The sequence below is a fragment of the Sminthopsis crassicaudata genome, chromosome 3, assembly GCF_048593235.1.
Source record: "Sminthopsis crassicaudata isolate SCR6 chromosome 3, ASM4859323v1, whole genome shotgun sequence".
NCBI lineage: Eukaryota > Metazoa > Chordata > Mammalia > Dasyuromorphia > Dasyuridae > Sminthopsis > Sminthopsis crassicaudata.
The window spans coordinates 302,695,755-302,765,081 of record NC_133619.1 but is presented as its reverse complement, the minus strand read 5'-3'; the positions used below and the strand labels follow the sequence as shown (position 1 = coordinate 302,765,081).

General features: G+C 34.0%; 1 protein-coding gene across 2 annotated transcripts; it reads right to left on the bottom strand.

Moving 5' to 3' along the window:
• Nucleotides 1–12,574: 12,574 nt before the first annotated feature.
• Nucleotides 12,575–67,667, bottom strand: TBC1D23 (TBC1 domain family member 23). Of its 2 annotated transcripts, XM_074301011.1 has the most exons (19): nucleotides 67,347–67,567; nucleotides 50,438–50,549; nucleotides 49,919–50,024; nucleotides 47,777–47,981; nucleotides 45,828–45,951; nucleotides 43,302–43,426; nucleotides 43,157–43,203; nucleotides 41,839–41,942; nucleotides 39,817–39,939; nucleotides 38,716–38,808; nucleotides 37,593–37,763; nucleotides 30,971–31,013; nucleotides 27,440–27,549; nucleotides 25,848–25,990; nucleotides 23,751–23,795; nucleotides 20,391–20,479; nucleotides 17,182–17,317; nucleotides 15,522–15,716; nucleotides 12,575–14,263 (listed from the first exon to the last, which is right to left on the bottom strand). In XM_074301011.1, the coding sequence occupies exons 1-19, from the start codon at nucleotides 67,550–67,552 to the stop codon at nucleotides 14,182–14,184; spliced, it is 2,259 nt and encodes a 752-aa protein (XP_074157112.1). In that variant the 5' UTR covers nucleotides 67,553–67,567; the 3' UTR covers nucleotides 12,575–14,181. The 2 variants fall into 2 exon arrangements, with proteins under 2 accessions (XP_074157112.1, XP_074157113.1); XM_074301012.1 differs by lacking the exon at nucleotides 23,751–23,795 and having other exon boundaries at nucleotides 67,347–67,667.
• Between the last annotated feature and the right edge of the window lie 1,660 nt (nucleotides 67,668–69,327).

Below are 69,327 nucleotides of genomic sequence, written 5' to 3'. Positions count from 1 at the left end.
GTTTACTCTTATCTATTTCCTTAACCAGACTTTAATCTGACTTCTAATACCCCTAAAAAACCTCTTTTATCAATCTAGGCTTTCAGGTCTATAAATTCCTTTACAGAGAGCCTATGCTTATGATGAATCCCAAGGGGTTGCAGGAGAGACCACCATTTGATTCCCTGAACCCCAAACCTGCCACTAGACCTCATTTAACTCCCTGACCACCAGAAACCCTAATTTCATTTGGGTTCCCCAAATCTAAACCTCATCAATGCTAAATTTGAAATGTCTATGGATTATCCATTGAGAATCTAATAGGATTTGTGGAGATTCAGATCTTGAAAAATTAAGAGACTAGGGATAAATATGTAGATTTGAGAATCATCAACATAGAGATGATCATTGAAACCATGCAAGCTGATGAAATCACTAAGTAGAATAATATAAAGGAAGAAAAAAAAAAAGACAGTCCAGGACAGAGATCTAAGGGAAACCCTATTGCTAGGTGAAGTGACCAGGATGAAGATATTATCCTGAGTATGAGAAGCAGTCAGGTAGGTGAAGAACTTAGAGAGTTCAAGAATATCAAGGATAGGATAGTGGACTGCTGCAGAGGTTAAGATTAATGGGTCAAGGGAGGAGGGGAAATTAGATTTGGAAATTAAGAAATCATTGGCAACTGTAAATGATGAGATCTAGATTTCAGTGTTCCTGATCAGGGAACCAAAATGATGAGATTAGGGTTCCTGATAGTCAGGGAGTTAAATGATGAGGTGACGGGTACAGGGTTCAAGGAACCAAATGAAGAGGTTTGGCTCCCCTAAATCCCCTTATAATTCAGCACAAGGTAGGGAGTTGTGGGAACCCCCTTCTGGCAGCACAGTGGTCCTTCACAAAGGAAGTTACGAACCTGAAAAGCTAGACTGATAAGAAGTTTATTATTGGCATTGGGGAGTCAGCCTTTGCTATGCATGAATAGAAAGACTGAATTCCTTGGTGGCAAGATAGTTTCTAGTGGAGTAGTTCTGGCAGAGAAGTAAAGTTTCTAGTAGAGAAATCCCAACAGAGAGGTATAAAATCTTGTTAGGGAAATAGATGAGGAAGGTAAAGAGAGGGTAACACTGAATCAGAGTATTTCAGCAGGCAGAGGTTATTGCCATGCCAGGGAGAGAAAGTCCTTGGCATATTAGGTCCTCTGCAAGAACTGAGCCCCAAGCTGGCTCAATTTATCTATAAGCTGGGGTTTGCTCCAGCTTGAGCTCGAATTAGAGAAAATCTTGGAATTGAATGAGTTTTTCTCAACTACTCTCCAATTAAATGGAGTTAGAATCTCCAACTCGGGACTCAATTAGCCCCACCTAGATAACAGAAATGAACCTGTTTGCCCTGTTTCCCTTGGAGCGGGGTCTTTTACAGAGGCCAGGATTCAAGGAGAATGTCAACTACCTTGGTAAGGAATAAGGATACCTTTTCATGTGAGACAGAAAAAAGAAAATGGCAGATGTCATCTGTATGAAATGATGGAGAGGAAAAGAGGAAGCTTATGTTGAATGCCTTCCATTCTGCAAAATATGAAGCAAGGTTCTCAGCTGAGGGAGTATGGGAAGGGGGGAGCCATGGAATGTTTGAGAAGGGATGAAAAGATTTAGAAATGAGATTATAGAAAGCAATTGGGGATGGATAACACAAGTGAGCATTTTTTTTTGAGAATTGGCAGATAGACATGTTTGTAGGCAGTAGAGAAAGCAATTATTAGAGTGGGGGGATTAAAGTGAGCCTTCGGGTGGTGGAGGGAATTATCTGGTAGAGAAAGCAGGACAGAATGTGTATCTATACCCTTTGGCTTTACTCATCAATCCGGTTAAATCTGCAAACCAAAGTATCTCTCTAGCCATTGTTTCCCATTATATATTATTTCCCCCTATTAGGATATCTTGAAGACAAGGATAATTTTTTTAAAATTTTGACTCTACTTTGTACAGTACTTGGTACTTATATATTTTTTTGTCCATTCATTCTAAATCTCTAAAGTATATAGAGTAATGGTTATCCATTACCCTGATTACCTATAATGTTAATATGCATAATTATTCCCAGGTAAAAGAAAAACTCAGTACTTTTTTTCTTTTTTTTTTTTTTTTGCAAAATTCTGTTATTGTTTAATAATAATTAAATTAAAGTACTGCTGAAGAAATTAAAAGGCAATTAATATCCTGTTGAACTTCTGACATAAGCCATTTAGACTTTGTGTTGTCAAAAGTTTTCACTTTTGGTGAAGATATTTCAATGTACTAGGTTCAGTCATGACCAAAAGCAAAAAAAAGTATCTAATCAAAATCCCTCCCTGAATTTGATTCTAACCCAGGGAATGAATAATCAGTCTAGTTAATTAACATTTATTAACAGTCTATGACATCTCTGGGAATTTAAAGAAAGGCAAAAACCATACCTGCTGTCAAAAAAAAGTCTAAATATTAGGTATTTGATATAAGTGAAATCAAGAAATAGGTTGTAATTTTCTTTGAATTTGGATTTTTTAATTAGAATTTTGACTATTTTTCTCATTTTGGTGATGTTGGGTGCTGCCCCCCACCCCTTGTCATTAAGACTGGGCAGAGTCTTTCATAACATTATGACAAATTGAAGCATAGAAAAGAAAAACAGTATCTAGGTGCTGCCATTCTGACTCCATCCTTGTCCAATAATAGCCTGGAGAACAATTTTATTATCTCATTTCCTGCCTATGCTCTTGTTAAAAATCCCTACCTATCCAAGAATGATCCTCCTCCCCTTGTCTGACAGGTCATGGCTATAAATACTAGGTTAACTCCTCTCTCCCTGATCTCTGAAGACAACAGCTGTAAAATGTTAAGACTAATTGCCTACTCACTATCTATATTCTACTTGCAAAGGATAATTAACTAAGGACCCTTTAAAAGTTCCCTGACTCAGTTGCTCAGGACCAGAATGATTTTTGGACATGAGTCCCATCCTGGGCAGCTAGCCTAAACTCTTCACAATTAAAACATTAGAAACGAATTTCTATCTTGCCTCAATTTCTCTGGCATTACAATGAGACCAAGGACTGAATTATATTCTTAACATTTTCAGTAAGAGGAGTTTAATATGCTTCCATATTTTAAATATGATTTCCCCACTTAATACAGATTACAGATCTTTTTGTTAGGTATTCTTTACTGAAGTTTTTGCTTGAGTAGAAATACAGATCTAGCTGGGTGCTAAGCAAAACAATCAACAAATATTTACTCAGTACTTGTGTGGAAAGTCTAATGCTGGCTGTTTGGGGGAGGAATTTTAAAATGAAAGATAAACAGTTGACAACATTCCTTTCTTTGAGGGGAGTTAGTTACTACAGTTAGAGAGATGAGTGATACAAAAAGTATCACTGAAGTAAGTCAGATTCTCTACAGTATAAAATAAAAATTACTGTGGACTATAGTACTTCAGGGAGGATTTAAATATGTGTTTTAAAGGCTGGATAGGAGTCCAGTCAATCAGAAAAAGGCATTCCAGGGTGTAATGTTCTTATTTTGGTTTTCTGGAGGTCTTAGAGCAGCCTTCCTTTCAGTTCAGTAATCATCACAAGAATAGCCCGGTGTTAAAGTCCAAATCCTTTATTATCTCTTTCAAAGTCATGTCTCCTTTCCTGGGGCCTAGTTAACTTCCTTAAAGGCCTTCTGGAGTCTTGGTTTCAGTGGAGAAAATGCAGGATGTCAGGCCAGCCACCAGGAGCCTGACCAAAGATGGAATTGAATCACTCCTTTCCTCCGAGAGCTTGAGCTCCCAGCTTATATGCTCTACACTGAGTATAAACTAATCATTATATCACTAGGAAACCATTATTTGTTGTAAGATTAAATCAGTCATACTGACCTTAGAAAACTATTAAGCACCATGCTAAACTAGAAAAGCATTGTCTTATCAATCCATTGACTTAACATCTTGTAAGAATCCTTGTTTCAGAGTTCTGGTCCATAACATCTCCCGCTTTCTTTTGTTTTAGAACATAAAGTGGTCACACTCTCCCTGACTTCTCAAGGAGGTGAGAACCCCAAAAAGGAGGTGATCACACCTTCCCTGACTCCTCAAAAAAGGGGTGAAAACACCAAAAAGGAGGTGATCATGCCCTCCCTGACATCTGAGGAAGGTAGATGAAAAACCAAAGGAAAATGGAGAATCAAATCAGATTAGTGGATTTCTGAAGGGTCTCACTTAAAACAGGTATACAAAAATCCATCAACATAACAAACAACATGAATCAACATGAGGAATTATACATGTCTATAAGTCCTAGAAATAATCCAAAACCAATCTATTGTCCATTACTTCATGTGTCAGGAATCCAATGAATCCTGTAGATTTTGAAGTCCTGTATCAGTCTCATCATGTCTCAGAGAATCCAATGATTCCTGCTAGTTCTGAAGTTGTGCAACAGTCTCATCAACAATTTTTCATCTCAGGAAATCCAATGATTCCTGCTGGCTTTGAAGTTCTGCAAAAGTCTCATTATTAGCTATGCTTTTTAAGTATCAGATGTTTCTTAGATCTTCTCCTTTGCTTCGAGGTTTTTCTCTTTTTCTGTCTCTCTCTGATGGACAAGGCTCATTGGCACCCATCTGATTCCTTCTCCATCTGTAGAAATACAAGCAAACCCTCTCCCCCAAGCAGTTAGCCTATCTGGTCCCTTCCATTCACCACTTTTTGGATCTCTCCACATCACCTGGCAATTATCTAAAGATAGTGGAGCTGCTCACACTGGACATTACCCTTCCAGTGGGTTATAAAACCTGTCTGCCAGAGCCAGTAGATCTTTATTGAAAATTTAAAAATTAATGACATGCAGAGCTAAATCTAGAAGTTCTCTAGGGTTACCTGTAGCTCCTCCTTTCTTTTGTTTTTAGAGGAGTGTCTTAATGTCTCTATTTCTCCTCTCTACTATTGCCTGACCTTAAGGATTAAAAGGTATGCCAGTGGTGTATAAAATCTGATACTGTGCACAAAAGTATGCAAAATGTTATAGAAATATATGCAGGTCCATTATCTGTTTTTGTTCCTTGTAGCACATCCATAATTTCCCCTTGTTTTAGAGTTCTGGCCCATAACACCAGGGTTCAGGAAATAAAAAAGCAGAGAATACTTTCTTTCCATCCTTAGTCAATAAATATTAAATGCCTCCTATGTTGCTAAATACTGTGCTAAACTAAGGGTATAAGAAAAGGCAAAAGAAAGTTCCTGAGCTCAAGGAGCTCACTATCAAATAGGGGAGATAAGAAAACATATGTACAAGTAAGTATCATATAGTACAATCCCAGAGAAACTGAGGCAAGACAGAAATTGGTTTTTAATACTTTAATTGATAAGAGTTTAGGCTAGCCCGTCAAATGGAACTCATGTTCAAAAACCACAACTCTGACGCAGGAAACTTTTATAGCTAAGGTTTTCAATCAGAATCCGATAAGGAGGATAAGAACACTGAATAGGTATATACAACGTAATTCCAGGAAAAGATCATAACTTAGTCCTAACCGGATAAGGGTCAAAATAAGAAAGAAGGTGGAGGGCAGGAGACAGCAAGGTGAGGAACAATACTCAAAAGGAGGGGGAATTATGCCAGCAAGGAATGAAATAAAGCACCTGGAGTTTTATGACTCAATGGTATTTCAAGGCTTCTTTTCTGACTCAATTCTCCCAGTCCTAATGGCAAAGAAAAAGGAGAGGAGAGGGCTATAATAATTTTATTCAGGGCATAACAATAGAATAAATAGGAAATAGTTGGGAGGGGAAAAAGAATTCTTGTAGAAAAAGAGATTTTAGTTAAGACTTAAAGGCAGGCAAGGCCAATGGGTGGCCCTTGAGAATAGGAAGAAAGATAAGTTAAATTCAGTCATGTTGATCAAGTTTAAGATACCTAGTAGCCATCCTAGTTCAAGATGTCTGAAAGATAGCTGGCAATGCAAAACTGGAGGTCAGAAGGAAAGGTAGAACAGAATAGGCAGATTTAAGAATCAGCTTAGAAAGAAACTGGAAATTGAGTGAATACCCATCAATTGCTGAATGGCTGAATAAATTAGGGTACATGAATGTTACAGAATATTATTCTTCTGTAAGAAATGACCAGCAGGATGATTTCAGAGAGGCCTGGAGAAACTTAAATGAACTGATGCTGAGTGAAATGAGCAGGACCAGAGATCATTATACAAAGCAAGAATAAGACTATGAGATGACCAATTCTGATGGACAATGAGATGATTCAAACCAATTACACTTGTTCAATGATGAAGAGAGCCATGTATACACAGAGAGAGAACTATGGGAACAGTGTGGACCACAACATTTTCTTTCTCAGTTTTTTTTTCTTCCTTCTTGATCGGATTTTTCTTGTGCAACAAGATAATTGTATAAATATGTATACATATATTAGATTTAACATATTTAACATGTATTGGACTACCTGCCAATTAGGGGAGGGGGTGGGGGAAGAAGAGGAAAATTTGGAACAAAAGATTTTGCAAGGTTCAATGTTGAACAAATTACCCATGCATATGTTTTATAAAATTAAAAAAAAAAAAAAAAGAATCAGTTTAGAGATGGTCATTAAATCCATAGGAATGATGATCACCTAGTAAAGACAAGACAGAACCCCTTGGGACTCCAGCAGTTAGAGGGCATGACCTGGAGAGATGGTCTAATAAGCAGGAGAATAGTAGCCTGAAAACCTACAGGGCAGAATAACAAGAGGACAAATTAATGATGTCAGTCGCTACAGAGGTGTCAAGAATGAGAATTTTAAAATGGCCATTGGATTTAGAAAAAATGGAAAGATGAGATCCTATAAAGGATTAAGAACTGAATGACAGAAGAGAAAGGGAGAAGACACCTTCTGTAGATGGCCTTTTCAAGGAGTTTGACCAGATATAGAAATAGAGGATTATTTCTATATATAGAACAGATAAAAGTGAAAGTATTTTTGAAGATGGGATAGACATGTTATTAAGCAGTAGGGAAGAAGCCAGTAGAAAGAGATTTAAAAGTCTGTTGAAGGAAGCAGGATGGGATGGAACTGCTTCTGCAGAGAGGAACTGCCTTGGTAAGGAATAAGGATACCTTTTCATGTGAGACAGAAAAAAGAAAATGGCAGATGTCATCTGTGTGAAATGATGGAGAGGAAAAGAGGAAGCTTATGTTGAATGTCTTCCATTCTGCAAAATATGAAGCAAGGTTCTCAGCTGAGGGAGTATGGGAAGGGGGGAGCCATGGAATGTTTGAGAAGGGATGAAAAGATTTAGAAAAACCAGGCCAAGAGAATGAGATAATGAGTTGATGAGGATGGTGTATTAGGATTACCTGATGTCCGAGTGCAGTTGAAGTGGTGTACCATAAATTTGCAGTGAGCCCAATCAGAATGGTTGTGTGACTGTTTTCATGTTCCTTAGCATGTGTAGGAGCAAAGGCAACATGGTGGGAATCATCTAAGACTGAGACTTGGAAAGGTGAAATAGTGACTGACATAAGAGGGCTAGGGAGTGAAGAGGCCAATTTATAGTTGAACTGATTCACCAAGTGGTTAAGGAGAGATGGTTAAAGGCAGAAAACTGAGGGGTTAAGGATTTAGAGGTCACAGTATAAACAAAAAGTTAAAGGTTTTAGAAAGGGAATGCAGGGAGAGAAGTGGAAAGCAATATAGTCAGGTAAGAGGATTTCTGAATTCTTTAACAGGTGGTACATTTGTGGGTAAGGAAAAGATCAAAGAAGTAACCATCTTCATGTGTGGCTGAAATGGGAAGGAATAAGTCATAGGAAATTAGTAGGTTGAGGATTTGCATGGTTGGAGTATTTGAGAGTGAGTAAATACGTTGAAGTCTTATAGTATGAAAGCAGAAAGTGAGAAACATTATGAATTAGGCACCAAAGTTGTTAAGAAAGGGGGGGTGACATAGAAGTTTGCAAACAAAAGCTACCAGGATTTTGATTCAGTGGTACATTGGTATAATTGAATTGGGGCAGCTGGATAGCATAATGCATGGAACACTGGCCTTGGAGTCAGGAGAATCTGAGTTCAAATGTGGCCTGAGACACTTAATGCTCAATAGTTGTGTGATCCTGGGCAACTTCACCAATTGCATAAGCCTCAAAGGAAGGGAAATTACCAAGTGATAGAAGTTTAGGAAAAACCTGGAAGTGGCAATGAGATGGACAGGCCATGGTTAGGTGGCAGGCCTTACTTTCCTACTCCTCTTTCCAAAGGCCTTAGGTAAGCAATAGAAAATTACAGGATGGCATCTCTTGAATAGCAAGAGATGACTCTCCTCTTCCTCTTCCCTAAAGGTACACGTCCAGCAGAAGGAAGACCAGACGTCTAAAAGATGGTGGCTCCTCTTGGGAACACTCACAGAAGATGGGAAGGAGTAATCAAAAGGTCTAGATCCTCTTTTTACTTGAAGCAGGAAATCAGTAGAATCCCAGCAGGAGGTAAAAGTCGAACAAGAATGTTAGGGCAGGCAGAAGTTGGCCAGGCCTCTTGACTGGTTCTCTAAGGGCCCATACAGCAGGAGGTAGAAAGCTCCAAACACAGAGGAGGGTCTTGTTCGTTTTCTTTGAAAACTTTGTTGCAGAAAATCCTCATCATTATTCCCCTGGACTACTTTAATTAACTTTACATTTGGTCTTTTTACTTGCACTCACTTCACTTCATCCTTCATACAACTGCAAACATAATTGTCCTGAAGCTCAGATTTGTTACTGCCCTATTCAAATGCCACCAAAGGCTTCCTATTGTTTCTAGGATAAAATACAAACTTATTAGGTGTGGCATTTAAAACTCTCCACAACTTATACCTTCTCCTTAATTCATGTTATTTCCCTTCAGGAATTTTATGTTCTAGCCAAGCTATTCTCCATGCAAAACATGGCTTCTTCAATCACTGAAACAATCTTTGTTTCCAAGGCACTTGTTCCTCATCCTGGATTTTTGTAATCATTGTAACTTAGATGCCAATCTCCTCTATGAGGGTTTCTCTGATCTTCTAAAGGAATGGTGTCAAACTCAAATAGAAATGGATACATAATGACTTAAAATTAATCAACATTTTCTATACTGTACTGTCTTTTTACTTTTGTTGAACCTTTTCCAAGGTTGGGGCCTACCCTGCAGTTTCACTGGTGTCTGACAGCAACCTCAAATCTAACCTCTATGTTTAAGAGTCCTTTTTTCTGAGGTTCTTTTACCCCCATCATTTCCTATTCTACTAATCTAGGTCAGTCAGAATCCATAAACATTTATTAAATACCTACTAATCTCTAGGCTATGCTAAGCATGGAGTACACAAAAACACAAGCTAGTCCTTGCCTTCAAAGACCACACAGTCAAATAAGGGAGCCAATACATAAAAACAAGCTGAAGGGAGAAAGGAGAGATTACCCAGCAATAGATATGGTTGGAATCATGAAGCTGGGAAATGAATTAAAGATGTGTTTCTGAGTCGATTTCATCTTGCAGAATGCTAAGTTTCTGGAGATCATAAAGCCCAAAACAGGATCAGATGGGAAATGGTTAACTAGTGGAGAATCTGGAAGGGACTTTCCAATGTCCACTCTCTACTCCTTCTAGTCTGAGGGAGAGAGGGACCACAAAGGCAGAGGGTATTGAACAGGCGTGTTTCCAAATTAACTTCATCTTACAGAAGGAAAAGTTTCTTGAGATAATAAAGCCCAGGAAAAGTAAGCAGTTGAAAAATGAATATAGCTAGGGTTTTCCAATTTCTAAAAGTGCGTTAGATTAAGAGCCAGAAAGTCTACATTCTAGTTTAAGTTAATTAGTAACTGTACTGAAAACTACTATCTTGATTGAATTTCCTTAGCTCTCAAATGAAGGCCATACCTACTTCACATATGGTATATGTAGCCTCTCCTCTTCCTCCAAGAATGCAATCTCCCACAATGCATTGCACACAGAAGGCACTTAAATCTTTAAATTAAGTCCAGGAAATTGGATTTACCTATCTGACTGATACGGAATTTACACCAAAAAACTGAGAAATAAGATTAAAAAGCCATACTGAGGCTAGATTTTGGAAGACTTTGAGTATTAAATGGACCAAGTGAAAATGTTTTAGTAAGGGAATAATAGGATTAAAACATTTTAATTAATATTCCTCTGTGATGTAGGTAGACTGAAGTGAGCCAGATTAAAACAAATAAAGACATTATTGCAGTAGTCCAAGACTGAGGAGAAAAGGTTTGAGGCAGAGGGAATTAGGAAGAAGAAATCAGTAACACATGATGACCGATTTTAGTAGCAAAAAACTATTCAAGAGAGGATGTCAATATTTGAAGCTTGAGTGTCTGAGAGAATGGTAGCTTTAACAAGGTGCTGAAGAGGAAAACAATCAGACATTAAATACCTACCTTAGGGGTAGGCTTTGCAGATACTAATTTGGGGGGAGTTCAATCTAAAATATGGCAAGTCTGGATGATGGTAGAACTCTCAAATAGAAATACCCCATTATTTATAATTTCTTCCTTGATGTAGCTTTTAAACTAATTTTAGAAAATACCTAACAATTCTTATTAACATTAGACATTAATAATTTGTTTAACCATTTTTTTCTAGAAATAACTTGAATGAATAATTTAATTTCTACAGTTCAAGTGAAATAATATTCAAAAGAACTCTGTTTATTTACCTTGCTATAAAACGAGAGCATTTTTTCTTTTTCAGGTTAGAAGTCAGGAATTAGTTAAAAGAAAGTGACATAAGTACTTTCTTTATCTTCCTCCCCCCTTCTTCCTTACCCCAAGATGGCATATAGGAATTTTTTAGTTTAATAGGACATCTATCTGTTAATAAACCAAAATTCCTTTCAAATGGTTTACTTTTGTTCTGTTATACCAAAATGTAATCCTACTACACCCAGATTTCTGGAACTCCATGGAATACATGCCACTAGTCTAAGAGGCATCTGGCAAGAGAATGGATTCAACAACAATGCAAACCAATCATTATCAGTTATGGAGAAAACTACTCAAAACACATGCTTTTATTTATGATAGGGCTGGTAAAAGCATTCCTTTATACACATTATTAGTTTGTATATATGTATATATGTAGTATTAATATGTGAATATGCTACATATAAGTATACATACATACATATACATGCACATTAATAATGTATATAAAGGAATAGTGCTACAAATGTGTGTGTATTGTATATGTGTGTGAGAACTTGTATGTATGAAAATATTTATAGTAGCTATTTTGTAGTGGTAAAGGATTGAAAACTAAGGGAGGGTACCCAAACTGAAGAATGACTAAATAAATTGTGGGAGATGAACATAATGGAAGGCTGTTTTAAGAAATTGCAAAAGGCACTGTTTCAGAGAAACTGGGGAAAACTTATGTGGTGCAGATGCAGATACAGAAAGAGATTAGCAGAACTAGATCCATTCATTAACAAAAAAATTAAAACAAATAACTATGAAATGACCAACTATGACTTCAGAAGACCAAGAAAACATACCACTCACCTTGGATATAGAGATAGTGGACTCAAGATGCAAGATAAGATATGGCCAATGAGGGAATTTGTTTTGCTTGACTGCGCATATATTTGGTCTTATTTTTGTTTTTTGTCTTTTAACTAACAGGAGAAATAAATTTTAATATGAACCTAATACTCTTCTTAAAAAATGAAATTCAATTTTTAATATAATAATAATAATTTGACTCCAGTAAAAGATACTATGACTGAGATGTTTGTAAAATCTATACATATTTGTTACAAGAGTTTTGTTTTATTTTTCTCCAGTGGGAGGTGAAGTAGAAAGAAGAAAATGTTATTGAAACAAAAATTTTAGAAAGACTTTTAATTTTTCAGCATATTATCCAAATATCCCAACTTTATTAATGATCTATTTTTGCTTAATTATTAAAATGCAGACTGGATTTTCTCTTTATCTGTTATTTTGCTTTGGAATTATTATGGATAATCGAAAATACTTCCCCCCAAAACCACTTTACGCACCAATGCAGCTCTTTTAACCTAGTGTGGCCAAGAAAGTTCACTGGACTAGAAAGTCGGGAAGTCCTGGATTCAAATTACACCTTAAATACTTATTAGCTCTGTGACTATGGGCAAGTCATATAAACCTCCTCCTCCATTTTACTCTTCTGTAAAAGGTAGTAACAAACTAGAATTAATGGCCTTTAAAAGTCATCCCTTTAATTCAAAATCTATTACCTTTATGATATGCAGAATGAACTTAAGTCATGTTATCTGCTAATATATAAACCTTGGAGTCCCTGAGGATACATAGTTTGCGATGTTCTTCATTTGGGAGTAGAGATTCTTTTGGACAAGTTGAATTTTGCTTGGAAGTCTAGAATTTATGTCAACAGCTATAATTGGCAAAAGTTATGTTTTTCTATGTGAACAAAAACTGATAATTTTCCAGTATTTAGAAACTAAAAACTCCTACTAGAGGAAGCCCAGGAATTTTAATTAATCTATAATATAGCAACTGCAAAAACTTAAAAAGAAAAAGATATAATGTCTTCTGGAAGAACAAGTTATGAGCAAATTGTACTGGTTTATTTACAGTTGTAATTTAAAAACAGTAACACAAACATTTTTACATTAATATTATGGAAAAAAATCCCATGGCTGAATTAGGCAAAAGTCAAAGACTTTGGGAAAGTTCTGTAAGGGACCAGGAAAAAGGAAATGTAATACAACAGTCAATAGGGCAGGATTATAAATACCAAGCTTGCCCCAGGTGCAATTTCATGCAAATGTCTTCAACAGTTCAATTCAGTTGGTTTTAGATAGTAAAGCAAATTATTTTCTGAATTAAGGTGCCTCATAACCACTTGATTCCCATTAAAATAACTTAAAAATAGTTGATTGTTAGATTCTTTTCTCACCTCACAAAGCATTAGTTTTATATTTTATGATCTGAAAGTCTATGGATCTGCTACATTACTTATGGGGGAAAAAAAAAGGATTTCAGAAAGACATTCCATGGCTCTAAACACATTCTAGGGCTCCCCACCAAATGTGTTCAAAATGGATCAAAAAAGATCAATTAAGAAAGCAGTAAAATAAACCAGATCACTTATGTTTCACTGCATCAAGGAGGAAGAAAAATTTTTCAAAATGGTTGAACATTGAAAAACAAAGTACTAAAGAAGCAAGGACGTGATGATAAGGCATTGCAGCCTATAGTGCAGCACTCTGATTAGTAGCTTTTATTTAGTCTCATCACAGAACACAATCTCAAATGAGTGTAAAACAGTGCACACTCATACCAGCAGGTTTTGAAACACATAAAACCAAATAATTCACTTGTGATGGAGACTATTTTCATTGCTCCGTTTTTATCCTTTCAATTTGAATTTCAAATTTAATATACTTATACACTTATCATAATGCTTTTACGCATTCCATTTTACTCATTAAGACTAGAAGTTAGTCTTAGCTATCCTGTGATAACTATTAGTACTGGGTTTAGTATTTTTAAAGCATTCATTTGTTAAGTGTTCAAATTACTTCCCCCAATTGTGCATAGGTAAGTGGTGTGATTTAGAAAATATGTTTTTATACTTCACAGTAGGATTGCATTATTCAATCAGCTCGAATCTCCATATCTACCTCATTGGTTGAATTTCAGTCCTTTTAAGAAGAACAAGAGTAGTAAGCAAAATATTTACTACTCCATAATATTTTTAGTCTGTGATAATATTTGTGGGTAAAACCAAATGTATAAACATTAGGTTTTCTAAATGATTTCTATGAATAATGTTCAAGGTCATTGAAGACACTGCAATTATACACACACGCACACACACACTCTTACATGTGTCTATACTGTTACCTGAAAAGTGCAGAATATTCCCTTAAAATGGGTTGCTCAAAACTGAATTGCATCTTGTGTCCTTACTCAACAAAGATGCAAGATCAGCTACTCTAAAGCCACTTAGTAAATGACCTTGATAATAAATGACTTGTACAAAACCAAAAATGCAAAAGAAAATTTAAAAATTTAAAAACTGTCCTGAAATTGATTATAATAATTTACCCTATCTTAAGCCTGCTATTCAGGCACTCTCAGGAGTAAATAAAATGTCTTAGTATTCAGTTAGGAAAGTGTGTCCACACCTCTCCTGGTCTTTTGCTATTAGCTTTCCAAGGCATCCAAAACCTTCATGATCTGCTGTTTAATGGCTTTGGTAGCATCCCCTGCATTTGGAATCAAATACCTAGAAGAACAAAATCTAAATGTTAATATAATGCTTTAATAATAATAATGATACTTATTCTTCATACAATACCTAATAAGACTGAGGTTTTACATTATTTTTTCAAGGAAAAATAAGAAACCAAGAAAATTTCAATTAGAATGTGTTCAAGACAGCACCACTGTCTCATTTTAGTTAACTATAAGACTGAGATAATCCTAGTGAGCTAATCTAGAAAGTACAGTGTGTTTTCCCAATCTCAAAACAGGTTCTAGGTTACAATAAGACATTCTGATGTTCCCAGTGAGTTCCACTGTGAAAAGTTTATATTATACGCAGAACATTGCTTCTACTGGGTAGGACTTTAAAGCATTTGATGTCAGCCACTTGTGAGAATATATCCTCAGGAGATCAAAATCAAAGAGAAGACTCATGTATAGAAATATTCACAGAAACCATTTTTGTGGTTGCAAAGAACTAGAAGCAAGATGGGTACCCAATGACTGGGCAATAGCTGAACAAATCATGGTAAAGAAATACAATGGGATAGTACTGTGCCATTAAAAACTCAGAGAAATTAATGAAATCTTTATGAATTAATGCAAAGTAGAACCTAGAAAACAAGTTTCATAATGACCATATAATGTAAAAGACAACAATGTCAGAACTCATATCAATGCAGTGACCAATGAGGTCTGAGGGTAAAATAAGCTTCTCATAGCTCCAAGAGGTGATCTATAGAGTTCTTCTGGAGGTGAAAGGGGATTGCATCAGGATTGTGACAGGATATAAAAGAACACAATCATCACTATACTACATTTTTTCCTTAAACAAGAAATACAAATGAAGTAATTATCAGATGTTACACACAGCATGATAAAAATTATTATATGCAATCAAACCTACAATTGCCTGATGTCCCAGGTGGTTGAGAAAAACCTGAATGAATGTTCAATGAACTCTGCTTTAAATTGTTAATTTAAAATATACAACTCTCCAGACAATGATTTTAATTATTGTTCTCAAATATCTAATGAGCAAATTAAGTTCTTTGGTTCATAAGAAGTATAATGAATCCTAAATTCCACAAAGAGAACATGCCAAAGTAGACATGGTCCAACTCTATATCATGGATTAGTTGCTAAACCACATTTGTGGCAATAGTAATTACTGGTGGAAGAGGAATAAGTAGAGAGATGTGAAAACACATACTGATTATTTAAATAACTTATTGTACTACTTTAGTATAATGAAATGTGTAATAATTATGCCTTCTTACCTTTCAACTGCCAAAATTTCTATTCCTGAAGTACTGCCGTTTCCATATTTAAAGGTAATTAGCTCAGGGTGTTTCTTCTTGGATGTGATTTTAACTACAGAATTTAGTGCCTGTCGTGACTGTATATAAGCCAATCCTTTTCGTGAAGCAATTTCTCTTAAACAGTACATGTGTGTTGCAGTAACCAAAAGATGACTTGAAAGGAAAAAATTATTATTAGAAAAAAATAGAACAAAATAAACCAAAGCAGATGCTACCAAAACATCCCTTTGTTAATACATTGGTGTAGTTAGATTTTTCTTATGCAGCAAAATAACTGTATAAATGTGTATCCATATACTGAACTTAACATATATTTTAACATATTTAACATGTATTGGATTACCTGCCCTCTAGGGAAGGGGACAGGTGGGAAAATTTAGAACACAAGGATTTGCAAAGGTCAATGTTGAAAAATTACTCATGCATATGTTTTATAAGTAAAAAGCTTTAATTTAAAATATACATGTATTAGTTAGATCTGGATGAGATTAGTTCTTCATTAGCTAGAATCATGAATAAAATGATTTATGAACAAAAACTATTTTATAATGAAAGACTTTTCATTCCTGCCCCTTGATTTTTTAAATTAGTGATCAGATACTACAAATAAATGATGCAACAAAATTGACCCAATTCTAACAAATATATCAGAATAATGCCTAAATGAAACTCTATATTCTTTTTTTAAAATTTATTTTATAATTATAAATTTTTTTGACAGCATATATGCATGAGTAATTTTTTTAATACCATTATCCCTTGTATTCATTTTTCCAAATTATCCCCTCCCTCCCCTAGATGACAGGCAATCCCATACATTTTACATGTGTTACAGTATAACCTAGATACAATATATGTGTGTAATCCAATTTTCTTGTTGCATGTTAAGTATTAGATTCCGAAGGTATAAGTAACCTGAGTAGATAGACAGTAGTGTTAACAATTTACATTCACTTCCCAGTGTTCCTTCTCTGGGCGTAGTTGTTTCTGTCATTATTGATCAACTGAAAGTGGAAACTCTATATTCTTAAAAGATGTAAATAAAAAGTATTTATCCACAAATATAAATTATATGGTCTGTTTTTTAAAAACCTTTCAAACACTGAAGCTCTAAAAGTGACAATATTTGCTAAATGAAAACTAGTGAACAAATTAAACACTGTTTCAGGTAAAGATATAACCTTCTGCTACATTATACTTTATATCAAACTTAAATTCTGACTTAAGGAAATAGGATCTCACCATGGGAGTATCAAAGGAAAACTATCATTAAACATACTTTGGCACACTGGTACCAGTGAGGAACACAGAATATTAAGTTTCCTTTCATGATTGGAAGGAATGCAACTTATTTAGGTCCCTAAATCATTAATGACTAAGGAGCAATAGTACCTCCCTCTGGTTCAATTTTTGATACATTTACAAACTACCATATTCAAGAGTTTTTAATTTAAAAAAATATCATTCATTACAAAAATTGATAAAGGTTATTATGGCAGATTGAACTTATATGATAAAACTATCATGGATTTATATATACATATCCCTCTCTAGATAAATATTCTCATACTACAAATTTTATTTTATTTCAGAGCAAGAAAATGTCTTAAATCAGTACCTAGGAAACATGTGTCCATTTTCTTTTACTTCATTGCAAGGAAAATGATGCTTGATGTCTGGCTTGTTTATCCAAGTTTGAATATTCACAACTTCTTTTCTATCATCATCTGACATTGAAGAACTATCGATTTCATCTATAAAGAATTAAAATTATTATCTAAATGAAAATAAGATTACCTCTCACATAGATGGGCAGCATGATATAGTAGGAAAAGCACCAAGTTTATAGAGTCAAAAGAAAACTGGGTTCAATTCCACACTGCCATTTACAAGCTATGTAATCTTGGGAAAAGTCACTTAGTTTTTCTGAACATCAGTTTACTGATACTGATACTAATCAGTTTCTGTAAAGGAGGGATAATATCACATTTAGTTCAATGCTCAAATGCTATTCTGAGGATCAAATGAACTAATAGAAATAAACGGCTATAAAACATTTTTATTATCATCTTAAATTTTCATGTCACATATGACTTACTAGTCAAGAGAAAATCTCAAAAGTATTTTGATCAGACCAGACTGAAAAATAATCTCATAATATTTTTTTAAGGTAACTAATGCAATAGATTAAAAATGACATTTTGCAAAGAAAATTGAGTAAAAAATTTATAAAACAAACTTTCCAGTAAACTAAAAAAAACTTGAGGAATTTAAAGTTGTCACCCATATAAATTTTCAAAAATAATATGAAATAAATTAACTTGATAAATATAACAAAATTGTAAAGATATGGATGAGCCTATTCAATCACAAGTGTATTTCTAAGCTAAACAAAGAAGATTTTCCCCCTCTACCAAAAGCTATAGCTTTCTTAGGGGAAGTTTAAAAAAAACTTTTTTTTTTTTTGAGAAATAATTTTAAAATTACAAATAGATCACATCAAAATCTATTAAGAAAAAAAAATTACCCCACTTTCTATTTCATGAAGATTAACACTATCACCTAATAAGAATTCCCTCAATTTCCCCACCTTAAAGCTTCTATGATTTATCTTCTCTTTTTTCCTTCCATCCTAGAAGGAAAGGTGTCCCTACACCTAAAGTAATTCCTCCTACCTCTTGTTCATGTTCATGACCTTACTTATTCCTTCCTGTAAACTCTTAAGGACCTTTTCTTCTCTGCTTGTTCTTTCCAATCTATTCATAACCATGTCCAAGTATCATCAATTCTAAAAATGTTTCTCCCTCCTATTTCTCTCTTAGTTACCACTCCATATTTTACTTCCCCTTTATAAATGAAACGTCTTAAAAAAAAAAAAAATTGTAAGTACCACTTGGAGTGGGGAATGCGTGGGAGATGAGGGGAGAAAGCACATTAATTCACTTTTGGTAAAGTTATGTAGTGCCACTATTATGGAAAATAATTTGGAATTATAAAAGAAAAGTGACTAAAGGTATGATATACTGGGCATATATCCCAAAAAAGTTACAAACAGACAGAAAGAATCCATATATATCAAAATAGTCAACTTAGCACTTTTTATGGTAGCACAAAACTGGAGCAGAACATTTTGGGGGAAATGGCAGGGCTGGAAAGGGAGGACAAGAAATCCCTGAACAAATTGTCATATATAAATATGATATATGTTATTGTTAGTATACTATAAGAAATGACAATCATGAAGAATTCAGAGAAATTTGGGAAGACTTGTAATGAACCAATTAAAGAAAGAACCAAGAGTAATATACACAAAGACCACAAAAATGGAAATACTATTAAAAGACATTAAAATTTAGAAGAATGAATGACCAATTGATTTGTGAGGGCTAATGAAACATACTTCACTCTTCTTGGCAGATAAATGGTAGACTGGGTCCAGAATGTTGAATATACTATCAGAACTCAACTGTTTTTCTCTGTCAAAAATGAGAGTTTCTGGGTGGAGTAGGGAAAGAAGTAATTGGACAGTGATACTAAAAAAAAAAAAGATCAATAAGACATTTTAAAAAATAATCTAAATTTCATATCCTCAAAACCTATTTACCTCAACAATCTCACATACTGCGTTCTATTTGCAAACACTTTACTGAAAGTGCATTCTCAAAGGTCAGGAAGGACCTAATTGACAAATCCAACAGCCTTTTTCTATGTTCTCATTCTCCTTGGTTTTCTGAAGCATTTGACACCATTAACTCCCCTGATTCTGGATACCCTCAAGAATTACATAATATCAGTTGGAAAGGACCTCATGGTATATGATTTGTACTTGAACTACTCTAAAACCAACGAGCACTGATGATAAATATATCACCTTCATAAAGCAGTTTATTACATACTAGGAGAACTCTAATAGTCATAGTTTGGTTTTTTTTCCATTTTGATCTCTGTGTGACCTTCATTCATTGTTCCTAGATCTCTTGAATTGTCTTCCAAGGTTCTATCCTTAGCCGCCTTCTTTTCTCTCTCTCTATATATGACAATGTCATTTGCTCCCCCACCCTATCTCTAACACCTGCCAAACACACACTTCTTATTTCTATGGATACTGAAGAAGTCAGTTCAAATTCTACATCCTTCAGGAAACTTTTTATGATCTCCTTCAGTACATAAATAGATTTTCTTTGTGTTTTCATCTCTTTCATGTATTTCTGGTTTCCCACTGCACGACAATTATTTGTGAATATGTCATATCCCTAAGTAGACTGTGCTCCATGATAATAGGATCCATATTTTATTTGAACATTATCATTTCCTTGATTCCTTTATTATCCTTTGTTATTTCCTACCACAGGGTTCAGCACAAATTACATATGTTTATATGTAACGACAGTCTTGCCTTATTATTATTTTTTTTAATCCCCAGTGCCTGACACTTAGTCGACCCTTAATACATGCTTTACTGACTAACTAGGTAGATCTCTAATGTATGCTGAATTAAACTTAAATAAGAGATTGTGGGTGGATAGCTACAAAAGGATAGGAAAAGACAGAATTTTAAGAAGCAACACCTCCATCTTGTGGCTCTTTCAAGTTACTTTAATTACTATTATGAGCACACATATTACCTAGGATCAATGCTTGCTGCCGTATGTTGGTTAGAAATAAAGCTTTGGGCAAGTATTCCCAGCTTCTGTATAATATGTCCATGTGAAACACATTATGCCCAATTTTGCTATTTTTATAGGACAGAATATCACATACTCAGTGTGGTTAATAATAGCTAAAGAATTCCAAAACAAAAAGTACTCTACAGATGAATAGAAGTACCTGTGTCATATTCTTCTTCATCCCCAATGCTGAATACAGGCTTCACACCACGATAGGGCTTGCCCACTCTGTCACTACTACTCACATGTCTACAATAAACAGAATTTGGAAAAGAAAATAACAGTTTAAGATACCAACAAGCAAAGTTTTCCCCAAGTACCATTTTAACATGCAAGCAAATATGAATTTTATACACCCAAGAAGAGCCAATAGTTTCAGAAAAGCTGTGCCAAAATTGAAAGTAGAAAAGCAAACTATGTTAGTGAAAGTGAAGTAAAGTTTATTTGCTAGACTAAATGTTTTCAAAGCTGTAAGAATAAAATTTAAACAAGTTAAACATTCTTTTTAAATGCAATCCCAAAGTCCTGACAATGAAGCCAAAGTGACAAAGGACAACAAAGTCAACTGGGCATTTTTTCTTTCTAACAGAAAAATTGGAGAGCATGCTAGGTAAAGTTGATGTTGTATACTTTTTTAAATTCTCAAAATGTTTTTATGCACATTAAAAAATTACTATGAAGACTTAAGTCTCTCCCTCAAAATATCACTTTTTTTTGTGAAACCAAAATATTATTTTGGAGATATAAATAAATATTATATACACAACCTAGATAAATCCTATAGGACCGAAGTTCCCTCTGATTTTTGTGTGTATGTACCTACTGATATCAATTATGTCTGTAAACCATCAAAGTAAAATGAAAACACTTCTTGAACTATATATTAGTCCACATTTGAAGAAGCTGCAACATGTTTTTAGAATAAACATCAGAAGGATCATTTACTATAAATGTGTACTCTAGATTTTCACATTTTATCATGTTTATCATATCAAGAATATACAAGATATTCTTATACAGAAAAATTTGGAATATTCAGATCTTCAAATAATTTTATTAATTGTGTGTGGGTAATCCTCTAATAAGTATTCTAAATGAAGCTCTAATATAGAAAGCCACTGTTCTAGTCCCTTGTTTTTCCCCTAAAGAGGCTGATATTTTAAACCATATATAACATATAGCTGAATAGGAGACAAATAGAAGTAGATATAGTATTGGTCCAAATGTAAGTCAAATGCTCCCCAACCTGAGCTTGGTATATTATAATCACATTCCAAGGAGCACAGACACAGTTTTACATTCACTAGCCTCATCAGCAAAAGTTAAAGCAACAGCTACCCTACCCACACCCTGGGGTCTAAGTACAATCACACATGGAAGTAGGGGAAGTGATAACTTTTCAATGTATTTTCCTTTCAAAGAAATTTTATATTATCTTATAGCAGGTTCAATACAGCAGATTATGAATACTAGATAAAAATAACTCCTGTGAACCACAAAACAAGTTAAACAACATATTTTATAAAGTTGGAACTTTTAAGGGATCTAGAAATTAAAATAAATTATTCTTTCTATTGCCCAGTAAATTTTTGGACATAGAACTAACATCAACAAAATAGCTTCAGGGATAAAAATCCAAACACAGAATCATAAGACTTAGAGCTAGAAGAGACTTTTAGAGATCATTTAGTACAAATCCCTCATTTTTTCAGATTGGGAAACTAAGGGCCTGAGAGATTAAGTTATTTGCTCCAAGTCACATGAGTAATAAAGTATAGAGCCAGGATTTGAACCAAGGTCCTTGATTCCAAACTAGAGAAGCTTCTACTGTATCATACTGTTTTGGCTTGAAATACTCATTTAAATCCAAAATGATTCATAAATCTTTTGTCAGTTTTTTTTGTAGAGAAGAAAATTATATATTGCCAAAAGCCAACTCTTAAAGTTCTATATTGTAAGGCATTTTAAGACCTTTTTTGCATATTTTTTTTAAAAGAAAGTTTTGATTAAGCCATTATGATTTTTAAAAAAATCAATTGAATGTTTACATGAGTAACAACCAAAAAATAAGCACGAGTAACACTGACAATCCAAAAGTGATTCTTAATCTGGACTGTCAAAATACAAAATTCTGCAGAGAAAAAAAAAAAGAATTAGATAAATTTTAAAGATGTGTCAATATTAACTTTTGATTCTTAAAAATCCCAGTATTAATGATTTAAATTTCATAGAAAGGGCTTTTCTAATTTTTTTTAAAGCACATATTTAGTCAAATAAAGCAAAAAACGAAAGACAGAAAAATCAACTCAAAAAAAAACCCCCAATCTTCAACCTAACATTTAATGAAATATCAGAAGGAAAGGAATTTTTAATTAATTTCATCAAAGACAGAAAGAAAATAATTCCTGTTTTTATTTCATCTAAATTCTATTTTGCTCAAACTCTTAAATTTGAGATGCTTTCCCTACATGAATAATATTTGTTAGATCTTGAAAACTTAATGGAAAAACTAACTGGGACAAGGAGGATCATAATTTGAATGAAAAATTAAGTTCACAATTTGGGAAGAATGAAGCTCAGCTAAATGAAATTTAACCAAAACAATCATCTCATAATAAGAAAAAGAAATGAAGATGATTGCATGTTGGGGAAATGTCTTCAGAAATAAATTTTTAAAAGTGATTTCTCTAGAAGATTTGGGTAAGCAAATTCAGAATTATATTGTACTGGCACTATGCCAGAACAACTTTAAATGTAAACTTTTAAAAACTTAAGAGACTAGCTTCCAAAAGTACATTACCACAAAAGAGCCAATCCTCTTTAACTGGTTTATATTCACATAAGTAGTAAGCTTTATTATCTAAAAAGCTATAAATTTCTAGAAAAAGGTATATAAAGTAAATATAATAGAAATGGAAAAAACAATCAGTCACAGAACCAAATCACCTGAGAGCTATTTATTTTTACTTCCTTGCACTAGGTTGGATCAAATGACCTAGAAGATATCTTTCAACTCTAAGATTTATATTACACTATACTTTCAAGAGGTCAGGACCATGCTTTATTATTTCTACTATGAGCTGGTATTATAAATACATATCACACTCATATATATTCTCTTTCTTTCTTTCTCTCTCTCTCATTTTTCTGTAAGCAACATGCTTTACTATCTCAAAGAAAAAAATGGCATGGATGATCACATTAATGTACTCAAGTCTTCAATGCAAATTATCATGAAAAATTAAGTTCTCAAGAAAAGATAGCATTAAAAGGAAGTAGAATCAAACCAAAGCATGCATGAAATAAAAAATGAAAAGCACCAAGCTAAAATACAGCCCAAAGAACAGCACTAGACAAATAATCAAAAAAGCAGAATGAAAAGAGGCTACTGAAAAATTTAGTTTATTTAAACTGTCACCTGGAATCTCAGGTTACATCAGTGTAACTAATGCTTACAAACAGTGTGAATCGTGCTTAAAGACAAGCATGGTTTAGTTGGACTCTTCTACTCATGGCTTACCGCTCTGTACTTGTTTTGTCTGGCCAAGGAAGATTGAAAGACATTCTATAGTAAATTAAGGCAGAGGATAGAACAAAACAATGATAAAAAAATTAAAATCTATATATGTTTGAAGTGATCAAATTTTCCAATACATACCATTATGTGAAGAAATCATTATGAAGAAAAGGTTTTATACTTTCAACTAAAAACCACAGGAAAACAAGACACTGGGTAGGAATTGGGATGTAGAGAATAGGAAGGACTCAGGGGGAGGAGAAACATATTTACCCTATAGACAAACCATATTCCCAGAGACTAAAACTAATATATAGAAAGTTGTAATTATATTCAATCTACATCAAAGAATATATCAAGAAGTTGTGAACTATCTAAAAGTCTAAAGATTATACTCCTGAGAACAAAAGAACCCTTGTGAGACCCATTACTTGGCCACATCTGATACAATAACCTTAATACAATCCATCAATACATAAGCATAATGTTTTATGTCTTATTAACAAAAGTAAACCTGTAAAGTTAGTTGCTATTTACCGCAGGAAAAAATATATTTCTATGAAATGACATATTTCTAACATTCATTTTTTGTGTCATTTGATTAAAATGAGTTATTAAGTATGTATAATATATTTTCAAGAGAAAAGTTTGCTTAGAAATAAATCATTTTTTGTTCTTTCACTTCAGGCATTTTTATATACAAAAGAGGTGCATATCATTTAGAGAATATAATAGAAGAAATTATGGCTATGACAAATGACTTGCATAAACTAATCCTGATCTGAAATAAGTAGAATTGGGAGAATGATTTACATGATGACAATATGAAATTAACAAACTTCAGAACTCTAATCAAAGTAAGAAACAACAGTGACTTCAAAAGGACTGATAATGGAATATCACACATACTTCTTTATAGAGAAGTGCTAAACTAGAGATGCAGATTGCCATACATTCTCAGAAATGGGAAATGTGCTCATCTGTTTTGTTGGAACAATTGTTTTGTTGAAAGAAAAAGGAAAGTAGTACTAAAGAAGGAAAAACAGACCACCAATAAAATAATTTTCAAATACAAAGAAAAAACCCAAGAGATACAAAGTTTTGTTGCTAGTTGGTTAAATTTAACATATGTACTTTTAAATTCTTAAATTTTTTAAGAGATCAATATCCTCTCTCCCACCTTCCAATTTGTTGTTGCATTTATTTCTGAGTGATGTCCGACTCTTCATGATCCTATTCGGGGTTTTCTTGACAAAGATAATGGAGTAGTTTGCCAATTCCTTCTCCAGCTCATTTTACAGATAAGAAAACTAAGGCAAACACAATTATGTGTTTGGGTTTTTTTGCCCAGTGTCATAAAGCTTGTAAACATCTGAGGCCACATTTAAACCCCAAAAGATGAATCTTCCTGACAGAAAGAAACAAATCCTTCTGGTTCGAAGTTCTAAGGTAAACCTCAGATTTTAGAAAGCAACGAGTTAATTAAGTACAGTGAAAGACAAATTTCCCCAAAGACCAAGAGTCTTTCTACCACCCATATGATTTTGGAAAAAGTATCCACTACATGTAGTAATATGCACATATTATAGCAGCATTACTATTATTTTAATGAACAAAAAGTACATTGTTTTCATGTTTTCAAAATTTTTAATATATAAAGTTTCTCTAGTTATTTTCAGTTCTCCACTATATTGTACAGAGGATGTCCCATGAACAAATATTCTTTTTGCTGCTAAAGAGGGGATGAAATTTAAGCCAAAATTCCATGAAATACAATATGTAGAATACAGTGCAAGAGGATTACTTAATAAAAATGTACTTAAACAACTTTTCTGGAATATGTCTTTTGACTGAGTTATAGTGACATACCGATCACAGATTATAGATCTTTATCACAGATAAAAATTTGAAAGAGTTGAGGAGTAATGAAATCCAACTCCCTCATTTTACAGATGAACAAATTGGGCTAAATTAAGTATGTTACCCAAGACACAGAGGTAGTAAACAACAGAGTTGAATTTTGTGCCTAGCACTCTTTTGCACCATGCTCCTTTCTTAATTTCAAATTCTATTTAAGAGAAAAGGGAAAGAAATGCTTACCTGTCTACAGGAGTTGATGTATTCTCAATAAAACTGATAACTTTTTCCTTGACATTCACAGATTTTGTCTTTAAAGCAACAGTCATTTTGTTTACCAATGATTTCATTCCTCGCCCATCATTTGAACCATTAGGAGAATCACCCTGAAAGACAATAACTGACCTAAGTAAAGATTAACTGTCTCCCAAAACATAAAAACAGGCAAACTCAAGACAGAGATAGGTAGATATGAACTTTTTAAGAGTAGAAGAGGGAAAACTGGATATAAGTAAGTGCCTTACACTGTCAAAACTTTATTCCTTCCTCACTGAAAAATATTTCAAAGATTGACTTCTGGTCTATCTAACAGAATGAAAAGATAGTGAGATTACTATTAATAGGACTAATTCATTTTTTTTCTTTTACATGTTTCTACCATATTTGTTCTCACTTCATTAAGTATTTCTTTAGAAAATCAATAAATATATGGATGAATAAAAATGTTTAAACCCTAAGCTTAATCAAATTACCACTGCAAATAATCTCCTTATCAGACTCAAGTCCCTTTTCTTTCTGGTTTGCAAATACTTTGGAATTGAAATGGCTTTAGTAAAAATTTTCTATGCTCTTCTTAACTACACTTTTATTTTTAGGAAGCTCTTAGAGCAAAAGGTTAAAGGGCTTCTATTAAGTCTTTAATCAGTATTTTTCAAATTAGGAGTTAGAGATACCAAAAAGGGTCGTGAGTTGGAAAGGTGAGTGAAGAGAAGAGTTACTCAGGTACCAAAAGAGGCTGAGAATTTATTTTTTATTTTTATTTTTTACTGAGGCAATTGGAGTTAAGTGACTTGTCCAGGATTATACAGTTAGGAAATATTAAATGTCTGAAGCCACATTTGAACTCAGGTCCTCCTAACTTCAGGGCCAGTGCTCTACACATTGTGCCATTTAGCTACCCAAAGGCTGAGCAGCAAACTGCAAAGTATCTGAATAAGACAAGTTTGCTTCTTCTTCCTAATTTAGCAATTTACTGAAAACAGGTTATTTATATAAAATAGGTTACTGAAGAGCACTCTTCAATAAACAAAGCATTACATTATAAATAAATTCACCAAAGTTATGATTTGATATAAAAGGGCACTAATCAATAAATAAATGATTTCTTTACACAATGGATAAAGACTAAATTGGGCTAATAGCTTATAGCTATATGGCTAAAAAAAACCCAAAAAAACAACAACAAAAAAACACTGGCAAATGAATTAATTGGTTTTTTGTTTATAGTTCTACTTTGCAAAATTAATCATGTATTACTACCTTAGGACTTTAAGGCCTTAAAGATTATAATTACACTAAAAATAATGACTTAGAACTAATGAATTTTTTAGGAAAAGACACTTATGTCAGATAAACTTCTGAAACTTTCTTTTTATTGATGGTAATGACTAAAATAAACTAAATATCTGTTTAAAACAAGACTTCTATTAAACCATATAAAGTGATTATGATTCACTGTAAACATAATGAAACTACTTAATGAGTTTGTTAACACTTGGTCCTTTTTTCTGGACATTTTTTTAGTATGGGAAAACAATCTGTATACAGACACTTACATCAACAGAGGAATTAATACTGCTCCTGGAGCCTGAGGTACTAGCAATCCAGTGGCCATATCCATTTTCTGGTCCATCTACGTTTATATCTGCTAAGTGTTGCTGGAGTGCTTGTGGGAAAATAGAAATAAAAAACTAAAGCATCAAATCCTTTTAGACACAGTTATTACATAACTTCTAAGTATGACAAAAAATTGGTTCCTTATATACATATGATTCTCTTTCTGAAGAAAACAGTAACACAGATGGGCCATAGTAAAAAGACCATAATCTAAAGAAAGTCTTCTCTTCCCTTTAACATCCTGTTCATGTGCCACACATTCATAAGAATGATTTTAACATAACTGATGAATTTTCCATTTTCCATTTTTGTTTCTTGTAAGCTAATCATAAGTTATCACAATTAAATTATTTTACAACATAACAAAGATTCCATGGAAGACCTATTGCTGCTTTTCTCTGAAGAAGGAAATCAAGCTAACCTATTCTATAACAATTTAACAAATTTCAAAATATTTTTTTCAAAAGAGAGATTAATCCTCAGCAAAAGCAATGATTGGTAGGAAAAATAATTCTGCAAAACCTCAGCGCCATTGTGCACAAAAACAATTTTTAAATGTTCAGAATATAAAGGACAACAGTTCTAATGAACATCCCTCCTGTTTATATATTACATTATATTATACATTATATATATATATATATTATATCCAAATTAATGATGAAAATAAATAATGGATCCAGGACCAATGTGTATATAACACTTAAAATGACTACACTTATCATTCTCTAAGTATGCTATTCACTGGGCAAGAGAAAATAACAAACTTTGCTAATACCAAGAAAGATAATAGTTAGTTTTTTGGAAACCAACTGAGCCAATCTTAAAAGAAAAATAAACTTCAATGCAACAGGATTGTTTTCATAACTGTCCAGCTCTTTCTTCTTTACTTCTTTATACATTTTCTTCAAGATCTCTTGATAAGGAATCTATGTCTACCATTTAATACTCTGCTCTTTAAGATCCATACAAATTTGTTGTTATGACTAATTAGAGTTTACAGACTTGTATTTTTCATATCATCCTTTCCCTCCTGCTTAAAAGTAGCATACAATATAGATATTATCTTAAACTTTTACGAATTCTCAAAATACACTAATTATATCCTCTACAATAACTCTGGTCAATTATTTTGAAATATGGGGAACTGAGTCACCAGCTTAGAGATATGAACACACTTAGCTTGTTTATTCTTTTTCCCAAATACTAATTTTGGGGGTGGGGGGTGGGAGGACTTGTACTTTTTTTTTTTTTATACACATTTCCTTATGAATCATGTTGGGAAGGGAAAATCAGAACAAAAGGGGAAAACCACAAGAAAAAAAAAAAACAGGAAAAAAAGAAAAAAAGTGAACATAGCATGAGTTGGTTCATATTCAGTCTCCATTTCTCTCTTTGGATGCAGATAGCACATTTCATTTAAAGTTTATTGGGGGGGGGGGGGGGGCTAGGTGGCACAGTGGATAGAGCACCAGCCTTGAATTCAGGAGGACCCGAGTTCAAATCTGGTCTCAGACACTTAAGACTTCCTAGCTATGTGACCTTGGGCAAATCACTTAACCCCAGCCTCAGGAAAAAAAAAAAAAAAAAAAAAAAAAAAAAAAGTTTATTGGGATTGCTTTGGCTCAATGAACCAATGAGAAGAATGCAATCATAGTTGATCATTACACAAACTTGCTGTTGTTGTGTACAATGTTTTCCTAAAGCTTCTGCTTGTTTTACTAAGCATCAGTTCATGAAAATCTTACCAGACCTTTTTAAAATCAGCCTGTTCATCATTTTTTATAATATACCACAACTTATTCAGCTATTCCCCAATTGATGGACATCCACTCATTTTCCAATTCTTTGCCACCACAAAAAGAGCTACTACAAAAGAACTTGTATTTCTCTAATCAACAGTGATTTAGAGAATTTTTTCATATGACTATAAATGGCTTTAATTTCTTCATCAGAAAATTGTCTTTTTATGTGATTTGACCATTTATCAATTGGAGAATGATGTGTTCTTAAAAAAAAAAAAAAATTTCCCAGCTTTCTGCTTCCCTCCTAATCTTGGCTGCATTGGTTTTATTTGTGCGAAACCTTTTTAATTTAATGTAATCAAAGTTGTCCACTTTGCATTTCATAATATTCTCTAGTTCTTCTTTGGCCATAAATTCCTCCCTTCTCCAAAAATCTGATAAGACAAACTATACCCTGTTCTCCTAATTTGCTTATAGTATCATCTTCCGTTATGCCTAAATCATGTGCTCATTTTAATCTTATTTTGGTACAGGGTGTGAGATGTGGATCTATGCTGAGCTTCTCATATTTTCTAATTTTCCCAGAAATTTTTGTGAAATAGTGAATTCTTATCCTAGAAGCTGGAGTTTTGTGGTTTATCAAATAATAGATTACTACAGTCACTGATTATTGTGAGATATGAATCTAATCTATTCCACTGACCCACCTCTCTATTTCTTATCCAGTAAAAGCATTTGGCATATTGTGTATTGCAAAACATGAAGTTAAAGAAGTATTCATTAATCAATATCTATGCTTATTAATAAAAAATGCCAGTAACCATCAATTACACTAAAGAAGGGATCTAGCAGATAATATTAAAGAGCACACACACACACACACACACACATACACTGAAGTTATTTTTAGTTTAGAAGGCTTAGTATGGTTTTCTGTAGCAGTTCAACCTTCCTAAATGTATCTACCTTAATCTAATCATGGAATTATTTGTATCCCTAGGATACCCAAGTGAAAACCTGATGGCAGGGGGAAATCCTCCTGCAGATATATAATTACAGCTACAGATAATAAGCATATGATAGCTCATAATCTATACCCTGAGAAAACTTTACAATACAAAAAAAGTCAATTAATTATAGTTAAATTACTAAATTTAGTATCTTTTCCCTGCTCTTCCACCATTTGTTTGTAAATACAAATGACAAAAACTAGTGCCTACTTGTATGTGTCTTGTATATACCCATATATGTGTCTTATATATATTGTATATATTTATCTCCTGCATTAGAATCAAGGGCAACTAGGTAGCATAGTGGATTGAGCACTGGGTTTAGAACCAGGAAGAATCGTCTTTATGAATTCAAATCTAGTCTTAGATACTTACTAGCTTAGCTTTCTGTAAGTCATTCAACCCTATTTGCTTCATCTGTAAAATGAGTTAGGGAAAGAAATAGCAAACCATTCTAGGATCTTTGCCAAGAAAACTCCAAATAGTGTCATAAAGTTAGATGTGACCAAACATTGATAACAAAACTCCTTAAGAGCAACAGCTGTTTCACTATGTCTTTCTATCCTTAGCACTTAGCAATATCTTGCAAAAATAGGAAGTATTTAATAAATGCTCAGTGATTGATTACATTCCCCATCCAATATTACTTCAGTTGTCATACCAAGCATCCTCCTTCCCACATGCAGCAGATAAAGAAACAAAATTTTAAACTTACCCATAAATCCTCCACTGGCAATGCTGACATATTCTTTGTTTTTCTGTCATGAGAAATAAACATGAAATTATTTTCAAATTCCCCAAGATTCAAAAAGTTGATAATGCTGTTTACAACTTACATTTCTAAAAACATGTATTTAGCATTTTTATTTTGCCCTTTTTAAAAAGAATCCAAAAACAACAGATCCATAAGGTTATATGTTAAATTGCTAGTTTTCTTTTTAATATTATCTACTTTTGCACAAAGGTTTGGAAAGGTTTTTTTGGGTTCTTTTTTTTTTTTTTAACTCAAACTTTTCTTTTTTTTTTTTTTTACTTAAACTTTCAAATGGTTTAACAGAACAGGTCAATAGAAAAGCTATGATTTAAAATATACCACAGAACCAAATGTGGGAACAGAAATGAAATATTTCTTCACAGTGTTTTTAAAATAAACCTTTCAAAATACTTCTGAAAACCATAGTATGGACCCAAATCTTATGCAATAATTTAATTTTTCCAAGTTTCCTCTAACTGCTATGACTAATACCAAAAGATTTTTGAATAGGAATCAAATGGGTCTTGGAAAAGAGAATAAATACAAGGAAGAGGTCTTGGGCCCTCATTTTGGTCACTACATACACTTTGCTCTATCCAATCTATCTTTTTTCAATAATAAGAACTGTCACTTAAACATTTCCATACAACACTTCAGTCATTTTCTGATTCTGTTTTTCAACCACTTTTATACTTCAATGAATCTGAGACCTCAACTATATAGCTTCATCCCCTCTCCAGAACAATACATCCACAATCCACATTCTGGAATGTCCCCATTCATGCTCTCCTGAGAGGACCTGCAAGCTGGAAGCCTTCCACTATTTCTTTAAAGGAAGTTTTTAAAAATTGTAAACATGATGATCGCTAATAAAAACAACCAAATAAGGAGTAAAGACTTATTCCAAATTCCTACCCTTTAAGAAGTAAACAAGTAAACAACAAACAAGTAAAGAACATACTTTTGTTTTGTCACTCTGCAGGCCTGCCCTAGAGTCCACCTCTTTGGCTCTTTTTTCCTTTCTTTTTTTTAACCTGACTATATTCAGTGTGGTCATCACCTCAAATATGAATGCCTCTTATTTCACTATATGTTTCATAGTCATTTTATAGGGCAATATAAAGTTCTGTTATCTTAATATATTCTATCATTAACACATCAATGGTTCAGTTCTCTTACTGGGCATGTATGTAATTTCCAAATTTTTGTTACTAATAACAGAATAGCTATGAGAATTTTAGTGAGATAATATCTTTTTTCTCTTCTTATGATGTTTTTGAAGACTAGGAAAAGAGCAAATGAATTGAAAAGTAATATCAGTTTTGTAACTTTTACTGATTACTATATCATTCTCCAAAATGTACCAGCTATAATGTCAATAAAAATATATTAAGAATATATTAAGGATATGAACTAAGGAGTAAAAACAACATCAGATTTTTGTGATTTACTGTATTTTTGTAATTCTGCTAAATGCAAATTATCTATTAAGTAAATTTAGTCATTTGCTTTTGTGATTAAGGCATCTGTACCTCTTTTTATGTTGCTATTAACAGTTTACCATCTCCTCCATTATACATTATCTAATCATATCTTTAACTATCAAAATCTCTTTTCCTTCAAGACCTAGCTTCCATGAAGAATTCCATCCTTGATAGCCTCAGTAAAAAGGGATCTTTTATTTCTCAATTTTCTCCTTTTATTGTCATATATATCTTGGATATCTTCTCATCATTCATTCATAGGCAAAAGATGAATATGTTGTACTCTATTTGTTCTCAACACCTACCATCCACTCCTCTCCACTGCCTTCTGGATTTTCAAAAATTCTGACTGTTGCGGGCAGCTAGATGGATAGAGCACCGACTCTGAAGTCAGAAGACCTTAATTCAAATCTGATCTCACACACCTCAGCCAATTACTAGCTGTGTGATCCTGGGCAAATAAGTCACTTAATCTCAATACACACACACAGACACACACAGACACACATTGACTATTAGGAAACCATGGTGATCTAGAATTATAATATATTGAATCACTGATAGAATAATGCTAATAAAAAGAACAACCTGAAGGTCAGACATCACTGAAATTAATGTATAATTTCTCAAATGTAATTTTTTTTGGTCTGTTTTCTCTTATTCAATTCTGAACCAAACTTATTGTCAATCTACAGTGACTATTCAACATAATAGAATAAATCCAATGGATTACTCTTCAAAATGCATAATGTATGAATTTTAATTCACTGAATTTTTCTCTATAACGTTGCTAGTCCAATATCTTCACCAAGGAGGCCCACCAAGGAGCAATTATGGATTTTGAGGCAACAGACATATCATCAACCAAATATACAATTTGCCAAAAAGGGTTTGCAAAATGATTATAAAACACATAGTGAAATAAAAGAGGCACTCATGGAAGGGAAATGTGTACGTGTGTGTGTGTGTGGGGGGGGGTGTTCCTATACATACACTCTAGAAATTATTTGCCTCCCCACAACTAATTCCAATTGTTTTCTCAGTTCTTAACCCTTTTACACGATTCTGAAGCAGAAGACATTCTATCTATTCTGAAAGTCTCTTCGGCCTTGGCCTTACTAACATTGTTTTTTCCTGGTTCTCCAACTTTTCTAAATGCTCTACAGCCTCCTTCATGGTTTTGTTTCCATTCCTCTTTTCTGCTGTCCTTGGCCTTCTTCTTTCACCACTACACCTTTTCCCTTGGCTCTCACACCCTATTTCAATGACAATTTAAAACTCTACATAGGGTATTCTCTTTGAGCTCTGAAACTTTATTTCTACCTACCTGCTACATAACTTAACCAAGCTACCTTACCAGAACCTCACATTCCTCATGTCCCAAACTGAAGCTGCTTTCCCTCCAACAATTTGCCCTCACTACCAATTGCATTATTTCTCTCATTAGTATTTCGCCTTCTTAGCACCTTAAGCTTGGAGCCTCTTCTCTTCCTCTCAATTCCCCCATCTACTCAAGTGCCAAATCCTATTGAATCTACCCCTTAAAATTTATCACATCTGTCCTCTTCCTGCCACTAACAATGGCATCTCACTAGTTCAGTCCATCCTTGATTCTGGCCTAGACTCCTGTAAAGGTTCCTGATTTGTTTCACTGCTACCAGCCTCTTCACTATCTAAAACATTCTGCATCCAGGTATGTACAACAATGTACTCTTTTTTGCTCAAGAACCCTTGGGCCATTCTATCATTTAGAAGAAAAATTACAAACATGTTAAGCAGACTCAGGACATTGTACACAGTAATAGCAACATTGTTCGATGATCAACTATAACAGATTTAACTCTTCTCAGTAATATAATGACCTAAAACAACTCCAAAAGACTCAAGATGGAAAATAATGTTCATATTTAAAAAAAAAAAAAAAAAAAAAAAGAACTATGTAGGCTGAATGCACATTGAAGCATACCACTTGCACTTTTTGCTCTTTCTTGTGGTTTTCTTCTTTTGTTCTGAGTTTACTTTCACATGACTAATGTGGAAATAAAATATATATATATACACTTTAGTTTTACATTTGAGACTCTCTACAGTCTGGCTCTAATCAACCTTTTTGGGATTATTTCACAGTACTCTACTCCATAGACACTACATTCAGATCAAATGAGATCAATAGTTGCTTTTGCACTTTGTCCCCATATTCATCAAGGTCATCAAAATCTCTTTTCCTTCAAGACCTAGCTTCCATGAAGAATTCCATCCTTGATAGCCTCAGTAAAAAGGGAGCTTTTATTTCTCAATTTTCCTTGAAGCACTTTGGCTCTCTTATTTGTTCACACTCTACCTTATATCATACTTATTTATCTAAATCCTGTCTTCCTCTCCATTGAATGTAAGCTCCTTGTGGATGGGGACTGTGTGACTGTCTGATTTTGTATCCCCAGAACTGGTGATTAGTAGAGGTAGCATAGTGGCTAGAGTGCAGAATTGGAGTCAGAAAGATCTGAATTCTAATCCAGCCTCAAACATTTACTAACTGTGTGACTCTGAGGGTCAGGGTTGTCATAAGAGTCAAGTGAGAAGATATATAAAAAATGCCTTGCAAACCTTAAAGCACTTTAATGCTAGTTATTATGAGTTATTATTGTTATTACATTTTTGTGCTGATCTATGTATTTTGCCCTCAACTCTCTCTTGATCTCCAATATCCACATTTCCACTTGCTTTTCAGGTATCACAAATTAGTTATCCAGAAGACATCTTAACTCAATATATAATTCCTTATTTTTTTCCTCATAAAGCATATCCACCCAATCTCCCCAATCTCATATTTTCTCTAAATAAGCAATACAATCTTCCCAGTCCCTCAGTCTCACACCCAGGAGTCATCAGGATTCTTCAATCCCTTCCATTTATCCATTATAACCAAGTTGTTGCTAATATATAATACATGTATACACATCCATTCTTATGTATGTATATGGCTGATATCACACCTACAATATCATATATATATATATATATATATATATATATATATATATATATATGCACATATACACAATATTGTGAGGGATAGAAAATGCTATCCAAAAATGAGTACTCAGAGATCACTCATAGAAAAGCAGAATTATTTATTAGAATCTCGAGAAGTGGACCCCATCCTGGTCTGTGAGCCAGATTCACAGCAGGAGAGAGCCACTCCCTTGAAGATGCTCACGACTTTTATACATTTCAGACAAAGAACCTTCAAAATCCCACCCTCCATAGGTTGTGATTGGTCATATTTGGTCAGTGGAATGCAGCTGGCAATGTGATTTATAACTTCTTTGGCCACGTATAGGTTAATCCCTATTTGGGCAAAGGAAGGCAGCCTAGGCCTTCACGGGACTGGGGCCTATAGGCCTGATTTTACGTTAGCTAGCAGTCTCTGATCAATATGTGCTTAATCTGTAAATTCTTCACCACACCTTACTTCACACAATATGAATATATATGTGTGTGTGTGGGTATATATCTATATATATCTATATCTATATATCTATATATATCTATATATATATATAGATATATATATAGATATATAGATATAGATATATATAGATATATACCCACACACCTTACATTTGTATTATTGCAACTGCTTCTAATAAGTCTGCCTGCTTCAAGAATCTTTCCACTTCAATCCATCCTTCATTCAACCATTAAAGTGATTTTCCTAAAGCATAGGTCTGATCATACACAGCCCTCACTCAGTAAACCAAACTCCCTATTTACCTCCAGGATCAAATACAAAATGCTCTAATTGAGGTTCAAAGCCCTTTATAACCAATCACTTTTTTCTCTTAATTCCTACTCTATCACACCCTTACCTGAGGCCATTCTTCACCTCAATTCTTACCTAGTCTTCAGTGCTGAATAGGTGGCTGCCTCAGTCAAACTAAGACCTTTGAAAGGCCTGGGTCTCCCACTGCATCCAGGGCTATCTCCAATCATCCTGATCCATGAGGCAGGTGACCTTGCCCAGCCCTCCCTCACTTAAATCCAATTCACTTGTACCTAGCTATCAGTCCTCTTCTAGAATGAAGGACTAGCAGCAACACCTTACTCCCCACTACATCATCTTCAAGCCACAGACAATAGCCTCTGGCTTTTCCAAAGAAACATTCTATCTCTTGCCAATGTCAATTTTCTTTAGCTGTTCCTCATTCCTGAAAATTTCTCCCCCCTTAATTCTATCTCCTGACTTTCTTTAGATTCCATCTAGAATCCCCATCTTTTACCAGAAAAGCTTCCCCAACTCTTTTTAATATTAGTTGCCTTCTTTCAGTTAAATATTTTCGGTTTACCAGGAAAACTATAGACAATTTGCTTTATCTAGACTAGTTTTCCAGTAGTCTCCAGAATTAGATTGTAAACTCCTAGAGCACAGGCTTCGTCACTTGCCTCTTTTTGTATTATCAGGTATGCATAGTGCCTAGAGATACTTAATAATGTTTATTCTAAGTCCTTAAATTTTTATTGATTAATTGGATAGAATAATTTTTAATTAAAAAAAGTTCTAATTAATACCAGGAATTGAACATGAAATGAAACAAATGAGAAGGTTTATGCAACATACCTCTTACCATCCTAATTCTTGAACTCAGGTCATCCTGACTCGAGAGCTGGTGCTCTATCCACTAGCTACCCCTTATCTCCCTAATTCAAAACCATACAAAGATTGCCGTCAAAGTTCTAGTTATCAAAACTACTCAGGAGGTGTTTATGAAGTCAAATTTTCTATGAAAATGCAGAGAGGAACACAAACCATGTCACAAAATTCATAGGCCATCTGGTTAATTCAGACTCACATTTATTAAGCACCATGGATTAAGCTCTTAAATTACAATACAAAAACAAAACTAGCCTGCTACCAAGATACCGCAATTAAGCAATTTAGCAATAGAAGAGATCTCAGAGATCACCAGGTCCAAAGTTCTCATTTTGCTGATACAAAGAAAAGGCCTATGACAATATTTTAAAAATATAGAAAGAGTCAAGTTTCAAAAGAACATAATAAGTAAATATTTGCTCAGGTATAGTCATTTACACAAACATACCTGTAAAAAGTGTGCAAGAACCATATTCATATACATGTCTTCTTCTTCTCTGCCACTTCCCATGAAACAGAGGTGTTCCCCTCCCGCAATTGAACCAGACTCAATGGATTGTTTCTGGGCTTCTAGCAAATATTTTACTGACTGTGCAAATTCTGATGGATTCTGAAGCATCTGAAAGGGAAAAAATAAATCTGACCAAGCTGATTTTTCATACTGCTTTTCAAAAATTTAGGTTTATTTTATTATCATAGAATGTTAGCATCTTAAAAGCAAACAGGAAAAGAAAAGAAGTAAAAGTCTTCATTAAATTTAAGAATTTCAATCTCTTAATCAGTTCTAAAATAGACTGATAAGTGTCAATGAAAGATATGAAAATGAATGGCAGCATATGGGAGAATATATGAATGTGAAAAGCAGGTATTTAATAGTGATTATATAACAAAAGCAAAAAAAAAATTTTTATTATAGCTTTTTATTTACAAGATATATGCATGGGTAATTTTACAGCATTGACAATTGCCAAGGCTTTTGTTCCAATTTTTCCCCTCCTTCCCCCCATACTCCTACCCCAGATGGCAGGTTGATCTATACATGTTACATATGTTAAAGTATAAATTAAATACAATATATATATACATGTCCAAATAGTTATTTTGAAAAGCAATTTTTTTTAAAGAAAATCCAGAGTTGACTACTGTAGGATTTCAGATGACAGGCAAAGATAGCCCAACTAAAAAAAAAAAAACTATCATAACTTGCGCTTTCTAAATATGTGTGAACAGAAACCAAGTTTAGAATTGTAATTAAATATTTCTCAGTTACTATTTGAAATAAGTATTTATATTTAGATATAATTTAAAACTAACACTTTCAGAATTTCTTAATCAGGTACATGAACTTTCTCCTAAGAATATATAATTCTTTTTATCTGAAACAATGTGGTAGTACTTAATGAAAGAATTTATGCTGCATTTTTAGGAATGCAGCAAGAATTTTAAAATAACAACAAATATCAAACTACACAGTTACTAACAATAGCTTCATATTCTTACTTTTATGAACTATAAGGGAAAAAACAGTATTGTTCCTTATTTCATTTATTTTAATTAGTACTTATACTAACCAAATCTGAATCTAAGTGAAAAGCTGTTGATAAATGCCCAGCATTGTATTGTTCCGCAGGCCTGCAATCCACCACAAAGAATCGAACTCCTTCCTATGAGGCAAACAACATCTGAAACGTTAGAATTCTCAAAATCAAAAATTTCATTGTGAAAGTTATGTGCAACCCAACCAAAGCAAGATGGATTGATATGATATGTTAATAAAAAACAAGAAAATACTTTAGATATTCCAAATAATTCTAATATTTAACAATAAAAATGTCTTATAAAGAATTTTTAAAAATAATTTACAAACTTTAAAGACAAGGCAGTAATTGCCTATGGAATACTACACATTACACAGAACATAAAATGTATTCCCCAAATATGGAAAGAAAATCTTCTGAATTGACAATCTAAAATGAAGTTCATGTAATGAATTATTTAATCTGGACTTAATATCATTATTTCTTATAAGAGAAAAATCAGATACTGGTACTCACTTTAATTCCAAACTACCAGTCGTGGTATTAAGAGGCAGCGTGGTGCAGTGGAATGAGAGCTGGATTTGGAGTCAGAGGACCAGGGTTCGAATCTTGGCTCTGCCATTTACTACCTGTGTAACCTTGGACAAGTCACTTGACCTTTCTGGGCCTTAGTTTCCTCATCTGTAAAATGAGGGGGTTGGACTAGATGGTCTCTAAGGTCCCTTCCAGCCCTGAACCTATGATCCTAAAATCTTTTGGGGGAAGGAACATCGAAGCATGACAGTTTTCCATTCCCCTCCCCAACATGTTTTTCTGATCCCTTGAAAAAGCTTCTAGTATGGCTATACAGAGATTTTATTTTAAAAATGATTGACAAGGGCTGTTTTCTGGGGTTTTCATACTGATAACAATTTAGGACTAGGGAATATTTTTCTCACCATTTTCCTTTTTTACCACAATCTTAAACTATAGTATAAAATTAGCTGAACCCTGGGTCATAAATTAGCACTGAGTATCAAATTTAATCTATGATCTTAAACATTAAACTTCTTAATAAAATCAGTAGCCAAAATTCCTTACATTTAAAAGGGTCTTTTTTTCAAGAGAAAAATTTTATTTCTTTTATTTACTGACCCCTTGCTGTTGATTTGCTTGAAGAATCTCTGATACTGAAATTGCCAGACAGAGAGCCTGACTCAGATCTGTGTCATCATCCTTAATTCCCAGCAAAGGACTGCCAAATAAACTATGATTGTCCTGATTGGTAAGAGAGAAGTATTTTTTAATGAGAAAAATTGAGCTTTGTCTCTTTCCTAGAGACAAAAATATTATAAAAATTTTATGTAATTTCAATGCACAAAGACTTTTTTTTTAAAATCAACAATAACATATAAAAAACTTATATCTCACAATCACACAATGCTCACAAAGCAGAAACAAACAGGACATTTTATGTAGGACATGGAGTTCAACTGTTTTGCCTAATAATGGTAAAAATCAAAGCTATTCTGCCTACAACTACCTCACAATCCAAAAAAGAGATGCAAGAAGATAATGTTACATACCTCTTTTCCTTTTTGTTCTTCCTGAAGAAAAACTAAAACACAATAGTTCTTCAAGCATGTTAAAATTAAAAATTCTTTAAAATAGACACACTCAATTTTTTCTTGTACTATCACCAAAAATGAAATCACGAAATTACTTTTATATTCTTCACAGATTTTGGAAAATAAAATAACTGATATAATGATACTCTACTCTAACTTATAATTGTGACACTAATCTAAAGCAAGGGTTCTTGTCTTGTGATCTGGTGACTTTTTTTAAAATTTCATTTCAACATCAACTGGTTTCCTTTATAATCCTATATATTTTATTTATTTAAATATATCATTCTCAGAATTAGTATAAAGGCTTCTTCAAACAAAATGATCCATACAAAAAAAATTAAGTACCCTACACCTAAAGTTTTTAATGAACTATTCTGAAAAGTAACATTAGGTTGTGGAGAGAAAAGAGAAAGTGACTGTGCAAAATATTCTCCATAACCCCAAACAATTATCTGTCATATTTAAGGAATAAGGTACTCCCCAATAAGTTTGCTTCAGATTAAAGATATTTATACTTTAAACATAAAAATGTCCTGTCATATCAACTTCTTTTAATTTTTTGGTGATTAAATTGTCATTTCACAGTGTTTTAAAAATAATAAATATGTACTTTATTTAAAAGCAGTAGCACTTATACTTCATAGTTGTTAGAAAATAAATATGAAAAATTCTCTCTCAAAAAAAAATTACATCTGATTGTAACCTTTTGGGTTAGATTATCTAGGTACAATCCTAGGCTATCATTATGAATGTCAGTTATTGGCTGTACTCCAACACAGAAGCATCAAACTCACAGCCACTTCCAGAATCAGATTAAAATGTAATTGAGAAATGTTTAACAAAATAAATAAAAATATAATACAATATAGATATTGTTAATTTAAGTCAATGTCTTGCCAGGCTCTCTTTCAATGAGTTTGATATCACTGTTCTAATTTAATGAAGTCTTTCTTGAAGTGCTTTTGAGAGGGGCTGGGCTATGTGTTTAGCAGCTAGTGAATGTAGCTTCTGACCTTTACTCCATTATCATTATTTGCTGTTTTTTAATGTTTCAGTTTCTAACAGACTCATAACATACTTGCTTTTAATCTGCCATCTCAAAATTATATAAATAAACTCCATTTCACACAAAATTCTAATCTTGTCTTTGTCCTAAACTAAGCTCCCTGAGTTAGTAATTTTATGCTGAAAGATGTTTTTTCCCTTAAACTTACCTGTAGATTAATAACCATGTTCTAGACTGATGAGACTAAATTTTTTCCTCTATATCATTAATGTTCAACACTTTTTTTTTTTTCAAGCTCAAGTAGGTAATGATTTGGGAAGGTATTGAAATAAGTGCAGCATTCAAAAGCAAAGTGATGATGGATTACTGTAACTTGTCTACCTCTTGCCTTTTTCTTTCCTTCCACTCAGGACACACACACACACCAAATTCAAAAGGGGAAAAAAACTGGAACATCATGAGAAATAAAGGAGATGAAAGACAATGAAGCAATTTGCATAATAGAATGTAATATGTAGTCATTAACCTTTGGCTTAATACCTTTCTAAATGAAGCTGGAGTTTTACTGTAATAATACTGTGCCAGAGAAAATAGATCTTCAATATCTTCTATATTCAAACTGGATGGAGTATTTTCCAAGAACTCTGAAATACACACAGGCCAAGAACATAACAGTATTTTAAAACTGTGCATGAAAGAACAAATCTTTGATTGGCGCAATCTCTCGTCAAAAAGAAATGTTTTAAGGAGTTTGCAATACTTAATATTGTGAAAACAGTACTAATATTAATTATTTGAATTATTTTTTTTCAGTCAACTGCTCATTTGGGAGACATGTAGAATTTCAATGGAGAGCTAATACTCATAATGAAAAAAATCTTATTTAATAATGATGCTTTAGTTACTTAAGTCTATTGGTCTTCAAATATTATACCCTATTACAGCTCATGGTTCCATGTTTTTCAGGGGAAAGCATTTTCCCTCTTTTCTTTTCAATCATATGTAAAAACAATTTTTAACATTCATTTTTAAAATTTTGAGTTCCAAATTCTCCTTTTATTCCACTCTCTCCCCTGTCCTCTCCCTGAGATGGCAAGCAATTTGATATAAATTAAACATGTCATGCAAAAAGCATTTCCACATCTGCAAAAGAAAATAGACAAAAAATAAATAAAGCTTTAAAAGTATCTTTTGATTTGCACTCATCAATTCTTTCTGTGAAGGGAGATAATAGTTTTTAATCATAAGTCTTTTGGAATGTCTTAGATGACTGTAATGCTGAGAATCATTTCGTCATTCACAGGTGATCATCATACTATATTGCTGTTACTGTGTTCTGTATTCTCCTGGTTCTGCTTACTTTATTTTGTATCAATTAATATAAGTCTTCTCTTTTTTTCTGAAACCATCCTGCTCATTATCTCTTATAGAACAATAATATTTCAATCATATATCAAAATTTATTCAGCCATTCACCAAATGTGCTTCCCCTCAATTTCTTTGCTCCCACAAAAAGAACTGCTAAAATATTTTTATACATATAGATTCTTTTAGTTTTTCTCTGATCTTTCTGGAATACAGAGCTAGCAGTAATACTTCTGGTCAAAGGATACACACAGTTTTATAACCCTTTAGGCATAATTTCAAACTGCTCTCCAGAATAGTGGATCAATTCACAACATGAGAAGACTTAAAAAAAAAAAAAAAAAAAAAAAAACTAATAATTTGGGACTCTGCTCATGGAATTAATAAATACTAGGACTGGATACCACCCTAGTCCAAATCTCTAACTTTACAGGTTAGAAAAATAAAGAAATTAAATGGCCAATATTTTTTTCCTCCAGAAAATAATACTTACGAATAATTTCTTCTTTATTGTCAGATTCTTGTGCTAAAATAACATCTCTGTAAGAAAGGAAAGAGATATAAATTACCAATTAAAGCTAAACAAATGGAAATAAGGGGAAAAGAAAATTTTTAAAAATAGCCAATTTTATACTCACTTTGTATTGACAAGGATTATTAACATTAAAAAATAAATAAAGAATGGATCTGCTTGCTGTAAGTATCCATCCCATATTGCCTGAGTGACTTCAATCGAACAGAAACATGCAAAAAGGCTTCCAAGCTGTAATCAGGAAATACAGCAAGAGAAACAAAATATTACAAATAACTAGAAGTAGAAACTTAAAATTGCTTCTGAAAGACTAAGATGATAATAAGAAATATATCAATTACATAAAACAAAATCACCTATAGTTAATATTTAGTGACTACAGTAAAATGTATTTTTGAAATAACAGAGTTGATATTCAGAGAATCTAAAAATTATGACCAAAAAGTCCCAACAATTTCATGGACTAAGTCGGAATAAATGTTTATTAAGTTTTAAATCACAAAAATATACTAACTTATAGAGTTTTTTTTAAGTTCCTCTGGTATATCAGTGATAACTAAGAATTCTCGGTTTTTGACGAAAAGTCCAGTTCTACCTTCTACTCCTATTGGTTTAATTCAAAACATCTTAAAGAAATTAATGTATGTTTTCTAGTAGTACTTAATTCTTTTTATAAATTTTTTAAAGTACTATTACAAAGAGATTTTAAAAGTGTTGTTAATATCTTCCTAAATAGCTTTTTTTTTTTTTTTTTTGGTCAGAGGACAATGGGAACAAAAATAATGGCAGAATTGTGTTATTTTTCAAACTAGCCCACATAGACTTTGTTATTATGATGTGATCTTAACCTCAGGAATGCTATACCACGGTCCCATGTTGTATCTATCATCTGGATTGTCTTAAATATATACTTTTTGATTGCAAGATGTCTGTTTTAGGCAGATTTTATGGACTCAGTTGTGCTGATTCAGGATGGAAGATGCTTAACCAACTACTGTTTATAACAGTAATGCTGGCTCTGGAAGGCTTAACTAATAATGATAATGATGCTCAAGAAAAAAAAGACTAGCTTTAATTCTAAACTAACCAGTAAGCCATAAAATTAGCATATCATATCAATACTCTTCATAAAATTGACAAATCAAAGGTTCTCTCTGAAACTATGTAAGCTGCAAACCCCAAACCAGAAAACTTTTTATCTCTATAAATACATTTATTTGTTCCCACTACTTTGCTACTTTCTCTTATAGAATCTAGTTCATTCAGAATAACAATAAAATCTTTGCCTCTGGAACTGGAGATGGTTTATGCTTACAAATTCTTTTTAGACACCTTATAACACCATCTTGGCACTCCAATAATATTTTGAGGTTCAGCTTCTAAAACCCAATAATCATTCTTATCATTTCTTTTCATCATTTTATCAACAATACTAAGCTATCAGATTTTAATTTAATAAGTGCTTTATCAATGAGCAACAAAACTATCCAGGAAAACTTTATTTTCCTCTTATCATGTTATCACCCATTCAAAAAGTTTTAGTTCAATTCACTTTTTAAAAAAGTAAAAATATGGGGCAGCTAGGTGGCACAGTGGATAGAGCACCAGCCTTGAATTCAGGAGGACCTGAGTTCAAATCCGATCTCAGACACTTAACACCTCCTAGCTGTGTGACCCTGGGCAAGTCACTTAACCCCAGCCTCAGAAAAAATAAATAAAAATAAAAAGTAAAAATATCAATATTGCTTTGCATCCTACTCTAGCTTATTATGATAATCAAATGGTTAAAAAAAAAACTTAAAGTTTTACCCTTTTATTTAGAATGTTTCCATTTTAAAGCAAGATGGCAACATGGTAAAAGGAAAACCAAAGAGAATATTTAAATATCTTTAAGATCAATACTAGCTAATTTCTATATATTATTTTATATCATTAAAATTAAGAAAGCATTGGAAAAAGTCATCAGAAAAGCCAAAAACACTGATGTGCTTTCATAACTTAACTCTGAGCCTAATGTAGGCCTGCACAGATGCAAGAAAAATCCAATATGACACATATAGAGGTCATTATGAAAAAAAAATTTTAAGAGAAAACACAGACACACACAGACACACACAGACACACACAGACACACACACACACACACTTGCTTGGATACACATATATATGGGCTATAGAAATGTCACAAGAACACATTGTCTTCAAGATCAAAGGATGTTAATAAATGCTAAATTCTTCCTGAAAAAAGATATTAACAAATAAAGAAGTCTCTATACAAACAAAGTCTCTATACAGACTTTGTTGATAAAACAAATTTGCTTCTTTAAAGTATTCTTTCAATGTCCAACCACTTTTTAGTTCAGGGATTTAAAGTATTAAAATAAAGTTGACAATTTTTAATAGTGCAATTAAGAGTTAACTAAAAAGGACGAACCTCATATGCAAAATCTTTGAAAAAGATGATTGAATTTAAAGTTACTGAAGATAATAAGTATTTAACTACTTTAATTCCCTGAAATCAGTAGTAGTTTTCTGTAATTTAGTATTTTTCTTCTCCCTTAAAAAACAAAACTATCATATATTTATAGATAAATCTATTTTTCATTAAGTGTCCCTACTTTCACTTTATTACCCAGTTGAGTGCATAGGAGTCTGGAGTCATCTTCTTTGTATCAAGAAAGGAACACAGTTCAGGTTCATGATATTGGATAAGCAATCGAAAGAGATGAAATGGTCTCCCCTTCAGGAAACAATCCCTAGAAAGCAAAAAAGGCAAGGTTTTCAGTAAATGCACTGAACTGATATTACATGGGGCATTAAAGGTGATCCTTTTCTGCTGTCCACTTCTGACTCAAGAGAGATAAAATACTTTTAAGCTCTGAGACATAAGATTGAATAACTAGCAATATCAAATTGGGATGGGACTGAGTATGAAGGCTAAGAAAGTCTTAGATTTATACTTGTTCAGTGTAGGAAGGATTTCCTCTCTGTCTGAATAATTTTTACCTAGAACAGTCTAGTGACAGAGGTTAGAGGGAGGGGAATCTAGAAGACAATGGTTTGGTAGCTTCCCAGCACAAGCAGAAAGGGAAACAGGATTATACTTATCCATTCACTTGAGAGCATAGTATCCTCAGTTTTCAAGGCTGATCCACCAAAACTATAGCTGATTGGATCTATCGGAAAGCAACACATACACATATACACACACAAGCTTTCACTGCAATCAACTTGGTTTCTAACTGGGACCAGGAGCCAGGGAAGCTCTGAATTTGGTGAGACTGTTGTGCAGATAAGGTAGCACCAAATAGAATCCACATCATAAGTGGAATATGCTAAAACCAAGACCAGTACTTTCTTGCTCCATGATAGACCAATGCATAAATCAGAAATTCTGAAATCTTCTTGATGTGAAAGAGGGACAGAAATACTAGCCACAACTATTTTAAAGGATTGATATGAAAATAAAATTAAATAACAGATGTAAAAAGTGATACTTAAAGTAAAAATCACTGTATAAATTCAAAATATCTTTATCATTATTACTTCTATTAATGAAGAGAATCCACTGAAATGTCTCATTTATTGTCAGAAATTTCATTACCACTTACGGATTCCTTCCATATTCTTCCCACCAAGTTAGACAGGCTGCAACTTGTCTTCTGATCCATTCAGGAAGCAATTCCTTCCTCCAAAAGCATTGAACTATCCACAGACCCATAATTATGTCAAATCATTAAACATTTATTAAGCACTTACTATGTGCCAGGCCCTATATTAAGCCACCACTATCATATCCATTTTAGTTACCAACCCAAAATCAAAAGAACAGAACTTTTCTCAAATTTCTCTGTATCCAGGTCTATCTAGTTAAAAAGATAAAACCTTTCCAGATATTAATAAATTCTTCTATAAGAATTTATTAAAAGCATCACTGTATTTATAATAATCTATCATATACCAATATAGTATCTCACTTTATTAACTGACAAAAATGCATAGTAGTGTAAAACTCTCAAACAGGATGCAGTAAAATAAACAATTTGCCACATTAAAAATCATCATTATATTAAGCCATCTGCGCCCAGTTATTAAAGAAATCAGTCAACTTCCATATAGGCCAGCAAATTTACTCCATTGTATAGAACTCCAAAAAATGAAAAAAAAAAAAAAATTCTAGCCAACTGGCTGCTATATGAATGCCACCAGTGACCTAAATAAAAGTGTACACTGATGGATCAGTAAATATCACTAGTGGAGCTTAAAGCACACATCTTACTGAGTATAGGAGGCAAAAAACAGAGGCATTTTTCATAAATAAAGGATAACACATTTCAATATTTAAACAAGTAATACGTTGGCAGACATGAAGATTACTTTAAAAGCCAAGTATAAAGCAAATTTTTAAAAAAGGTTTCCATGCAAAAATTTAGCCAAGTGCATGTAACATAGCTTTACCATGAGAGAATTAATAAGAGAAAAACATTCAGAAAATATTTCTTAAGCAGAAATGTTTTACAAGTAATTTCCATAATACTAAGATTCAAATGCAGATTTTTTTTTTTTTTTTTTTTTTTTTACCTGGGAATGTACTTATTCATGATAGCATAAAAACAGTTGTATAAATCACTGCGTGTAAGATGAAGATTCACCAGTGGCTTAAGCAAATGTATCCAACCAAGGGATGTGCTGTATTTGACATTCCGTGATTTACAATAAAATGTAATTACAGATTCAACGTTCAAGAGTAATGCATCAGTCTTTTCTTCTGGCACTGAAAGCTGGTCTAAAAAATAAATGTCAAAATAATCTGTAAGTTGGCATTATAAAACCAAAGATATCAAAACTACCTGGTAATATTTAAAACAGAAGAGTAAGCAAATGGAACACAATGGATAAATCAATTTCTACATAAATCAACAAAGTAAAGTAGTCTGCTGTTTGGCAAAATAAAGAACATAAAATACTGGGTGGGCACCTAATTGGATTAAAAACTGCTGGGGCAAGATGATTTAGGCCAATTCTAATGGACCGTTGATGGAAAGAGCCATCTGCACCCAGACAGGACTGTGGGGACTAAATATAAATCACAACACAGTATTTTCACTTTTTGTTGTTATTGTTTGCTTGCTTTTTTTTTCCCTCTCATTTTGTTCTCTTTTTGATCTGATTTTTCTTGTGCAGCATAATTATGGAAATATGTATAAATTATTACACATGTTTAACATATATTGAATTACTTGTCATCTAAGGGAGGGGGTGGGAGGGAGAAAAAAATCTTAGAAATACAGTTTTGTAACATTTGGGTGAATGTTGAAAACTACCCATATTTTGAAAATAAAAAACTTTAAAAATAATTTTAAAAACTGCTGGGGAAAATGAAAAGAACTTAAAGAGAAAATACGTTTTGACCAGCAATTTATGCTACACAATAAGCTCCAAAAGGATAAGCAATATAATTATAATAAATATCATGAAAAAAGTTAAGAAATGAATGGATGGAGGTTCCCTTTATTACTATAGCTAGGGAGGAGTATTCTTAAACCAAAAAAAAAAAAAAAGGGGGGGGATAGAAGAGAAATACTTTTTAAAAAAATCATATGAAACATAACTTTGATTATACAATATCTGAAATTAAATAAAAACAAAAACCCAGATTTGTTGACCAGGAAAAAAAATGTTGCACCATTCATATGATAAAAATTAGATATCTAAGATATACGTGGAAGTGATAACTTAATACCAGTAAGAGACAATGACCAACAGATAACTGGTCAAAGGACACAAACAGAAAGTGTTAAAAAGATGTGCAACCTAACAAACTTAAGAAAAAGTTCTCCAAATAATGAATAAAAATGCAAATTAGAACAACTACATTTCACTTCACTTATCAAACCGTCAAAGACAGTATGTCATAGCTTTTAGAAACATGGGGACTGAGAATCTATAAATAGAAGGGATGTATGTAATCATATAAATCAACCCCTTTACTTTATAGTAGATAAAATTGAGGTCCATAGAGGTTAAATGATTTATTCAAGAATCACATGTCTCATCTTGCATCAGGAATACAACAACATAGCTAAAGAAAAGACTCATGCCTCTAGGGCCACCACAACCCTTGCAAGCTCTACAATGTCCTTCTCCAAATACACCATGTTATCTGTTGTAATCCAATAAAATGTACTGTAACTGAAATATTAAGGGAGGAAGAACAAAAAGAAGACAGCGTCCAAAAGGAAATGATACAGGTAAATCATTTCAGGGGCAAAGCAAAAATGCAGTGATTCCCAACCATACTAAAGTCAAAATAGGCTTTTATGAGATGCAAACTAATTGTCAGTTATAACACTGTTGCTTTAGAAACACACAGTGTCTAAGTGTTATAGTACACTGTACTTGTAAATTGGAGATTTCTTGTATAGATGATCAAAACATAGCTTACATTGCAACAAAAATAAGAGATAATAAAAATGTGGATACAAGAACATGAAGAACTGAGCATATAGCGTAAAGAGCAAATCTTTTTTTCCCAATCATTAAAGATTTCTGCAACTTGATGCAATTTTTTTCATCTACAATCTCTCCTCAAAAAGGGTCATATACTACTTTGAATAAATATCAAAATGAAACCAGAGATTTTCTAAGGGTCAGGGCTCTTACAATATTTTTAATAATTTCTAGATTTCATATAAACAACTTGAAAATAATTTTCATGCTTACCAATGAGCTCTTGGCAATCCTTGTGAATTGTAGTCTGTTCTGGAAGATCCAGATTACCATCCCAAGATGCTAAACTGTCACCTTTCCCTGCAACATTTAAAGCAATCTAGAAGAGAAAAAGAAAAAAATCCAATCATTTCCTATTTTCTATATTTAGAAAATCCAAATGAATGTTGAAAACTATCCCTGCATATATTTGGAAAAATAAAACACTATTAAAAAAAAAAAAAAAAAAGAATAGACTTTTATACAGTACTTGCTATCTGGAGTTACTATCAACCCTAAAACTTAGCACATGGGAGTGTAACTTTTATTACAACTTTTATTAACCTTAATTAACTTAATTAAAATAAGCTTAATCCCAATTAAGCATTATTGGGAAATTCCTTCCCAAATTTTACAGAAACAGTGCTTTGATAATAACATCTACAGTAATCTTCAAATACTCAAATGAGTATTGAAAATGATATATCCTTCAAGCACTGAGTTATTATAAATTATACTTTCATTCCAATTTACCTTCCAAACTTTTGCCCTCAAATCAGCAGGTAGTGGTCTCCCTTGAATTATATTCCTCAAAGTTTCAAGATCACAACCTCCAGTTTCCAAAGCTTCTCCAAGATCTTTTTCCCTACAGAAAAAAAAAAAAAAAAAAAAGAAAGAAAGAAAAGAAAAGAAAGGGCCTTCCAATTAAAGAAAAACTTTTTTTTCCCCCCCAGAGAATGTTATCTATTCAGGACACAATAATACTCTGTGATATCTGCAGATACCCCATTTTTCATAGCTAAGGCCCAAGAAGGAAAAGCAAGGCCTTGAGCTTGGCATAAAAATAATTCTTTGTGCTCACCTTCTGGATGATCTTACCCTCTGTCAAAATGTATTGTTTTGACCAGCACCAAGTGTACTTGAGTGATTTATGATTTTACATTAAACGATATTTGTTAGGAGCAGCTAGGTGGTAAAGTGATCACCAGCTCTGAAATCAGGAAGACCTGAGTTCAAATCTAGCTTCAGACACTTTATACTTCTTAGCTGTGTGACTCTGGACAAGTCACTAAACCCAACTGCCTCAGCAAAAAAATAAAAAATTTGATATTTGTTGGAGCTTCCCCATTTTCCCCAGGTAGAGCCAAAAGTAGCAGACATGGTGAAGAGGCTAGTAATAAACCAAACCAATTTTCATGCTTGTAACCAGTTAAAGGAATCTCAACCTCTAAAACCACTATTTACTCATGACCTAAGAATGACTGTGTTGAAAGGCCTATTGATCCTATTGACACAAGTCAAAGAGGATGATTTCCTTGATTAAGATTCTAGCTTAGGAAACAGAATGAAGGGCATAGGTAGATTGATTTATTCCTTATTAAGGAATAAAAGTCATCATTTCTTCCACTGAGACAAGATATAAGGAAGAGACGGTTGGGAATGAAACTATTAGCATTTCCTGAATGTTGTAGGTGTGGGAAAACTGGGACACTGATACATTGTTGGTGGAATTGCGAATACATCCAGTTATTCTGAAGAGTAATTTGGAATTATGCTCAAAAAGTTATCAAACTGTGCACACCCTTTGATCGAGCAGTGTTACTACTGGGTTTATATATCCCAAAGAGATATGTGTAAGAATGTTTGTGGCTGCCCTCTTTGTAGTGACAAGAAACTGGAAATTGAATGGATGCCCATCAACTGGAGAATAGTTAGGTAAATTGTGGCATATGAATGTTATGGAATATTATTGTTCTGTAAGAAATGACCCAGCAGGATGATTTCAGAAAGGCCTGGAGAGACTTACATGAACTGATGCTGAGTGAAATGAGCAGGACCAGGAGATCATTATATACTTCAACAACAATAATACTATATGATGATCAATTCTGATGGACGTGGCTCTCTTGAACAATGAGATAAACTAAATCAGTTCCACTTGTTCAATAATGAATAGAACCAGCTACATGCTGAGAAAGAACTTTGGGAAATGAGTATGAAACACTACATAACATTTCCAATCCCTCTGTTTTTATCCGCTTGCATTTTTTATTTCCTTCTCAGGTTAATTTTAACTTATTTCAAAGTCTGATTCTTCTTATGGAGCAAAATAATTGTATGGATATATATACATATATTGTACTTAACATATACTTTAACATATTTAACATGTATTGGTCTACCTGCCATCTGGGGGGAGGGGTGGAGGAAAGGAGGGGAAAAGTTGGAACAGAAGGTTTTGCAAGGGTCAGTGCTGAAAAATTACCCATGCATATGTCTTGTAAATAAAAAGCTATAATAACAATAATAACAATAATAATAATAATAATAATAATAATAATAATGATAATGATAAAGAAACTAATAGCATTTCTCAGAAAAGTGAACTTTAGCTTGTAAGCATTTTTATCTTGAGGTTTACTGGCTAGATTTTCTTCTTAAGAAGTAAACCAATCTGATTGAAATTGGCCAACAGGTCCTAGGTCAAGCTCAATTTGGTTATTGGTCCTGACTGACTTAGATTGAATGTAAATAGCAGTCATTTCTCCTTTGGCCACAGGTGCTAAAACTCATCCCTTCCCAGATTCATTTATTTAGATTTTTTTTTTGGGGGGGGGACTAGCTGGAAAAGGAGATTTGATTGAGGTAACTATAACTGGTTGAAGACCTTAGCTTAAAAAGACCAAGCTCTCTTGTTGCATCTAGGGCCATCTCCAGTCCTGATCTATATCTGGCCACTGGACCCAGATGACTCTGGAGCAGACAGTGAGGCAGGTAACCTTGCACAGCTTTCCCCTAAATCCACTTCACTTGCATGTCACAGCATCACCTCCCTGATGTCAGGGTCTTCTTGAGAATGAAGAACAAACAACCATCACAATTTTCCTCAATTTGAAATTAAAACTTCTATTTGATTCCTGACTATCCTGTCTCTGGCTCAGTTTGTTTCACTCCAGACCATTCATAGTTTAGAGACTGGTTCAGGTCCAACTGACCATCCATAGACTATTAAAGACTTGAAAATTTTTCTAGAAAATTATTAATGAGAAGTTTTGCTGCTTAAAAGGGTAAAGTGTCAGCTACCCAGAAAAATCAGCCCATCTAAGGGTTCTGAATTTTACAGTTTTACAGTATATAATTTTCAGTATCTTTAAAGAGTTTGGATTCTGCATCAATAACAACAAGCTCATCATTATGTAACATATATTGTAAACATTCTTCTAACAAATTAAAGAATGGAGTATTCCATTTGGAATCAGAAAACTAGTATCATTGCTAATGTCCTTTGTGATATTGAAAAATACATATTTTTATTCTTATCAATGAATACTTTATTTTCATCAATAAAACAAAGCTAACTTATTTCTTATAAACTGGTTTGAAGATATCAAATAATTTCTCAATATGTTGATCTCTTTAGAGAAGAATTACTAAATGATTAATGCTGTAATTCACAAAATTCTAATAAACCAACTTGTACAATATTCAATATAGATACAATTTATATAATTTTAAATGAACACCTAAGACATGTTATAGAGTGTGTATGTGTGTGTACACACACACACAACACACACACAAACTTATCACATCTATAGTCAAAAATGAGGGAGGGAGAGGAAAAGGGAGGGGAAAGAAATGCATTAATTAAAATCTTGCAGAATGCCAGTGTTATATCTAATAAGAGTTTGATCAAACTGTGATGGACTTGGCTCTTTTCAACAATGACATGATTCAAGGCAATTCCAATAAACTTGTGATGGAACAAGCTATTTGCATCTAGAGAGAGAACTATGGAGATTGAATGTGGATCAAAGCATGATGTTTTCATCTTTTTTTGGTGGTGATGTTTTGTTTGCTTGGTTTTTTTTTCTTTCTCATGTTCCCCTCATTCCCTTTTGTGGCCTGATTTTTTTTTTTGCACAGTAGGACATATATGTAAATGTTTAGAAGAATTGCATATGTCTAAACTAGAATGGATTGCTTGCTATCTAGGGGAGAGAAGGGGGAGAGTTGGGAAAGGGAGAGACCTTTTGCAAAAATTATTTTGGAATTTTTTTTGAAAAAATAAAAAGCTATTAAAAAAAGTTTCAAAATTTCAAAAAATTATGATAAAGGGTACACATCAGAAGAAAAACAAATTACGATTGAAACTATCACGAGTGAATCTAGAATACAGTACACATACTTCATTTCACTTTAATAGGCATCATGTAGAAACATAGTCTGCCCTTCCCCCACCCTCACCACTAATCTTCAATTCTAGGTAACCTCTGTTCTGCTATCCAATTTCGCCATTCCTACAGCTTCTTTGGTTGCTGAGCATCATTGTAGAAAGTCACAAAATTGAGTCCATTTCAAATAGTATAAATTTATTATAAGAAAACCTTTGGTAATTCCCCAAGTGGTACTTCTCAACTCTTACTGACTCCCTATTTCATTCTCCACAATAATTACTACAAAATCGATAATGTCCAACTTTATTTCTACAAATGATCTTGCCTCTTACTTCACAAAGACTGAGGTTATCTTTCTGACAAGAACTTTCTCAACTTCCCTCCTTGAAGCCTTTCAGCTTTATTTCCAACTGTCTCTTCCTTATTTCTTGTTTCAGTGGAACAGATGATGCCTTTTATTCCTTACTAAAGCCAAAAATCAACCTACCTGTGCCCTACATTGTTTCCTCAGCCGAGACTCACTTGCCTCAAATATCTCTCTAAGTACCCCTATCTCACTAGCTCCTTAACATCTTATTAAAAACTCTCAACCTCTTTAATTCTAAAAAGCACCTTTTCCTCAACCTTCTATTTCATCAAATTTCCATTCTTTTTCTTTCCATTCCCTGATAGACTTTTAAATTCCAAAGTCTCAAATTAGTTTCTTCAATCCCTGGTAACCTTTTCATTTAGGGTAGTGTAATTTTTTGCAATCTAGTTTTTCTCTCCATGATTCTAATGAAATTGGTTTTCTCAAAGGTTACCAACTACCTTCTTATTTCTTAATCATATGTTTTTTTTTCATATTTCTTTACCTCTCTCCAGCATGTAAAAGTACTGAGGTTTAACAGTCTCTTTCCTTATTTTCTGATTTCACACTTCTTTGGTTTCCTCAATCTCTTTAATCCACTTGTGTAATATTCTTCTTTAAAATATAATGTTCTCTGGGAGCAGGTTTCTTGGGGGGCTTCTGGAAGCAGCCTTAGTTTCATTTCAGTTCAGTGTAATCACAAGTGCAGCCAGGTATTAAAAGTCCAAATCCTTTATTGTCTCTTCCAAAATCTTATCTCATCCACTTTGGGCTCGGCTAGTTTTCTGGAGGCCTTCCAAGATCTTCGTTTCAGTGTTCTCCTGCCACCACTTCTCTGTTTTCCTTCATTCTGTCCAAATGCCTTCTGTGGCTTGTGAATCTCCTCCACTGAATGCTGGTTTGTTAATCTCCCGGAGTCAATCCTGATTGAGGCTCCTAGTTTATATATGCTCTCTTAAAGGTGTGAATCTTGTGGAACTGTAGTAAGTACTAAGTACATCTAGAGAACTGTTAAGCACCCTGCTAAATAAACATTGTTCCTATCAATTCCACTGACTTAGCACCTTGTAAGAATTCTAACACACTTGTATTTCACTCTCCTTCTCTGGAGCTCCTAAAATAGATCTCAAAGATTCCGTCTGTAGTTCTCTTCTCTTTATGTGAATATACCATCTTCCCTTGACAATCACATTCACTCCCACATCTTCAATGACCTTCAATGTCTTCTATCAAGACAATGTTATTTCTCTGTCCCATCTCTCTGCCTTTTTATTGGCTAATCATTTTGCCTGGAATATTCTCCCTCCTTACCTCCACCTTCCTTCAAGATTCAGCTTAAATATTACTTCTTCTTTCCTGAACTGGATAAAGCACAGGACCTGAAGTGAGAAGACCTAAATTCAAAGCCAACTTTGGAAACTTACTAGCTGCATGATCCTGGGCAAATTTGTCTTTTTCCTCAAATATAAAATGGGTATAACAATATCACCTATACCTCACAGGTTTGTTTTTAGGGTCAAATGGGTTAATATTTATAAAAAGCACTTAGCACAGTGCTGGATATATGGTCAGGGTCTGTGTTTCTAACTAGTTTTGCACTTTGAGGACTTAGTATAACTCCATTTCTGGAATATATTCCCAGGTGATAAGAAGTACTAGTAACTGCCTCATGACTTAGTTTAGCTTTGCTACAACAATACATACATAGTCCTTTAAGGATTATGAAGTGCTTTAAAAATATTCTCTCATTTTACCCTCACAACAACCCCAGGAGATAGATATTTCCCAAAGCTCTCTCCCCCTACAACCTGGAAAAAATTTTTTTTTCCAATCTCAAATTTTTCTATAACATTTTGTCTGAATCTCTCCTTTGTTCCTACTACATTGTAAAATGTATCATTTATTTATATATACAAAGTCAGAAAATCCTGGATTTGGAATTCAGATCTAGGTTTGGATGTTAGTGCTACTATAACATAATGGCATGACTATTTTCTTAGATAAGGCAAGATTCTGAGGACATGCCCAGGATTATATATCTCACAGGTAAATGTAATCCATGAATATTTCTGTCCAAAAGATGGGCATAATCAATCTCACATCATAGGAAAATTGTCAGCTGTATGTCTGGACTAGAGAAGAAAAGGAATAAAAACCATGAGTCCAATTAGGAAGCTATCACAGTCCAGGTAAGAGCCCACAAGGAGACTGAACAGCATGTGTTCAAGTTTGTAAAGAAAATGAGAGGGAGTTAAAAGATGTTTAGCTCATGCAATCCTAACTGAGTAAATTCTTTTATCTCATTTCAGTCAGGTCTTCAGTGCAGAAAGGCAGTCCTTTAATGTCCAGTCTCCTGAGGATTGTCCCATACTTTCTCTTTTTTCAAACTTTCCACTCCACCCTCTCCTTCAGTTCTGTCAAAAGAAGAATTTACCATACAATTGACTCAGAAAATAAAGATAACTCAGGCTTTTCCTTAGTCTCTACATCTCAATGTTGCTTTTTAGTCATTATCACTCAAGTTTTCCTGATTCCAGGCAAGCAATTTGATGTTATATATACAAAAACAGTCATGCATAATATGTATAATACTTCCCCTGTTGTGAAAGAAAACACACCAAAAAAAGTTAAAAAAAAAAAAAAAAGCTTCATCTGCATTCAAACTGTTGTTTCTCTGAAGATGGATAGCATTTTAAAAATAAATTCTTCAAGGTATTCTGATGGAAATGGATATCTTCAACATAAAGAAGATCCAACTCACTTCCAGTTGATCAATGATGGACAGAAATAACTATACCCAGAGAAGGAACACTGGGAAGTGAATGTAAATTGCTAGCACTACTGTCTATCTACCCAGGTTACTTATACCTTCGGAATCTAATACTTAATGTGCAACAAGAAAATGGTATTTACACACATATATTGTATCTAGGTTATATTGTAACACATGCAAAATGTATGGGATTGCCTGTTATCAGGGGGAGGGGGGGATAATTTGGAAAAATGAATACAAGGGATAATATTATAAAAAAAATTACTCATGTATATATACTGTGGGAAAAAAATTCTAAATAAAAAAATTAAAAATAAAAAAAATTTAAAAATAAAAAATAAAATAAAATAAAATCTTCAGAATTGTTTTTGACCACTGTATTACTGAAAGTAGCTGTCATTCAGAATTTTACCATCATAATTGCTAATGTATAAAATGTTCTGATCCTGGTCATTGCACTTAACATCAGTTCATCTAAGTCTTTCCAGGTTTTTCTGAGAGCATCCTGCTCATCATTTCTTATAGCACAATAGTATTCCATCACAATCATATACCACAATTTCTTCAACTATCCCCTAGTTAATGGATATCCCTTCAATTTCTAATTCTTTGCAATCACTAAAAGAGCAGCTATAAGTAATTTTGTATAGATCCTTCTCCTTTTTGCTTTTTTATCTTTTTGGGGATACCAACCTAGAAGTGTTATCGCTCTATCAAAGAATATACATGGTTTTATAATCCTTTGGGCATATTTCCAAATTGTTCTACAGAATGATTTAATCAGTATACAACTTCAATTTTCCTACCTCCCCTCCAACATGTCATTTTTCTTTTCCATCATATTAGTCAATCTTATAAGTGTGGGGTGGTACCTCAATTATTTTAATTTGCAATCTCTACCATAATGACTATATACCAACTAGTGTTCTCTGCTCATTTCACTGTGTATACATTCAAGTATTCTCAAGTTTCTCTGAAAATCCCTTTCATCATTTCCTATAACACAATAATATTCTATTGCATTCCTATTCATTCCATTCCCCAAATGATGAGCAGCTCCTTAATTTCCAGTTCTTTGCTAGCATAAAAAAAGCTATCATAGATCTTTTTGTACACATGGGTTCTTTGGTCTCTCTGGGGTTATTAGCATAGCAGTGATATACCCAGTTTATTAACTTTTTAAATAGAGTTCAAAATTGCTTTTCATAGCCACTAAACCAATTCATAGCTTCACAAACAATTCCCTAGTCACCCTAAGTTGCCTTAGCCCTCTGACCAGAATCTTTGTCCTAGAATCTCCTCCTCCCTCTCCATAACTTTTTGTTTGAAACCATAATTATTTCAATTCTGTCAATGCTCCTGGTATGTAACTATCTACTCTTCTATGGTTCTACTCTCTAACCCTGAAACCTTCCAAATCAAAATATTCCACTAGTTCTTTCTATTTAATCTCCACCAAGAAGAATGCAAAGCAGGGCATTAAAGACAGAGATTGTCTTTCTTTTGTATTTGTTTCTTTAACATGTAACTTAGTGTTTGGTACATATTAAGCATTTAAGAAATGCTTTTTTATTCATATGCTGGCACTGAACTGGAACTTGAAAGAATGGATTTCAAGGGGGAAGGGAAAGCAATGAAAGGAACTTCAGGCAAATGGTACAACTGAAGCAAAGAATGAGAGATGAGAAAAAACAAGCCAAGAAGAAAAGCATTGCTTTGGTGGAACACAGACTAGATTCAAGACGAGTAGTTTAAGATAAGGTTGGAAAGTAAACTGGGCACAAGTGGTAGAGATCCTTGAATGTCAGAATGAAAATTTTATACTTTATTCAGTAGGCAACAGAAAGCTAATGAAAGTCTAAGGCAAAATATGACATGATCAGATTGACATTTTAAAGCTATTAACAACTGTATGAAAAATTGTTCCATATGACTAATACTAAGAAAAATGCAACTTGAATAACTGAAATTTCACTTCATATTCAATAAATTAAAAACATATGACAAAATATGGGAATAGTCAATATTGAAGGGGTTACATAAAGACCAACATATTAATGTATAGTTGATAGAACTGTGAAAATTTTAATTTTTGAATTTAAGCACTAAATTAAAACAAACATTTTCATATACAAGAAGGATAGGATTCTACATGAAACTGTATTATGTACAACTTGTTTTCCTTTTAAGTAATAAATTCAACATGTTACTTTCAAAGCTGCAATATCTGTCTTTCCTTTGAGCATTCCTTCTGTTCTCTTCTGTATATGTTTTTAGAAAGTATTTCAATTACCCTCTTTTTTTTTTTTTTTTTTTTTTGATACAAGAAAAATACTCAGCACCTGTGAAAGATATCTAAAAGAAAAATGACTAGAGTAGAAAGATCAGGGAGAAAGATCTTAAAATAGTAAAGGAAGAGATAATGGAACTAGGGTGATCACTGGAGTGAAAGACAAATATGTGCATTAAAGTAGAATCAAATTACTTGTCAACTGTCTAGAAATGTAGTAGAAATGGCAAGGAAGAGGGAAGAGTCAAGATAATTCCATTTTTTCAAATGGCTACTATAGACAAGAACAAAAGTATCAGGTAATGATGTAAATGGAAAGAACAAAAAAAAAATTATAATGACAAAGCTTGCTACTAAAGAAAAGCTGAGCACATGTACCTCTCCTTCATGCTCACAAAAACACTGTTGGTGAAGCTATGAATTGATTCAACCACTTGAAAAACAATCTGGACTACTACTAGACTTATAAGTGATTTAAAAAAAAAAAAAAAGATGATAAATAAGGTGTTGAGTGTAGACTGATTTTTCAAAGATTTGGGCAGTGAAAGGGAAGAATTCTAGGGGAAAACTGAATCAAGAGATGTTTACTTCAGGAAAAGGGAGGCCCAGAATTATAGGGGTTTTAGGTGAAAGGGCCCTTAGATATGATATAGTCTAGCCCCTTCATTTTATAAAGAAACCGAATCCCAGAAAAATTAAATGACCTGTCCAAGGTATTAAGTGGAGAATTGGAAGAATTTGAAGCAAGCAGGTCTTGATTTTAAATCCAGTTTTCTTTCTATTTCACCATAATGTAAGTTTGTAGGGAATACAGGGGAAAAAAAAAGAGAGAGAGAGAGTTGACAGATCAATAATATGACTGATGAAACAAGACCTCCAAGAGACGGACAAGATGGAGCACACTAGTTGAAGGTTTCCTTGAAAATAAGGTTAGCTATACCTCTGAGATTCTCAGACTACACTGATCTACACAGCCCAGAAATATAGCAGTTACAATCTTCAATGACTCAGGTCAAAGGTTGGAAACAGACAATCCTTAAAGGAGAAAATGAAAATTGATTAAAAAAAAAATGCCAATCAAAAAAAATTTTAAGTACTAACTTTACAACCCTGATGCTGGTAACAAAAGTTACAAATAGGACTTATGAAACGTATAACCTTCAGCTCAGTAATTCCTCTGCAGAGTACATGCTAAAGATACTAATTAAAAGTTAAGGAAAAAAAGGATGTGGGAAAAAAAATGATAGGGAATGAAACCTGTGGTAAACTGGAACTAAGAAATCCTTCTATCAATATAAATTGGTCAACACCTTTTCTGCAATTATATTCATAGAAATATGCTAAGGGCAGCTAGGTGGCCCAGTGGATAGAGCACTAACCCTAAAGTCAGGAGGACCTGACTTCAAATCTGTTCTCAGACACTTAATACTTTTTAGCTGTGTGATCTTGGACAAGTCACTTAACCCCAATTGCCACAGCAAAAACCAAAAATATATATATGTCAAAATACTTAAGATGTTAAATGACTTGTACAGAGTTACAGCATATTTCAAAGGTAGAACCTAAGTTAGGTCTTGAGGTTCTAAGACTAGCTTTCTATTACTATATAACATGCTGCCTTTCCCACCTTAACGATATTGATATATTGCACAATAACTTTGAAAAGCTCTTCTTGAGAGAGATCTGTGTATGATCAGAATTTAATAAGAGGTGGAATTTGGATCTAGGTCTTCTGATTCTCATTTACTGCAATTTTTTTTTTTTATTAAAGCTTTTTATTTACAAAACATATGCATGGCTAATTTTTCAACATTGACCCCTACAAAGCCTTCTGTTTCAAATTATCTCCACCTTCTCCCCACTCTCTCCCCTAAATGGCAGGTAGGCCAATACATGTTAAATATGTTAAAATATTAAATCTAATATATGTATTCATATTTATACAGTTATCTTATGCAAAATTTAAATATTATATATATAAAATGATCTTATGTCCAACAATTGGGGTAGAAATATGTATACTTTTAGGTAGGGCAAAAAACATTTATGAAGCACTTAGGATATGCCCTTAAGTCCTGGGTATACAAATAGAGAGTCCTAGGTGTCCAGGAATTCACATTCCAATGGAGGAAACAACTACAAAGAAGATTTCAATTATAATTCAAACAGAAAGGTCCCCAAGACTTTTTCTACAAAGCAGATGATAATGTATCTTTTTCAGTGTCATTTTATTGATAATACTGCTATCTGTTGAAGACAGACAACATTTTATCACTGTATGGCAAAAATAACAAAAAATAAAGCATGACATGATATGATGCTGAGTGAAAAGAACAGAATTAGAGACAATGACTACAATCACATAAAAAATGACTATAGCAAACAAAGCTTTATAAACTACATAAATAGAAAACAGAAGGGGATACAGAGCAAATTTTGTTATTAAATGTAATTAACTTGAATTTTATGATTTTATTTAGGACTTTCTCTATTTTCATTTGTTATTTCTGAAGAATATTACATATATAATAAAAACTATTTTTACAAATAGCTATTTTGTAAGAAAATTTTTGTAGAGAAAGATTCCAAATCATTTCCAAGTTCCAACATGTTAATACTGCTGGATTTTATAGTCTTCCTTTTCCCTTGTTATTTTCCCAATTGGGTCTAAGCTCTTAGCGCTGACATTCAAATGTCTACAATATTACTCAACTTCCTCATTGCTCTCCTATATGAATCCCAAGATTCAGTTAAGCTGGACTTCTCACTATTCCACAAACACTTTTTCACCTCCATGCCTATGATGTTCTACTGCTCTCTCTATCAATTCTCTAAGGAGGGAAATCTGCCAAAACCATCTTCCTAAAACATGGGTCTGACAATGTCATGCTCAATTATTTCTGCTTCCTTAGTTCTTTCTGGCTTCTAAAATAAAATACAAACTCCAATTTCCCTATATGGCCTCATCCTAATTTTCCATTCTTACTTTATATTACTCCCTTTCATTCATTCTATTTTTCTATTCAAACTAGACTATTAGCTACTTCTGAACTTCTATTGCAACTCCCACCTTGATTCTGTTATAGAGAACACAAGCTTTTTCTCACATTATTATAAATTATTTTATATTAAAGCACTTTATTATAAAAATGCTTCTTCATCTCTTTTCAGAATTCTTTCTTCATAGCTTGCTTCAGTCCCACTGCCTCCAAGAAGCCTTCTGAAATCCTTTCAACCCACAAATTCCCTTGTATTTGCTCATCTGTGAATATATATGGAAGAATATAAGTGCAAGAATGACTCTTTCATTATTCTATCTCTAGCATCTTTACATAAATTAACATGAATAAATGGTAGCCCAACTTAACAATACTTCTCAATCTCTTCTAATAATCTGCTTCACTAGAAGACATGTGTAAAGGGTTGAACTCTGAGTAGGGGCACTGGAATCAGACAACTGAGCATTTAAGGCTAATTACCTATTGGACATTACTCTATTAGCATATGATTGGAAAATGGCTCTTCCCACTATTCTATGCTGACTCCATCTTTTGGTGTATACAGATAATTGTAGGACAAGCCAGGGTCACTTTTTGCAGTGGATGAGGAGAAGGGAGGTCGTGGAGAGCTTGTGTCTATTCCCTTCACTTCTCCCTTAAAGACCAAGGACTTTTGCTTATCTGGACTCCCACTGATTCTAAGGCATCCAGGGTGCTTAACCCGGACTTCACACATATGGATCCAAAAAGCAATTTCTTTGAACCTCTTATGGAGCTAATGTTCTGTCTATTTTTGCTACAGTTAATTGTGCAACTGGCTTCTCCCAGTAGATTATAAGTTTTATAACAATTAACTGGCCTATACCACAAAGATATCAAAAAGAGAAAAAATGTTTTGTTTCTCTATGTTCAAAAATATTTAAAGCAGTTCTTTTTATAACAAAGATATGAAAATTAAGGGATGCCCAACAGTAGGTGAATGGCTAAACAACTTAAGAAATAAAATGTGGGGTTTTGAACCATATTTTTTTCATTTAATAAAAACTTATTTTCTCCCTCTCAACTCTCTACTCTTATTAAAAAACAAAACACAACACAACTCTTGTAATAATAATAGTCAAGTAAAACAACTTCCTAAACTGACCATGTCCAAAAATATTCCAAGTCCATTATTTCTGTCAGGAAGTAACATGCTTCATCATTTCTGGATTTCAGGATGGTCATTACTATTAATCAGAGTACTTAAGTCTTTCAAACTTGTTTTTCTTACAGCACAACAGTATTCCATTATATTCATATACCATTATTTGTCCAGCCATTGTCCAATTGACAGGCATCCCCTTCATTTCCAGTTCTTTGCTGATACATATGGGGTCTTTTTCTGTTTTCTTTCACCTAGCAAAGAATTGCTGGGTCAAAAGGTTTGTGTACAATTGAGTAATATAATGGACTATTACTATCACAATGTAAGAAATAACAAGAGAGAGTTTTCAGAGAAACCTTAAGTAAGATAATAAATGTAAGGCATTTAGCACAATTCTCAGCTCATATGAGTTGTTTTAAAAAATTCTCTCAGAAAATTAAAAAAAAAAAAAAAATTATCTAGGGGCAGCTAGGTGGCGCAGTGGATAGAGCACCAGCCCTGAATGCAGAAGGACTCCAGTTCAAATCTGGTCTCAGACACTTAACACTTCCTAGCTGTGTGACCTTGGGCAAGTCACTTAACCCCAGCCTCAGAAAATTTAAAAAAAAAAAAATTCTCTGAAAGACTTCTGAATATTTATCAATGCAAGAACTAATAATGATTCCAGAACATCCCTGATAAAGCATACCACCCACTTTCCTCACAGAATGGCAATAGCCTCAAAGTACATAACAAGAAATACATTTTCAGGGACCATCATGGGAATCTTTTGCAAGACTATGCATATCTGTCACAATGGTTTTGTTTTTCTTCTTTTCTGATTAAGCTGGGGAGGTAGAAGAAGGGAAAAGGTGAGTAGTACTAAGGTTGTAAAAAAAACAAAGAAAAAAGGATCACTGAAGCATTTAAAAAAAATATATATATATATATATATATATATACAGAACAGAAGGAATCCAAAAAAGAAAACAAGAATGCTTTGAAAACTATTTGATGAACTTACTATTTACTTCAAAGAAAGGATGCTATACACAAGATACTTATAATTTGATGTATATTCCTTTTTCTGTTCTACTATCTATATAAATATGTTCATTTAATGTTTAAGTCAAGAATTTAAAATATTTTAAATTTGAATTACATGAGGAAAGTGTGTATTCATTTCTGTATCCCATTACTAACACAGTAACTTATAAATAATAAGTGTTCTATCATGTTCAATCCTCTTAAACAACTACCAAGTTCCAAGATCCCAAAGCACAGATATTAAAGCAGATAAAAGAAGACACTGTTCTTGGAGTAACTATCTTGGAACTTTCTCAAAAAAAGGGAAAATGTCTCTAACACAAAAACTGAAGTTTAACCAACACAAAGGGAAAACTGGGGAAATAATCTTTGAAAATTCCACATCTCATCTGAAGATTTGCTCCACCATAGCCCAATCTGAACAAAGACCTAGAACCCTTCAGTGTACCTTTTATTCCTGTCTCTGACTGTAAAGAACTTCCTTTAATAAGTCTCCTTTGGACATGTTTCATGGATTCACCTTTCCCCTTCCTAGTGCAGAGTTACCACATAATTACTTATTTGAAAAAATATTTACCACTATTAGAAGTTGAAAAAGGAAAGAAAAACTGTTCAACTCCCCTTTTTTAAATTCAAACTCACTCCATTTACCCCAAGGAGAGGCCCTAGTTTACCTGGACTATTGCAATAGTCACCTTACTGGTGTTCCTATGTCTCTCCTCAATCCAATCTATTCTCCATAAGGCTAGCAAACATTTCTAAGGCCTGTTCAAGAAGCTTTACCGGATCTGTTGCTTTGTTGGATAAACTACAAATTCTGCCTAGCTGCAAACAGCCACATGACCCAGTAGAGATGTACTGGGCCTGGAATCAGGAAAATCTAAGTTCAAACTTATCCTTATATAGTTGTATGTCCCAGAGCAAGTCACTCAGCCTCAGTTTCCTTTAACTGTAAAATGGGGTTAATAATAAAGCACTTAGCATAGTCCTTAGCACACAAGTCGTTACTTAATCAACTCTTGCTCCTTACCACAAACACAAACCTCCTACTGACTGCCCCCATACTTAGAATGCATTTTCACATCTATGAAACTGTAGCTTGGAAGACCAGTTCAAATATCATCTGCTTTAAAAGGTTTTTACTAATCCCTCCCTTGATTAGTATTTCTCCTTTGTAAGTAACACTTTCTATTTTTCTAAAACCCTTTATTAATTTATCCTGGTCAAGTGTAATCTCTTTAAAAGTATGGATAGCTTTTGTTCATATACCCGATGCTTCGCGCATTCCCAGCTCGTAACACGCAAGCTCCCTTCCAAGAAGAATGTTTTTATTCTTTGAACTAGTATTCCTAACTCCTTCTACAACACCTCACATATTACAGGACTTAACAAATGCTTGTTGATTGACAAAGAAGGCACTTATAAAAATGATTGTTGATGTTCTCAATTACATTATTCATCCTTTTAAAAAAATTATAGGTTTTCTTTACAATGGCCAAACTTTAAAGTTAACAGAACCTAATGAGTGGCAAACTAAAAAAATGGACCACACTCATATGTAATAACTGCGCTATTAGGTAGATTTACTTATTTTTTTAAATGGGAAAGTGGAAGCGAGTGTTGGCTTTTGGGAACTGATGTATCAATCTAGCAAAAGCCATCCATTTTTAAAAGTTAACAATAATGCTCGGGACATTTGCACGGTAAGCACCGAGTATATTAGCTTTTCAGAAACACTAGAATACACTTGGGTCACCTCTTGAGTTTTTACTATGTGAATGCCCAATATCATATAGCAGCTGCAGTAGTAATGAATAGAGAAACCATCACTAACAGACACCCTGATCAGAAATTAAGGACATTAGCGGACTAAGCGACCTCAGAAACTAGCAAACAAATCACTCAGAGTGAGACCAATCCGACCCACGCGTGTTATTCATTTCTGTGGGACTCGGCCTGACAAAATCCTCCGGGTTGGAAGACAGTGCGTGAGGGCAGGGAAGGTTGAAGAAATTATCTCTGAAGTTCAACTATTGGTGTCCTAGCAGACCCCACACCTAACAGTGCAAGGGGGAAAGCGCCTTTCCGTGCTCAGAGAAACCTGCACTGAAGGGAAGCCGTGTCACAGTTTAGATTTCACAGCAGCGTCCGGCCCGTTCTCCGCTCCCCCCGGCCCTCGGCAGGCACTCAGAACTCTCCATAACAGCCCCCGACAACATCCCCCGGTGTCACTTCTGGCTGCACCTGTCGGGGACCCTCCCCCACTCGAGCACTTCCACCAGGAGGGAGGGCAGTGACACACCCACTTCCGCGGAGGCTGAGAGCTACTAGAGTTTAGAGGGGGAAACACTTCCATCCGAGCAGGGAAGGAAAGGAGGCTCAGAGGGTGCCCCTTCCACGGGGATGAAGAAGCCCCTTCCATGGGGGTCCCTTCCTCCGGTCAAGGAGAGTCCTTTCCAGGGGTCGAGGAGCCGCTCCCCGTCTCCTCCGCTTCCTCCCGAGCCCAGCCCTGCTCACAAGGAGGAAGCAAAGAGGAAAGGGGAAGGGGCGGGGTGCGGCTCTCAGGTCCGCACGGATGGGGCCTCCGCAGACTGTCCCGCGCCGTCTGGGTTCCTCGGGTTTAGACGGGTGCCGGAGGGGAGCGGGGGCAGGCGGGCGCCTGATTCGCCCCAGGTTTCACTCACCAGCTGTCGCTGCCTGACGTTGGCGGCGGCGAAGCCTCCTCTCCTTCCGCCATTGCTGTTGACGTCCACGTCACTTTGCCGAAAAGTGAGCCAGCGACGGGGAGGACTCTGGGATCCCGTGTGTCGTAAAAAGTTCTCCAGATTCGGAGGCTGAGCGGGGAGGAAGTCAGAGGCTTAGAAGGGAGTAGAAAATTGAATGGGACCATGCAGGAGCAGGGACGTGATACGTCACGAGGCCCGAAGACGTCAACACGCTCTACCTCTTCCAGACTACATTTCCCGGCATGCAAAGTGCCCCGTATAGGGATGTAGGAGCAGGAGTCCAGTTGAACAGCTGTGTTTTCTCTGGCAACCTGCTGAGATTAGACACTACTTTAGATTGTTAGAAGGTCTCTAAAAGCTCTTTCATCATGTTGATGAGCAAACTGACGCTCAGGAAACTTAAGTGGCTTGCCCAGAGTTGATGTCTCTTCTCGTTCTGCATTCTTACCCCTGATTAACTCAAGTACGCCCCGGCGTCTCACGCGCTTTCCGCCTCTTCCTTAATTCTGACTCCAACAGAAATGGGGTAATTTGCGGTATGGACGAAAATGATGTGCGCGCTCAGGCTTCCTCCGAGGCGGTCCACATTCCACCTTTTTGCAAGAGGGTTTTCCTTCCCCCAGTCAATTATTTCTGAAATCACCCCAAAAACCCTGTATATGTTTTGCAAACCGACTATCGTGTCCCCTATTGGACTGTGAGCTCCTTGAGGGCTGGCTTTGTCTTTGCAAACACTGTGCCCTCACGTGGTAAGAGCATAATAAATGGTCACTGACTTTTCATAATTTCCTTACTTACACCGTGGAAGAATCGGTTCTTTACTCTCCAGTGGTCCTCACACTTTTTAAATAGGGGCCAGTTCACCGTCTGAGGGAGAGCCGGACTGTAGTAAAAGCAAAACCTCACACTGTGCCTCCGCCCCTCAGCCCATTTGCCACAAGGGGTTTTAGTTTGAGAACCCCTGGTACCTTTTTCCTTTCTTCTCCTCTCTTTTTTTTCCCCTTGAGGGTGCGGTTAAGTGACTTGCCCAGGGTCACACAGCTAGGAAGTGTTAAGTGTCTGAGACCAGATTTGAACTCTGGTCCTCCTGAATTCAGGGCTGGTGCTCTATCCACTGCGCCACTTAGCCACCTAGCCACCTAGCCACCCCTCCCTGGTACCTTTTTGGCTGTTTTGTTTTCACCTTCTTTCTCCATCCCTATAACCCTGCCACCTTTCACTGACTACAGCAGAGAGTGAGCCTATCAGTTGAAAGGTACTTGAAAAGTTACCTGGTATTTGTCCATCTTCTCTCCCTAAGTGAGTCTTAGTTTGTTTTCCGAAGATTGTCACTACCTATTCCATCAGCCAAAGGGGAATCGAAGAGGATAAGAAGGACTTCCTTAAAAAAATTATTTGGAAAAAACATATCTTTTGAGAAGATGTTTTAGGGGGTGGGGAATTGAAATGCGGGCCCCCAAAACTAATAAAGACATCATTTGCATCTGATATAATGTGGAGATTTTAACGTGCCTTTCCAGCAAAGGTTGGAACGAGCATTTTCTAAATTCTACTCTGAGGTCAAACTTGATCATTATAATGACAAAGCATTCATTTTCAATTTATTGTTCTTTCTGTTTGCTTCTTTTTTGTTTACTTCCTTTTGCATCAGTTAATATGTCTTCCCATGTTTCTCTTAAATCTTTATAGTTTTTTTTTAATGGTACTTTGGAATTCTATACTATATCTAGCTATTCCCAGTCAAGGAGCATTTAGTTTGTTTCCAATTCTGCCCGAAAAGTTTGTGGGATTTTCCCCCTCCCCCATCTCTTACTTAGGATAAATGCTTAGGAGCCAGATTTCTAGATGAACATTTCTTAGTTACCTATAATTTTAGGTGACATTTAAAAAGATAACTTAAGGGCAGCTAGGTGGCGCAGTGGATAGAGCACCAACCTTG

Bases quoted from the DNA above. Each gene is read 5' to 3' on its own strand.
- TBC1D23 (XM_074301011.1), bottom strand. From the start codon at position 67,552: ATGGTCCCATTCAATTTTCTACTCCCTTCTAAGCCTCTGACTTCCTCC. The intron at 20,480-23,750 runs GTAAGCCATGAG...TGTTTATTGTAG, and splicing joins GACAAAACAAGTACAGAGCG to ACATGTGAGTAGTAGTGACA. The intron at 15,717-17,181 runs GTACTGATTTAA...TTTCCTTTCAAG, and splicing joins AATGGACACATGTTTCCTAG to TCATCTTTTGGTTACTGCAA.